Here is a 71,783-nt window from a genome sequence, read left to right as displayed (position 1 = left end):
TGTGTAAAGCACTGTATGTTCCCTTTATCATCATTACAGGATTTCCTCAGGGCTGAGAGTTGGCAGTGCACAATAAGGCTGCCATAAATTGATGCCTGATAACATAAGCAGAGCGCAGTGTTTTCAGATACTGATATAATGACAAATTGTACAGTTCTGAGCTACAAATTACAGGTAGGTCTGTAGACTGGCCCTGCCTAGCTTCTCTTTCCAGTGAGAGAGCAAAGAGCTTCCCTCTACACTATGTGTGTCTACGCCACCACGCAAGGGGCAGCTACATTTACAGTCTTTGGACTTTCCTTTGCACTTTCCCTGCTGATGCCCCCATGGATGCTGCCCAACCCAAAAGAAACTAAAAGGAACAGAGAAGAGGCAGCAAGAGGCCATTTCCAAGCTGGACCCAGCAGCATTGCTGCCTGTTGTGGAGAGGTACGTACATTGCTCTCTCAAGAGTCATAGCAGTGCTCATCCTCTGCCTGCATAGCCAGGAGCAGTTGAACCTGCAGCAGCGAGTGCTGAGTCACTGCAAGAAGCAGGATACCGGACATGATGGGCCAATAACCTTACCTGGCATTGTGCTTTCTTCTGACAGCACCTGAGCTCATCAACTAATTACAGACACTTGTAATTGATCCTGTGTGAAGACAAACAACAACTGGTAAACTCAAGCCTGCATGAATTGATCCACACATGGGTGGAGTGCGGTTCTGCCTTTCCCCAACATAGGCCAGTGCCTTACGGGCTTGACTGAGCCCTAAATGAGCACAATCCATGCTACACCTCCCTGTTTTCAGCCATCGTCCCTGTAGTCATTTTTATTCATTACTCATGTGTGGATCAATTCATGCAGGCTTGAGTTTACCAGTTGTTGTTTGTCTTCACACAGGATCAATTACAAGTGTCTGTAATTAGTTGATGAGCTCAGGTGCTGTCAGAAGAAAGCACAATGCCAGGTAAGGTTATTGGCCCATCATGTCCGGTATCCTGCTTCTTGCAGTGACTCAACACTCGCTGCTCAAGAAGTTAAAAAAATAATCCCATAATATCCATCCTGTTTGTGCAATACTGCACATAGGGTGGGAGAGAATGCTAAAATGTTTGGCGCAGGCCTGTGTTTCATTTATTTCATATATAACACAGTAGAGACAGATCCAAAATGATACAGATAGAGATTCTTAAGGAGCATCCTACTAAACTAGTACAACACTACAAGGGAACTAATTTTATTGAAGTCTGTCATTGGATTATGTCCCTCTAATTTGAAATAAATGTTATGGATACCTGCCTGTGTAATTTCATTTATCCCCTGTCCAGGGGTTATGTATGTTAAAGTGCAACTTTATAGTGATCATGTACAGCAACTTCTTAGTTCCCCTGGCTGCTGGGAGGGGACTCTCCTTCTTCACCACTGCCTCCAAGCTGGGGGACTCCTTTCTTTCCTCTCCATCTCCCACCTCATCACTGTCCTCTGGCTCCCTGAGCCTCACACCTCATCCCCCTGCAACTCCTAAATTTGCCTCCTTCTTTAGCCTCCCCCCATTGCCTTGATCCCCCAAACTCTCCCTATCCATCTTTCACAATGTTTCTGCTTCTCCTCACAGTTTATTTAACAGGTGCTTTGGAAGGACCTTAGTACATATATATACTGAATATATATATTCTCCATATGTACAAATCACTTCTAAGAAACATTTAAAGAACATGGCAAATTCATTTTCATTTTTCTCTTGTTCTCTGTGAAAATGAGCATGTGTCTTTATTGCCGTGTATGCTACGTTTTCAACCCTTGCTTGCATCAGATCTCTGAATCTCATCCAATTGGATGTGCACATTGAGCAATAGGTGGAAAGTTTTATATAGTCACCTACCTTCTGCAAGGTAGACCACAAGAAAATGAGTGGTGGAGCCTTCAGTGTAGCTAAATTGGGATTTTGGAAGTGTCAGCCCCATGCTCAAACATTTTTGGCATTGCATGGTCTGCAATAACTACAGAGGAATAAGTCTCATAAGCATTCCTTGCAAGGTATTCTGTACAGTGGTTCTGGGCCAAATGAAAAGAAGGGCAGAGGAAATTTTTCGAGTCAGAAGCTGGCTTTAGATTTGGATGTTCCACTGTAGATCAGATATTTACTTTTTGTCAACTCTTGGAGAGACACAGAGTTCAACAATCCCTGTTTTGTACATATATTGATTGACTTTAAGAAAGCATTTGACTCTGTTAACATAGAGGCTCTGTGGAAAGTACTCCCATGGAATAGCTTTAGCAGCAAGCTGATTCAACTAGCATAGTTTAGCATGCAGTCAAAGTCAGGGCCGGCTCCAGGGTTTTGGCCGCCCCAAGCAGCCAAAACAACAACAAACAACAACAACAAAAAAAGCCGCTTTCGCAATCTAAAAAAAGCCGCGATCGTGATCTGCGGCAGCAATTCGGCGGGGGGTCTTTCACTCCCAGGCAGAGTGATGGACCGTCCGCCGAATTGCTGCCAAATACCTGGACGTGCCGCCCCTCTCCAGAGCAGCCGCCCCAAGCAAGTAGCTGCTAACAGATACAAAGAGGGAATGGCCAGCCTGGGCCCCCCAAACTATAAGTTAGCTGTACCCTCAAGAAGACTGTCATTGTTACAGGGCTGCTGCATGTGGTTTCAAGAGATTTTCTTTTCACTCAGTTGTGTACCTAAACATTGTGTGTTTCTTTTTAGGATGAACATAGCAATAATTTTAAATATATATTTTCTTTCATCTTTCCTGGACCTTTCTGGGAATAGTAGTATCACTGCAAAGCCTCTGTAAAGTTTTGACATGCATATGTCAAGGGCATCCAAACCCCCCCACACACACTCCGTAAGCAGTCTGAATGAATTCTCCCCTGACATCTAGTGATGAACTGCAGAAATAAACTTCAGGAGCAGAGTATTTGCATAGTTACACTTACTCTGCCAAAGGGATCAGCAGACAGACCTGTGTTGCCAAAGTGATCAGTTTTGGCTGTTTTGGGTTAAAATTCACTTTCGTCCTGAATGCAGGGGTAATGAAATGTTGTTATCCTTATGGTATGAAAAAAGGGCACCAGGACTCTCCTTAGTGTGCCAGCTGAGGCGGGAGGTGGGGTGTCATCCTGATCAATACCTCATTTGCTAAGCAGGGGATAGCAATGCCAAAGCCAAGCAAGAGTTATAGAGAACAGGGTTAAATAGTTTGGGGGTGCTGGGGTTGTTCTGTTTACAAACACAACCAAAGAACAATCTGATCCTTCTTTTTTTCTAGTATTTTAAATAAAGCTGACTTTACTCATGTAAGAGTACTAGATCTTTTTCAAGGATCATTAGAGTTCACCTCAAAGGGGCTGAACTTTACACCTGATATAGAGTCAACAGTGTGGGGAAAGGTAACACAGAAGAGGCAGCACTAAAGCAGTCCTCCTCCCCCCCCCCCAGTGAAATCACTGAGAAGCGGGGTAAGTGATGGATCACAGCAGTGACCAGTAGTAGCAGAGGCAGAAGCATCACTCAAACCCTCTCCTCTCTCAGGGTGGAAGGGAACTCACCCAAATGTGTCTCCGGACACTGGGGATTTTGTTGACCTTGGACAACAAACTGTGAGTGGGGCACAGAGAAGGGAAAAAAGGAGTGTCATGTTAAAGAGATATTCCTCCCTTGGACTTTCACACACCAGGTGGGAAACCATGAAAAAAGGACACTGCCCAAAATACTGTGGGGCAGGTATTTTACTTATTGGTTACATATTTTCAAATAATTGTTGCAGTGTTTTCCCAAATTAATGCTGTGTTTTCTTCCTTTAATAAAAGGTTTCTCTTGTTATACACAGACTCAGTGCTTGCAAATGTGGAAGTATTGCTCTTAGAGGTGTCTGTGTGGGTGTTTAGTTTTCCCAGCTTCCTGGGTGGGAGCTCCAGCTGCTTCTGTTTTGTTTTGTTAAGAGGAACTCTTACATATAGGACCCAGCCCTTGTTGCTGCCTACACAACCTGGCAGGTAGATAGATGTGTAACCCTTCTAGCTAGCCATGCTTTCCAAACAGAGCTTCCTATTATCAGGGAAGAGAGCAGAGAACTTCATGCAGTCCACTAGGGACATCACTATCCAAGCTATTTTTCCTTCAGAGTGCTTAGATGCTAGAGTATTAAATGCTATAAAAAACCCTAGGATAGATACCTAGAGCTTGTTCGGGCACTGTTTAAAAGATGAAAGTGTTACGCTGGGCCACTATTCTCTTCTCATTTGTATCCTTCCTTCAAACTGGCTTCTTCCGTGATGCCCACAAGACACAAATCAACCATGATATTCAGTTTATATATATTTAAAAGAAGAAAAAAACTCAACAAACAACAACTTTGTTTTACCAGGATGTGTATGTGCCTTACCTGAGTAACTGCAATCATCTTTCTGTAAGCCTTGCCCTTCTTTCCCCACCCCTTCTTACTCTTCCTTGTTGAGTCAAGTTTGAAATTCCAATGGGTCTTCTCACATGCATGAAGTTACTCATGTGTGCAAAAATGTTTCCAAGATCCAGGCCATAGTTTGTAAACTCATAGGTCATGGACAACACCATCTTTTCTATACTGTAAGAGGTCTTTCACACATCTGGGCACTGTAAAATAATAAATTATTAATGATAATATGTTGCCCTGGATGGCAGTGCAGAAGTCCATGGTCCACAGATTGGCCAACCATGATGGGTTTTATCTTCTGTGTTAATCCTGGAATATGTTTTAAATTTAATTTGAGGGTATTCACTGCTTAATTTGTCATGTGTCATTAATTCATGAGTCCAAACCATTCTTGTTACTATATTTTTATTATTTCACAGCAGTTGGACAGTTTAGAAAATGTTGCAATGACATTGCTGTTCTTCTTCTGTACCTGTAACCTTCTCGCTGCTGTATATTTGGTGCTTAAACTGTGTCTTTTTCTCTCCTTATTCTGCATTTATTAGTCTCTTACTGTACTTAATCCAAGAAACACTAAGAATATAAAACATGTAATTATGATATTAATTCTTTAAGTGCTACGTGATATGACAGCACACACATTTCCCCAACCCTGTGAGTGTCAGGGCTGGGACACAGGTAGCCAGGTCAAGTGATTAGCAACCTAATTCCTGAGGATTGTGTTCAGGTTACTGGGAACCAGGCAGGAGCCAGTCGAACTAATTCAGATGGCTTTGGACACCAGTCATCAGGAATGAGGCATGTCAGAGCTTGAAGCACAGCAGCCAGGTAAGGCCTAGTTGTGTGGACAACTTCCTGTGGTTTTAAATAGGAAGCCCTGACCAATCAGAGGTCCCAGTGTTCTTTCAGTCAGCGCCCAGAGGAAGCTTCCCAGATGTAATTTCAGGTTTCACGGGCTCTCTCCTTGGTCAGCGAGTAGCAAGCCACTGAATGTGAATAAGGCGACAGCAACTGACTGGTAAACCCCAGTGACCCAGGTTTGAGACCTGTAGGGTCATGACAATAAGATGCTGAGTGAGTGTGCGCTCAACTCCAGGCTAGCAACAATAACCATTTTTTTCAATGTTGAGTTAGGCTTCTAAATACATGTTAATGGTGCTAAATAAAAGTGACCTGATTTTCAGAAATGCTAGCCAACAACAAATTCCGATAAAAGTCAATGAATGAAAATCATTAAGATCCATGAGTGGCAAATAGAATCAATGGGCTACGTCTAGCCCTTGTGTCATTGTGGTGGGTGGTACCTGCTTACACCATGGCTGAATTTGGCCCAGAAGCTCTTTTCACACATCATATTACAGTAAACCAGCAGCTCTTAGCTTTGGGATTGAGATTCCAACTAGGTCACCAAGGGGTGGCTACAGGGTAATACAGGTCTGTCGCATCTTACGCTGGGGTTACATTCCACAGTCAGCGCGTAAAGCAAAAATCGCGTATAGTCAAAATTACATTGAGTGTAATGGCGGGCGGAATCGCCCACACTACAGGTACAGTATTAAAATTGTTATTTTTCTCTTTTTTTTTTTTGCTGACCACATAAAGCTGAAATCGCACATGTTAAAAACGTGTAAGATGCAACAGACCTGTACCCCAAAATTCCACCAATAAACAAGATTTCAGCCAGCTCCTCGGCTGTTATGGAAAAGAATCATGGAATTTGATAGGGATGAAACCATCAGGGTTGGATAGAAATGGCAATTCTGTAAAAATGTAATCGGGCTCTGTAGAATTTACTCTAACCACCTACAAAATTTAATAACGAACGTTACCCGCCTTGAAGATTTTTTGAACCAACTTTTAGAATTCTAGAGTTTCGTTAAATTCTAGAGAAAAAATGGAATTCTCTATTAAGTGTGACAGATGTTTCCCTCAGAGGGTAGCCAAGAGGACCCTACTGGAGAGAAAAGGAGAAGAGGAGAATTATCCCTGACACCTTGGCCGTTCCTTGCCCCTCCTTCCACCTACATTGTGCTCAGCTAGAGGAGGAATATGCCTTTTTGATCCCCAGACCTCTGATGCTTAGAGCACTCAAACAGCTCTTAAAAGGTACCTCCTCCAGAACATAGTATGGTGGTGTTTCTGGGATGGGGAGAGGAGTGAAAGAAGAATGGGGTGGGGCAGGGTAGCAGCAGGAGAAAGAAGCAACTTCCTCTAACCTCTGCCCAACTTCTGACAACTAGCAGCCCCCAACAAGAGCATTCATCCAGTAACCCCAACACCAGATTAGCTATGTGTTTTAGCTCACCTCTGGTACCCTATTCATGCACGCTGCATTATCTGCCTGTGTCATGGTGTCTGGTGTGGTTCACGACCATGCGTGCCAATCTCAGGGCAGACTGTCAAGAAACAGGGCGTAAACCCTAAATTGGTTGTGTGTTCTATACTTAGATTTCACCAACCAAATATCAAATATGAACTCCTGAAGTGCTGTAACAGCCTTACCATAAAGTCACAGACAGTCCCCTTGGGCACTCTGGTCTATCTTGCCACCCAAGCAAGCATGCCTTTGTGATAGATGGTCCCTTACACCAAAAATCACATCAATATTCAGGTTACTCCCAGTCCCAAAAGACCAGTCACTTACTCCAGGTCAATTGTACCTTAGATCTCTCACCAAAGACAGTGCTTGTAGCCAGTCCTGTAATAAACTAAAGAAAGATTTATTAATTAGTAAAAAGAAATATGAGAGTTATTCATAATGTTAAAGAAGGTAAACATACACACATAAATGAGTTACAATCCGGTTTCAAAAGGTAATAGAAGCTGCTGTAACATGCCAGCTCCATAGGGCTAACCCAAGCTAAACAGTTGGGGACCCCTTGCTTATGCTTAGAAATCTTCATCCCTTCAAGCAGCATAGGACCACCAGTTTCTCCTTAATAGGCATTTTTATTTCCTTCCCTCAATGTCCAAACTGTGATGGGACGAGGGCTTGCGCAGTACCCTCTTCAGGGGCGTGGGGGAAGCACTCAGCTGTCCACAGTGGCTAGTCTGATGTCCTTCTTTTGTTAGGGAGCAGATAACACCTCTTGTGGTAAGCTAATATTTCACACTTGGCAGTGCTTCTCCCCTGACTCTGGGGGATTTACAGTCCCCGGCCATGTCTCTACATACAGCACTGCAGCGGTGCAGCTATACCGATACAGCTGCGCCACTGCAGCATGTGTGGTGAAGACGCTGTATGCCAATGGGAAAGAGCTCTCCCGTCGACATAAAAAAATCACCTCCACGAGTAGGCAGAAGCTATGTTGACGGGAGAAGCTCTCCTGCCCACATAGCGCTGTGCACACGAGCGCTTATGCTGGTCTAATTTATGTCACTGAGGGGGGGTGGAATATTCACACCTGAGCAACATAAATTATGGCAGCATAAGTTGTAGTGTAGACGTAGCCTTAGCAAACAATTTTATAGTTACAGAACATACATTTAAACATTACCTTATAACATAGGATACAGATATTATAAGTAGGATTAATACATGCAGCATCCTACAAGCATTCCATGAAGTCTAAACACATTCTTATAACTCTAATATCAATTTTAACAATACTAGTACAAAGGTGAGCCAGACTGGTTTCCAGCTAGGCATTTGTCAGTGTTCAGTGAGACCTGGGGCCTTGACATGAGCTGGCACCAGGTCTGCGAGCGTCACAGCCTGGATTTACATTTCCCTAATACAGTCGAGCCTGCCTGGTCTTAGTGACCTCACCTGGCAGCTCTATAGAACTGAGAGCCTTTGCTCCCATTACATAGGTATACTGTGATATGCTGTGCCTTTAAATCAAGCGCTAAAATAACAGTATAGTTCATGCAAGGGTCAGAGATTTGCTTGAGAGTTGTGGTTAATTATTAATTATATTTAAAGTTTTATAAAGGCTTAAAGGCAATGTACGCCAGAGGCAGTCTTTTCATTCCTGCCTCCCTTGTGCAATTCTGATTTTCAGTTCCTTTATTTTAGTGCTAGTATGTGCAGATAGGAAAGACTTCAGCCTGTTCTCCTTCTCTGGTTTAGCAAGACCCAGTAATATCTTCACTGGGTCCTAATGATTTCCTCACTTTCTAACACAGCAGCAATCTGGGGTGTAAATATGTGACAGAATCGCTGAATTATGAATATGGAAGATCACTCTTCTCACTCCATCCCCAGAGGGGAAGAGATGAGACTAAGACCAGTGCTAAGATGTGGGGAAAGAGAAGAGGTCCTTGCACAGTCATTTCCTAATCTAAAGGAAGTCTGTTGCTGAAATCAGCTGCTAGGTCCCTAGTTACCCCTTGTGGAGCATGGAGAGAGTGGGTTGTACAATTAAGTCCCTGTCCCTAAAGATCAGGGTCAGCTCTGGCTTTTTGGCCGCCCCAAGCAAAAAAAAAAAAAAAAAAAATGGGGCGGCCAGAATGGCAAAGCAAAACAAAAACCTGAGGCGCGGCCGGAGCCAGGGTGATTTGGGAATGGCGGAGGATAAGTGAGTTATAAAGGGAAGGGATCTCAATTTAAACCAGAAATGACTAAAATACATCTTTGACTGGATCTATGAATAAATCTATGACCTGGTTTGGACAGTACTTGCTTTTTAGGCCAAACAATGAATGATGCAATCTGAAGCTGGTATTGCATCATACAGGATATGAATTGCATCATGTTATTCCTACAAGTCATGGATGATGCAATCATAACGAAGCTTACATCACTCTGCTGAACAAATTGCCCTATATCAGCTCTAGAAACCATACAATGTCGTGCTCTCTTATTTGTCAGTGTTTGATTTTGCAAAGGGACACATTTCTGTTTAGCCAAAGTGAGCAGAGATGCCTCGTACTTGTGTGAACAGTGCAGATAACTTCTGCTATGTTTGTGGTGAAGTGACTTTTGCATCACAAAAGCGCAGTATAACCACTATGGTTAAGAAAGCCTATCACCTTTATTTTGGCTGCAAAATTGGAGATCAGGACAAGAGGTGGGCCCCACACATATGCTGCAACACTTGTGCAACAAATCTTCGCCAGTGGTTGAACAGGAAAAGGAAATCTACGTCTTTTGCAGTGCCAGTGATTTGGAGAGAGCCAACAGATCATACCAGCAATTGTTACTTCTGCATGGTGCCTCCAGTTGGGAAAGGTGTGTCAAAGAAGAAAAAGTGGACCGTGCATTATCCAAACATTCCATCAGCTATACGCCCAGTACCCCACGGAGAAGGACTGCCGGTTCCTGATGCACCAGAATCATTCTCACTTGAGTCAGACGAGGAAGAGTATGAAACTTCTGGTCCTGAACCATCAGTGTCACAGGACCTACATTTTCTCCCATCCTCCTCCTCTGAACCACACCTCATGGTCCCGGCTGACTGGAAAAAGGCTAATGTAGTGCCCATCTTTAAAAAAGGGAAGAAGGAGGATCCGGAGAACTACAGGCCAGTCAGCCTCACCTCAGTCCCTGGAAAAATCATGGAGCAGGTCCTCAAGGAATCAATTATGAAACATTTAGAGGAGAGGAAAGTGATCAGGAACAGTCAGCATGGATTCACCAAGGGGAAGTCGTGCCTGACTAACCTAATTGCCTTCTATGATGAGATAACTGGCCCTGTGGATGAGGGGAAATCAGTGGATGTGTTATTCCTTGACTTTAGCAAAGCTTTTGATATGGTCTCCCACAGTATTCTTGCCGCCAAGTTAAAGAAGTATGGGCTGGATGAGTGGACTGTAAGGTGGATAGAAAGCTGGCTAGATCGTCGGGCTCAACGGGTAGTGATCAATGGCTCCATGTCTAGTTGGCAGCCAGTTTCAAGCGGCGTGCCCCAAGGGTCGGTCCTGGGGCCGGTTTTGTTTAATATCTTTATTAATGATCTGGAGGATGGTGTGGACTGCACTCTCAGCAAGTTTGCAGATGACACTAAATTAGGAGGCGTGGTAGATACACTAGAGGGTGGGGATCGGATACAGAGGGACCTAGACAAATTAGAGGATTGGGCCAAAAAAAAACCTGATGAGGTTCAACAAGGACAAGTGCAGAGTCCTGCACTTAGGACGGAAGAATCCCATGCACTGCTACAGACTAGGGACTGAATGGCTAGGTAGCAGTTCTGCAGAAAAGGACCTAGGGGTCACAGTGGACGAGAAGCTGGATATGAGTCAACAGTGTGCTCTTGTTGCCAAGAAGGCTAACGGCATTTTGGGCTGTATAAGTAGGGGCATTGCCAGCAGATCGAGGAATGTGATCATTCCCTTTTATTCGACATTGGTGAGGCCTCATCTGGAGTACTGTGTCCAGTTTTGGGCCACACACTACAAGAAGGATGTGGAAAAATTGGAAAGAGTCCAGCGGAGGGCAACAAAAATTATTAGGGGTCTGGAGCACATGACTTATGAGGAGAGGCTGAGGGAACTGGGATTGTTTAGTCTCCAGAAGAGAAGAATGAGGGGGGATTTGATAGCAGCCTTCAACTACCTGAAGGGGGGTTCCAAAGAGGATGGAGCTCGGCTGTTCTCACTGGTGGCAGATGACAGAACAAGGAGCAATGGTCTCAAGTTGCAGTGGGGAAGGTCCAGGTTGGATATTAGGAAACACTATTTCACTAGGAGGGTGGTGAAGCACTGGAATGCGTTACCTAGGGAGGTGGTGGAGTCTCCTTCCTTGGAGGTTTTTAAGGCCCGGCTTGACAAAGCCCTGGCTGGGATGATTTAGTTGGGAATTGGTCCTGCTTTGAGCAGGGGGTTGGACTAGATGACCTCCTGAGGTCCCTTCCAACCCTGATATTCTATGATTCTATGAACACAAGGTGAACTGAATGACCCTGTCAGGGATTTGGAACTACCCAAGAGTAAGGCAGAGCTGTTGGGCTCCAGACTACAGCAGTGGAATCTCCTGGCAGGTGATGTTAGGGTTTCCATGTTCCGTGACCGTCAAAAGGATCTTGTCCCATTCTTCTTCATGGAAGGTGATCTTGTAGCCTGCAACAACATCGATGGTGTGATGGCAGCCCTCAACATCGTTCACAATCCAGATGAGTGGAGACTGTTCATTGATTCATCGAAGACGAGTCTTAAAGCTGTTTTACTGCATAATGGCAATATTTTGCCATCTATTCCAGTTGGTCATGCAGTCCATATGAAGGAAACCTATGACAACATGAAACAACTTTTGAGGTGCATAAACTGTGACCAACATCAGTGGCAGCTTTGTCCCTTCTCTGGTTTAGCAAGACCCAGTAATAGCTTCACTGGGTCCTGATGATTTCCTCACTTTCTAACACAGCAGCAATCTGGGGTGTAAATATATGACAGAATCACTGAATTATGAATATGGAAGATCACTCTTCTCGCTCCATCCCCAGAGGGGAAGAGATGAGACTAAGACCAGTGCTAAGATGTGGGGAAAGAGAAGAGGTCCTTGCACAGTCATTTCCTAATCTAAAGGAAGTCTGTTGCTGAAATCAGCTGCTAGGTCCCTAGCTACCCCTTGTGGAGCATGGAGAGAGTGGGTTGTACAATTAACTCCCTGTCCCTAAAGACCAGGGTCAGCTCTGGCTTTTTGGCCGCCCCAAGCAAAAAAAAAAAAAAAAAAAAAATGGGGCGGCCAGAATGGCAAAGCAAAACAAAAACCTGCGGCGCGGCCGGAGCCAGGGTGCAGGGGGACTCCCTGCACTGCAGATGTGCCCCGGCTAGCGGTGGGGGGGGAGAGAGAGAGAAGGGGAGCAGCCAGGGCTTCAGCGGGGTGCTGCCACGCGGCCCCTCCCCCCGCGCCGCCTGCCGGGAGGGCTCTGCGCTGCTCCGATCAGCTGGGAAGGAAGGATGCGGGCTGCCCTACCGGGCTTGCTGCAGGGCGCTCCCGTCCTCCGCACCGCCGCCCCCCTACCGGGTGGCCGGAGCAGAACACCACCACAAAAAAAAAAAAAAAAAAAGCGGCCGTGCAGTAAACCAGCTTGCTCAGCTGGTGCCTGGAGCTGTCCCTGCAAAAGACCCACCCATCGTAACAGGAGTCCTTTGGTTGATGGTTTGGTTGAGTGCAGGGGCTAGCCTTGCATACCATAAAAATGGCTCTGTGCAGATTTGGGTTCAAGGTGAGGCTTCAGAACAGGAGTAACTTTACACTAATATGTGTAGCAGTGTGTTAGGCACGCAAGTCCCAGCTCTTCCAGGATTGATATATCATCTTTTAGGATTAGCAGGGGCTATTCACTTGAGTACCTTTACGCTCTGATTTGCCACAGCCTTGGCACACTGGGAATAAATGCTGCCAAAACAGAATTCCCTCCTAACTTACACCAGTGGTAATGTTTTCCAAACATTTTGCACAGGTCTAAATGATTATATATAGTAAAAACAGAATTTTGGCTGACAATATTTGGGGCAGGTATTGGATTATCTGTACACTGTTTCATTTAGATTTTTGGTACTAGAAACTAAGGGTCAGATTCTGATCTGACACTGCTTTTACACACATGTAACTCCATTTACTTCAATGGAGCTACCGCAAGTGTACACCAGCGTAACAAATCATATCCTGGCCACTTGCTCAGGAACCAATGTGATCTTTTCAGATGCTTGTTTGTGGGGCCACCTGCTGGTTTACTTGGATATTTTCAATGGGTTGTACAGTACTAAGGCAGTTAAAAGATTAAGAAAATTACATCTTAAACTGTGACATTTTCTACATTTTCATTAAGCAATCATAACATTTTCACTTTGAAATCTGGGAAGCTGTCTTTCTTAGTAGGTTTGTACTGCTCTTTATTGACAATTTTTTCTGTCTTTCACATGACTGGGTTTTCTATGAGTAGTCCTTCTAAGGACTGCCAAATATTTAACAGGTGTCAGGGTGGATAAAAATCAAGGATTTTTTTTAAAAAATCCTATTTTGATTTAAATTGGATTTTTTTAAAGTTACAAGTTTATTTTTTAAAAATAAACCTTTTATAATTAAATGTGTGTAAGCAGGGTCTGAATGAACTATCCCCTGACAGCTAGTTCAGGAGGGAGAGAGACTTCAGGAGCAAACAGTATTTACATGAACACACCTACTCTGCATAGGTATCTAACAGACAGGAGTTGTGTAGCTCCAAGTGATCAGCTTTGGTTGGTGTTGGGTTACAAATCATTTTAGTATTGAATGCAGGGGTACTGAAATGTTGTTATCTTCATTGTATGACTAAAGGAGCAGAACTGTGCTGAGCTTGTGCAGACTGAGGTGTCACCCACAGCTGAAAGGAACTCACTAAGCCAGGATCTCGAATGCCAAACAGCTGTGAAAGTAAGAGAGAGGAGAGATAGCTTCCTGGCTCTTTGAGCTCTGGTCAAGTGAAAAATTCTAGAAGTTGCAGTATCCTTCTAAGCCTTTCCAGTCTGGTTTAACCTGTTCCTCCCTACTGTTCAAAGACAGAGCTAAATACAGTTTATTAAGAGCCTTTTGTTATGTTAACATGCTCAAATGTGAGCTGAGATGATCTGTGGTGGGGTGGTATTTCTACTCAGTCTGCAAAGAGCTGAAAATCACAGCAGAGAGGCAGGTGGCTGGTAAGTGGAACAGGTGATTTGGGGGGTGGCCAGTTGAGAGGGACCATGGCTGCTGGGGTGGTAGCCAGCCAGAGCGAGTGCTCAGATGGCAGAGCAAGCAAGGTGCCTTCTTCCCCGGGTGGGAGGTGAACTCACACAGATGCACCTTGGAACCCTGGGGTCTCACTGATGAAGGACAACCACTGTGAGTGGGGTATGGTGAGGGAGTAAAGAGGGGCACAGAAAAGGAACTTTTAGTTGTAGAACTCAAGAACATGAGGCAAAAGGTACTGCCCCATGCACTCTGGGGTGGGTGTCCTGTTCATAAGTTTATGATTATGAATCCTGAATCTGGCATTTTCCCTATTTAATGTTGGGTGACTTCTCTTCTTTCATTAAAAGTTTCTTTTCTACACTCAGACACTGTGCTTGCAAGTGGGGAAGTATTGCTTTTCAGAGGCACTCAAGGATGGTGTGTAATTTTTCCAGGTTACTGGGTGGGGACTTGAGCCAGTTCTGTGTTGTATTGTTGCAAAGGAACCTCTAGATATCGAACCCAGCCCTGGTTGCTGCTGGCTCCACCTGGCAGAAGGATTACATTTGAAATTATGACAACTTATGTTAAGGCCTAAATTTACTATAATCTATTAATAATTTAAATTAATTAAAAATAATATTAAGTAGTTTGTATTTGCTGTCAAATTTTAAAGAAAGTTAGACCACTGAACTGGTAGAAGTCACTGGCTAAGCACCTGAAATTAGGTTTTGTTGACATGCAAAACCAGCTTTTGACATCAGTAGCCTTTCTACAGGTGCACAGAGAATATTTTGTTTATTTTAATGTATTCACCTAGTTCAGTTCAATGACTAGTTTGTTCAGAATTAAGAAACCATAAGTAGGAAAGCTTGTTGTTCTCTTCCAATCTCTGAATAAAAACAAGTGAAGGATCTATCAGTTCAAAAATCTTGAAGGTCATGGTGACCAGAAACAATCACTAACTACAGATCAGTTAGTTTTAAATTTTCTTATGTATCCAGCCCAAAAGATAGTTTCATTTAACTAATAAAACCATTTTAAAATGCTGTTTTTATGTGTTTAAATTGAATTTTAAATTTCTATCCAAATAGAGCTTGATATAAATTGCAAGGAAAAAAATTAATCTAGTAAATAAGAAATGCATCATTCTCCATTTTTAACATAAAAAATGTAAAAATTAAGACTCTGAATAAATGTGAATTAAGCTATGTAATTGTTTAAATAATGTGCATAGATATAGTGTATCCTTCTAGTTAGTGTAACCCTTCTGCCAGGCAGAGTTGGCAGCAACAAGAGTCGGGGTTTCTCCTAACAACAGAAAATAGAACCAGCTTGAGCCCTGACCCAGTAATCTGGGAAAACAAAACATCACCCCTGGGTGCCTCTAATAGGCAATACTTCCCCTACCGCAAGCATTGAGACACTGTGTACAACAAAATACAAATTTTATTAAAAGGACAAAGGAGACCCAACAATAATTTGGGGAATACATCACAACCATAATTCAAAAGCACCCACCCCACGATGCACTGGGCAGTGTCCAAGCATGTGACATTAAGGAAATACCCACTCCACAGTGCATTGAGCAATGCTCTTTACCTCAGTTTCTCACCTTTTAGTGTGAAAGTCCAATAAATGAATGTCCTATAACACACCACTCTCCTTTCCCCCTCTGTAGTACCCCACTCACAACTAGCAGTCCTTGGTTAGCAAAGACCCACAGTTCAGAGGTTCATTCATAGGAGGAGGGAAATAATTGATTAATAACTCTATTACTATCACTTCCACAACTAGCTCACAGCTGCTGCTCCTCTCTATTGCTATGATATCCTATTCTGATGCTTAATTTACCTCTCAGTACTAGTACAGCTTCTGTATTACCTTTCACTGTTCTCACAGGAGGTCCAAGGCTTAGGTCCTAGACTTGCTTAGCAGTAAGGCCAGTTCCAAAAGCCACAAACTAGAAACAGGGACTGCAACTCAAATCAAAACTTCCTGCAAGAGCACACACTCCCTCTTCACTAGCATTGGGCATCCCTACCCCACCACCATTTAGCAAGAGAAATTCAGTTTAGGGTGACCCACTCCACTAGGAGCATGCTAAGCCCAGTTCTGTTGCCCTTTACTCATACAGTAAGGATGACATTTCATTACCCCTGCTTTCAAATATTAAAGTGATTTGTAACCCAAACCAGCCAATATTAATCATTTTGGCAAAGCAGCTCCATTATGCTGCATGTCTATGCAAACACATTCTGCTCTTGAAGTCTTTCCCTCCCTCCCCAGTGCATCACTAGATGTCAGGGGAAAGTTCATTCACACCCTGCTTACATCAGCAAAATGAAGCAGGAAATATAGCCTAAAGGCTATATTTAGTTGCATATTAACATGTTTTTATGGTTACCAACCAACAAGTATCAGCCTTTCTTTAGGAAAATAACTAAAAAGTACAAATGCAAAACAAAATTGAAACTGATGATTTACATCAAGGTTGCCTGCTTGCTATGAAAAAGTCATTTTTAGGACCCCAATCCTGCAAACACATAAGTATATGCAGGTTTCAGAGTAGCAGCCGTGTTAGTCTGTATCCGCAAAAAGAAGAACAGGAGTACTTGTGGCACCTTAGAGACTAACAAATTTATTAGAGCATAAGCTTTCGTGGACGACAGCCCACTTCCACATGCATCCGAAGAAGTGGGCTGTCGTCCACGAAAGCTTATGCTCTAATAAATTTGTTAGTCTCTAAGATGCCACAAGTACTCCTGTTCTTCTTTATAAGTATATGCATAACTTTACTCATGTGTATTGCTCCATTGAACAGTATGCGGTTATTCATATGACTAAAGTTATGCATGTGCTTAATTATTTCCAGAATCAGGCAGGGCCGCCCAGAGGGGGGGGCAAGTGGGGCAATTTGCCCCAGGCCCCGGGCCCCGCAGAGGCCCCCACAAGAATGGCTGAGGCTCCTCCCGGCACCTCAGCGCACGAGTCCTGGACAGCGCTGCAGCCGCGTGCCTCCGGCGGGGTCTGAGCTCCTCCCCGCTCAGAGCCGCGTGATAAGGGGGTGGGGCTGCGAGTCCCGCTGGAGCTCACAGCCCCGCCCCCTTACCACGTGGCTCTGAGCGGGGAGAAGCTCAGGCCCTGCCGGAGGCACGCGGCTGCAGCGATGTCCAGGGATGCTCCTGGACGCGTGCGCTGAGGCTCCAGGAGAGGAGGTAAGCAACTGGGGCCAAGGGGGAGCGGGGGTTGGATAAGGGGCAGGGAGTCCCGGGGACTGAAGAGTTCTTTTCCCTCTGTACTACAGTTACACTGTTGAGGTTTGCACCAATGTAGCTAATGCCCAGTCAGTGTTTCCATCACAATCAAGGTTTCAATGAGGGTGTTAATAGAATTTCTCTGCCTTGAAATTTGGTATGAAAAGATATAGGGACTAGATAGCCATGGAGGTTGCTGGACTTGCCTTTTTATCTCTTGAGATCCAGGACCAGCTGGTGCGCAGGAGTACATTCTTGGGGGATGTTGCAACAGAACCTAGAAACCTCAGGTAAGATCAGGGCCCCATGATGCTAGGCACTGTACAGACACCCTGCCCCACAACACTTCTTATCTGAATGGACAAGACCAACAAAGAAAGATTTATTTCCATTTTAGAGATGGGGAACTGAGGCCTGGGCTATAAAATGACTTGCCTCAGATGAGCCAGAAAGTCGGTGACAGCCAGAATTGAGCACACATCGCGCAAACTCCAAACCAGCTCCTTAACCACAAAACCATGCTTCCTTTCTGGGGGCTCTCTGTTAATATTCCAAATCCAAAACAAAGCTGAAGTGCTTTTCCCTGCCACTGCAGACATTTACTCTCTCTCTCTGCATGTGATAAAGCATCGCTGCCAGAGATGACTCAACCCTGGGGCTCATAAAATACTTCTCAAGATCAAATACTTTGCTTGTGGAATGGAGCAGATTGGACCAATCATTTGGAGTTTAAACACAGCAACCCACTCAGTCCTAGGACCTAGAGCTGGTCAGAAATATTCCGGTGAAGTGTTTCTTTGAAGTTTAGCATTTGTTGAAATACAAGTGTTTTGTGGAGTTGGTTTGGTTTCAGTTAAACCTGCCTGGTTTTGTGCCAGGTCACCTGCTTGGCTCCTAGCAACCCACCTGCCAGACTGACTCAGAATCCAGGGCTCCATCCTCCCTATTGAAATCCTCTGCAAAATAGAATTTCCTTCTCCACACAGCTCAACAAGGGACCGGGGTGGGGGGGTTGAATAAGAGGCAGGGAGTCCCGGGGACAGTCAGGGGACAGGGAAGGGGCAGAGGTTTGGGGGGGGGGCGGTCAGGGGACAGGGAAGGGGGGGTTGGATTGTGGGCATTCAGGGGTCTGTCAGGACTCGGCGGGGGCGGATAGGGGTCGGGGCACTCAGGGGATGGAGTGGGGGGGCTGGTAGGGGAGTCTCAAGGGGCGGTCAGGGGACAAGGAGCAGGATGGGTCAGGATTTTGAGGGGGGCAGTCGGGGGGCAGGAAGTGGATGGGAGTCGGATAGGGGGCAGGGCCAGACTGCTTGGGGAGGCACAGCCTTCCCTACCCTAAAGCTCATTCAGCAGTTTGAGGCTTGCAGACAGCTATTTAACACCAAGAGCCAAGCTGTTATCCTTTCCCTTTTCCCTACATTTAATTTCAGTGCCATAGAGAGATTCATGTCAGGGGAGGGTAGTTTCATTTAAAATTAGCCACTTTAGATTAACAGTGATAGAGCCAAGAGAGCCATGTGGGAGGGATCACATGAGAAGAGCAATATCTACACCACCTATCTCCTTCCCAACCCTACCAAGGGAGACCCCCCTCCCCTGCATTCCCCGAGGCTCCAGAGGGGTTAATTCAGTGGTTCTCAAACTTTTGTACTGGTGACCCCTTTCACATAGCAAACCTCCGAGTGTGACCCCCCCCTTATAAATTAAAAACACTTTTAAATATATTTAACACCATTATAAATGTTGGAGGCAAAGTGGGTTTGAGGTGGAGGCTGACAGCTTGCAACCCCCAGTAATAACCTCGTGACCCCTTGAGGGGTCCCGACCCCCAGTTTGAGAACCCCTGGGTTAATTTAACTTTAGCACCCTGTTTCCATTCACAGGCATGTGCTATTTTGAGCATTTCAGTTTTCACAACATAGGCTCATCCCAGATTCTGGAACAAGCTCAAATGCTCAGTTCGTGGAGTATGTACATAAGCTATACTAAAGACAAACCCACAGTAACCGTCTCCAGTTTGTGAGGGACCTCATGGAGTCAGTCTCTAGGAAACAGATAAATTCATGGAGGTTAAGTCCATTAATGGCTATTAGCCAGGATGGGTAAGGAATGGTGTCCCTAGCCTCTGTTTGTCAGACAGTGGAGATGGATGGCAGGAGAGAGATCACTTGATCATTACCTGTTAGGTTCACTCCCTCTAGGGTACTTGGCATTGGCCACTGTCAGTAGACAGGATACTCGGCTGAATGGACCTTTGGTCTGACCCACTATGGTCATTCTTATGTTCTTATGTTCTAACCTAAATGAACCCAAAGTTATGGAGACAGATATGAGTCAAGGAAGCCTGCAGAGTATCAGAAACCTGGAAAAGTCTCTGACTGGATGGGCTCAGGCGTTTGGTCACAAGCTGAGGTGGTTCAAAAGTTTTGGATTTTTTTTAAGCAGAATTTTTTTATTGTTTCTTTAAACAATCAAACACAGCAAGCAGCAAATATTTGGCCACACACTTCTGAAATCCCAAATCATGTTCAGGTTTTGGCAGACTAATTTCAGCTTTTCAATTAAAAAAAACACAACAAATTTTGAAGAAAAGCAGACATTGTCCGTGATTTTTTCTGCTTTTTAAAAACCCCTAGTTTTCGATCCAAAAAATGTTTTGACGGAAAATATTTGTCCAACCCTTTAAATGAGCTTTAGTGCCTTTTAGCACTAGCTGATGCTGAGAACCAGTGATACCTTGTAAAGGTGACTTGAAAAGAAGTTTTCTCAAAACTGGGTTTGTGCTGAGCTGCGGAAGGTTTTTAAATGTTTATTTTTTCCCAGGGCCCCACAGGGGCCCCCATGAGAATACAATAGTCTCTAGTATTGCAACTTTTTTTTATGGAAGGGGCCCCCAGAATTGCTTTGCCCCAGGGCCCCTGAATCCTCTGGGCGGCCCTGGAATCAGGGTCCTAGATGCAAACTGGTAGAAAGTATAATGGCATATGCTAATGGCCTGGTTCAAAAAAAGCTTTTTGACTGGTGAAAGATTTTTATGAATGACTGCTGAACATGCTCCCTTTTCTTTTTTATAGTTATTCCATTTTTGTGCAACAAAGCTTTCCTGTTGCCTGTGAAGGGGAGACGCCTTTTTTAGCCCCTCAGAAATACCCAGTCAGGAACTGGAATAGAACACTTCTTAAAAATAGAGCTTAAAATAGATTTTTGTAGTTGATTTGGCACACATGAAATATATGAGAGAGACAAGGTGAGTGAGGTAATATCTTTTATTGGACCAGCATCTGCTGGTGAGAAAGACACGCTTTCCTGCTACACAGACCTGTCCTTCAGGTCTGGGAAAGACTGGCAGAATGTCACAACTAAATACATGAGCAAACAGATAGTTTTGCATAAGTAGCTCTCTGTTTTGATCTTGTATGTAGCTGTGACACTGAATACCTTTCCTAGGTCTGAAAAAGAGCTCTGTGGAACAGGAAAGCTTATCAGAAATTGGTCCAATAAAAGATATTACCTCATCCACTTTCTCTCTAATATTCTGGGACCAACACATCTACAGCAACACTGCATGCATGAAATAAGTTGCCATTCCTGCCAACAAACCAATTGCCATTCAGTGTTAAGTTACACTGTTATTTATAAGCTGCTCTGAGATTTTTCTAGAATTACACTTGTTTTCTAGGTTATGAATCCTTTCTTCAGGGCATAATCCAGAACCGTGGGCAGTGCATGATGCATCCATTCAGGAATGCTAGCCCCGAGCCCCGCCTGTTCCACGCCCCCCCTCCCACCGGAACCCAGAGCTCCCCACCGGAACCACCGGTCCCCCTACCCCAGGTCGCCCCAGTACCCCCAGCCCCTGAGTGCTGGGTGAGTGTGCGGCACAGCCCAAACTCCCCGCCCCAGCCCTGGAGCTCTGGGCAAGCAGCGTGGCCTAGGTTTGCCAACTTTCTAACCTTACAAAACGAAACACCCTAGTCCTGTCCCTTCCTTGAGGCCACACCCCCTACCCCACCCCTTCCCCAAGGCCCTGCCTCCAACTCACTACATTTCCCCTCCCTCAGTGGCTCGTTCTCCCTCACCCTCACTCACTTTCAGTGGGCTGGGACAGGTGGTTAGCATGCGGGAGGGGGTGAGGGCTCTAACTGGGGGTGCAGAGTGGGGCCAGAAATGAGGGGTTCAGGGTGTGGGAGGGGGCTCTGGGATGGGGCAGGGTATGGGGGTGTGGGAGGAGGTGAGGACTCCAGCTGGGGGTGCAGGCTCTGAGATGGGGCCAGGGATGAGGGGTTTGGGGTGCAGGAGGGGGCTCTGGGTTGGGGGGGGCTCAGGGCTGAGTCAGGGGGTTGGGGCACAGGTTTACCTCCAGTGGTTCCCGGTCAGTGGTGCAGCGGGGGGCGGGGCGCTAAAGCAGGTTTCCTGCCTGTCCTGACTCCGCGCTGCACCCCAGAAGTGGCCAGCAGCAGGTCCAGCTCCTAGGCAGAGGTGCGGCAGGTGGCTCTGCGCTCTGCTGTCACCCGCAGGCACCGCCCCCGCAGCTCCCATTGGCCAAGGTTCCCAGCTGATGGGAGTGTGGAGCTGGTGCTCGGGGCGGGGGCAGCACGTGGAGCCCCGTGCCCCCTGCCTTTCCCCCCACCTAAAAGTCGGACCTGCTGCCCGCTTTCGGGGAGCAGCGCGGAGCCAGGATAGGTAGGGACTAGCTTGCTTTAGCTCTGCAGCACCACCAACCAGACTTTTAAAGGTCTGGTCGGCGGTGCTCACTGGAGCCGCCAGGGTCGGTTTTCAACCAGGTGTTCTGGTCAAAAACCGGACACCTGGTCACCCTAGCCAGGGCCGACTCTTGGTTTTTTGCCTCCCCAAGCAAAAAAAAAACCTGGAGTGCCACCGCCGAAGCAAAGGTGCCGCCCCAAAAGGCCAGAATGCCGCCCCTTCAGAAGTGCCGCCCCAAGCGCATGCTTGGGACGCTGGTGCCTAAAGCCGGCCCTGACCCTAGCGTGGCCTCAGCCCCAGCCCAAGCCCGGGCCATGGCACAGGGGAACACAAGACGAGAGCCGCAGAGCAGGAAGCAGGAGGGAGCCTGGGGGCGGAGCATGGGCGGGGTCACGCCTGGCTGTTTGGGGAGGCTCTTCCTCCCCCGGCCTATCATACCTGCTGCCCATGTCAAGAGCCCATTAAAGTTCATGGGAAGACCCCCACTGACTTCAGTGGGCTTTGGATCAGATCCTTACAGCCATGCAGCCACTTCAACTCACCACAGACCTGGGGGCACTGCCACTGATTTCAATGGATATTGAATTAGGCTATAAAGCCTTTGAGTCAACTTCAGGGTGCCAGTCTACAATGTGACCAGTGGATTCTGCTTACCTATACAAAAAGAAAAGTGACTGTAAAAAGTGTTTAAAAAGCCTATGAGGTTACCCTATGATGTGGGAAAAGCCCATGGGTGGCAGGTATAATAGGTCAGAGGAGGCTCTGCTGCAGCTGCTGGTCTCCCAGTTGCAGGCTTTGGCAGTGAAGTTTTTGCTTTATTATGCCCCCATGCAGGTTCTAGGTTGGCTAAGGAGACGGTATGTGATATTCAGCTTCCTGGGTTCACCCGTAGTTTCCCTGGATTCCAGAGAGATTACTGATGAACCCAGGAAGCTGAGTAGCAAATACCATCTCCTCAGCCGCCCCGGAACCTTCATGGAGTGTATCAAAAGCATCTTTGGGAAGAGATGCTTGTCCCTGGGGTGGCTTGTGGCTGGCCCGGGGCTCCTCCGGGCAGGTGTTGGAGGGAAACTTGGGGCACCTCTGGGCAGGTGGGGGAGGGGCTCAGGGCTTCAGCCAGCCTGGGGGGTTTGGGGCCGGTGCTCGGGACTTCTCCGGGCAGGGGGTGAGGGGGGCAGGGAGTCGGCAGTACAACAAAGAGAGGTAGAGTTGCTATCTGGTTTGCATTCCCTTGTAGAGTGAGGCCAGGTGGGTAGGGAGCATGTGGGGCACTTTGTTTATGCATGCAGGGATGGCCCTTGTATCCTGCGGAGATATCTCAATGCAACTTTCATGGAGGTACTCTGCCATCCTTTCCCAAGGGATGGCAGCTTATTTCTTACCCTGCGGGAGAATACTTTCCCACCTCAATCTGTAATAACTTCAGGAGGCACCACTGCAGTAGACAAGATATTGGCATATGGACCCGGGCAGCTTCAGGACACCTGCAGCCTTTGTTACCCTCAGGAGTGAGATATCAGCTAAAATTGCCACCACCTGTGGAAAATGATGCCAATATTCAGTGCCATTGTCCTAGACTGCATTTCATGCAACCAAAGAATTCCCTCCTCATTTCCCTCACCCCTGGTGGACCATGCACACCATGGCTGGTGCTGAGAGTGGGGCTGCGCACAAGCATAGAAGTGACAATAAGCATATCTTGTTTAAAATTTCAGGGGAGCCAGGGCTAGGCTGGGTCCCCCAGGATGACTATGGGTCTTTCGTCATCGCCAATGGTAATCCACAGATCGGGAAAGAAAGTCCCTATTTGCAGCTTTCACAACAGTCCTGTGCTTGCATAACTATAGAAAAGTAGCCCTTTCTGCTGACACACGCTGGGTGGGCTGCTGACAAAATAGGGATATGCATGCCCTCTATTGTTTTACTGCAGTTTGGGAACCCCATTGCTGCAAATCCATCCACTATGTTCTCTACATTGCTGAGAGTCACAGTCCTGTGCAGCAGGAGATGATTCATTTAATTACTCCTGGGGGAGTTCTGTGCCACTGTGCAATACTGAATTTGGCAGAAATTAATGTTGGGTGCGCAGAATTTCCTTTTTTCCTCACAGAAATGGGCTGCGGAGATTTTGGCTGCCATTATGGGCTGCAGGACCCAGCAGAGCCCAGCTCACAAATAGAAGACGAGGCTGGGGAGAGGGGGAGGGAACTGGAGGGTTCCCAGCAGCTGCAGTTGCCAGCACTTCCTGAAGAAAGGAGGCGGAGCCAGGACTCAGCACGAGGCTGTTTCTCCTTCTGGATCCTTGGGCTCTAGGCGGATAGGGTCTGTGAGTGTCTGGGCCGGGGGGGCATCGGGAGGCTGCAGCTGGCCTTTGGGGGGTAGGGGTGTGAGTGTCTGGCCCCCTGGCTGGGCTCTGGGGGAAAGGGAGCAGAAAAGCAGGAACTGGGTTGTCGTAGGGGTTTCTTTAGCTCTCTACTCCTGAGGGGATTTTTTCATGTGTCTGTATTGTTACAGATGTACTAGCTGACAGGTATTCTGAAATAAATTACCAAAATAATTGAAATAGTCTTATTTTGACAAATAAAATGTGCAAAATTTTGCAGAATTTTAAAATATGGTGTGCAGAATTTTTAGTATTTTGGCACAGAATTCCCCCAGGAGTAATTAATGGCACTTGCATGACAGTGGCCTCCACCATAGGTGCCGACTCTGTGGGTACTCCAGCCTTGGAGCACCCACAGAAAAAAAAAGTGGATGCTCAGCATCTACCAGCCAGAGTGGTTTTGCAGCACTGGCCACGGATCAGTTGTTCTGGGGTGGCCCAGCCCCCACCCATCAGCTGTTAGGCATCTGAACTTATCAGCTGTTTGGCAGGCTCCACCGATCAACTGTTTAGCAGCCCCCCCCACATCAGCTGTTTTGAAGCCCCTGAGCTGGCAGCAGCTGCTGTGGCACGGACTGACCCAGCCCCGCTTCAGCCCTCAATGGGGGTGGGGCCTGCTCCAGCCAGGTTGAGCTTAGGGGTGAGCGAGGGCGGGGAGCACAGGGCTTGCTCTGCTCTGCAGAACCCAAGAGTGATCAGCAGCATGAGACCCTGCTCATCTGGGGCCACCCCACCCTCCATCTGCATCTCCTAGGCAGGCTCCCTGCGTGGCTGCAGCTCCCAGCCCGGCTCCAACCGCAGGCAGCAGGTGCGTCCCATTCCAGACAGAGAGAGCTGGGTTAGGAGTGGGGCCTGCTGCAGTGTCGAGAGAGGGGAGTCCATGGGTGCAGTTTCAGGGATGGGGAGGGCATTGCCCCCCCCCAAACAGAGGCAAGGCATGGTGTGTGTGGGTAAGGTGCATGCGGAGTCACTGCCACTGCTCCCCCACTTCTGTGAATGAGGAGCTGCTCTGCTCTGCCTAGGGGCGGGGGTCTGTCCTCTGGGGCACCATTGGGCGGGGGGGCTCCCGGCCTCCCCTTGAGTTTCCTACCAGCGGAGATCTGCTCACAGCACATGCCCTAGCCCCAGACCAAACTCTTAAACGCAGCACAGTTTGAGTGTGTGGAATGTGAGGTGAGTTCTGTGCTACTCCCAGCTTCTGCCTTTGGAGCAGGGAGTTTGTTTCTAAACAGAGGCAGGATGATTAAGCTAACAAATGGCTTGTTATTAAATTAAATTAAGGATCGTTAGAAAACATCGCCAGGCACTCCAATTAAAAGATAGGAAACAAAGGATAGGACTAAATGGTCAGTTTTCAGAATGGAGAGAAGTAAATAGGGGTGTACCGGGATCTGTGCCAACTTCAACATATTCATAAATAGGGTGACCAGATAGCAACTGTGAAAAAACAGGACAGAGGGTGGGGTAGAGGGGGGGTAATAGGTGCCTATATAAGAAAAGGTCCTAAAAAACTGGACTGTCCCTTTAAAAACAGGACATCTGGTCACCCTATTCATAAACGATCTGGAAAAAGAGGTAAATAGTGAGATGGGAAAATTTGCAAATGATCCAAAATTACTTAAGATAGTTAAGTCCAAAGCTGACTGCAAAGAGTTACAAAGTAATCTGACAAAACTGGGTTACTGGGCAACAAAATGGCAGATGAAATTCAATGTTGATAAATGCAAAGTAATGCACATGGCAAAATATAATCCCAGCTATACATACAAAATAATGGGATCTAAGTTAGCTGTTACCTGTCAAAAAAGAGATCTTGGAGTCATTGGGGACAGTTCTCTGAAAACATCTGCTCAATGTGCAGTGGCAGTCAAAAAAGCTAACAGAATGTTGGGAATCATTAAGACACGGAGAGATGATAAGACAATAATGTAGCTGTCCTTAACGTGCATCAAGACCATACCAGGGACAGTTTCATCCAGAAAGCTACAGTCAAATGTAATGTTGCACCATACTGTGCACTAAGCACTCCTGGTGAACACATGCAGCGCCGACACAAGGAGCCAAGTATGCACGTGCACAAGTGATATACTGTGTCAGCTTTATGCTGACATAACTTGTGTCAGCCAAAGTTTGTAGTGTAGACATGGCCTAAGTCTTGTCTTACTATTCTTGCCTTTGGTCTCTTATAAGAAGTGGGCCTACACGTTTACCCTAATCGTGAGCTCAACTGTAAAAAGTGAGAGTGAGTTCATAAGATGTCACAATATCTCACAACAAGAAATGTTAATGGGAAAAGGTGAAGAAAGAACGAAAGAAAAGGTTCAAAGGAAAAGGCCTGTTGACATAATTCAAGGACCGTGTTAAAAACATGGCTGGTAAACAAGAAAAATGTGGGACCGGAAATTAATGAATTAAAATTGGTGCATCAGATTAGGTCTAACTGATGGACAAAAATAATGAGGGAATGGGCTATTCCACCCATCACTTCATTTTGGGGTCCTTAAAGACTTTGGGAGAAAAATTGGCTATCAAAGTGGGCTTCACCGTCATGGCTGCCACCACCACCATCGCCTGGGACCCTGGACCTTCTTCATCCTATTCCTGAAAGATGTCCTGACCAGACCCAGGCCAGCTAGAGGGAGTCAGATTACATTGCCACCTCCACCAGCTCCAGATAAATTTCAAATTCCACCTGAGATGTGAGACTTGGTCATACCCCACCCCCTCCTGTGTGTTCTTTTCCTTCCCTACATTTCCTTTCTTTACTATCCCTCTCCTTTTTCCTCCTGTCTGGTAAGAGTCTTGTTCAGCCAGCCAAGACTGTATATATTGCAACACTGCTGTAAATCTGTGACTAGAAAGAGGTAGCTAAATGCAATGACCTAAACAGCCCGGTGCAAGTTTGTCAGGTTTTGGAGTGGCTGACAAGATCATGTGCTGTGCCTGTGTTTTTCCAGCAATGAAAGTCAACACCAGAGACATAATTTGCATTTCTTATCTTTGCTGTTCTTTTTCCTCTCTGCTGTTCTTTTTCCTCTCCTTTTTTGTGTGTTTATCTTTTCTTAGGAAATTGGCTTGGACTTTTAACAACAGCAATAACAGCTCCAGCCTGTGTCAACTAACTTCTTCTCTTTTCCCCAAAAGGACAGGTATTACCATCGTTAGTAACATCTAAGAGACTGTCAAAAAAGGGGTTTTTCCTTCTAGAGATTCTCTCCAGCTAAAGGAAAAAAGAGATGTTGTTAAAATGAAAGCCTCACTTTATATTTTACATTTCAAATGCTTTAACCACTTTTTCTGCTTTTCCTGAATCTTTAATAACAGGTTAAAAAGATGTTTATTTGTGTGTTTACCCTAGTACTAAGCTGGCAAGGTCTCTGTATACCAAACACGAAACTTTGTTTAATACTATTTAATGTGGGACAGTAACTCGGTTATGTTAACACCCTTGACTCTTTTAAATGCAGCATATGGGCCCAGTTAATACAACAGGCACTACTTCAGCTGAGGAAGGAGCCAGATTTCCTACCTGAACTGATGGTGGCCATATCAACCAGTCCAGCCTCCTAAATATACAGGAATATTCTTGGCTTTCCTTCTCCTCCTCTAAATCTTCTGAGTAAGTTTAGAATTTTGTTTCATCATATAATGAAAATTACTTTTGCTTTCCACCCTTCCTGCTATTTTCCTTGTATGTGTAACGGAAGAGAAAACAACAAATATCAATGATCCTTTAAGGAGTTAAACTCTCAACCATAGACAAGGCCCCTACATTTCCTAAGCCCTAGACTCGGAGTGTTTACCATTAGCCACAATTAAACACAACATGGTTCATGCACAAGAAGAGATGGCAATGAAGGACCAGAAATGTATGCCCTATTTTCTTCAGCACCAAAATCTGCAGTGTTCATCCTCCATGGGTTGTGTGCACCTGGAGACAGGGCACACAGGAGGTGTGGTTTATGAACCTGTACCTACGCTCCCCAAATCTCTTTTGCAAGTTCCTTTGTTGCAATTATTTATTCTCCTAGCATAAATCATCTCCACCCATAGGCGCTGACTCCGTGGGTGCTCCAGGGCTGGAGCACCCATGGGGAAAAATTGGTGCGTGCTCTGCATGCATCGGCAGCTCCCCGCCCTGCCCCCCCGCCCCAGCTCACCTACGCCTCCTCCCCTGAAAGCGCCGCATACCCGCTTTTCCCCTCTAGCTCCCAGTGCTTGCGCCGCGAAACAGCTGTTTCACGCAGCAAGCGTTGGGAGGGAGGGGGAAGGAGGGGGAATGTGGTGTGCTCGGGGAAGAGGCGGGGATGGGGTGGAGATTTGGGGAAGGGGTCCGATAGTGGCAGGGAGGGGACGGAGTTGGGGCAGGGACTTTGGGGAAGGAGTTGGAATGGGGGGGGGAAAGGGAGGAGTTGGGGCGGGGCCATGGGCGGGGGGCGTGAGCACCCACCGGCGCCGGGGAAAGTTGGTGCCTATGTCTACAGCAGCAGCCATGCAGGGGATGGGCTTCCCTTTCTTGGCCCGCTTTAATCTTGCTATTATTAATCTTGCCATCTCCTTTCAGCCTGGGACCACTCCCCACTTACTTCAGTTCTTTGAGAGTTGTTAATGTCATGAGCAGAGAGACAGGAGGAGGGCAGGTGAAGTCAAGTGTTTTCTTGCCCCTCTATAATTCCATTTCTTGTGCTAGAAACATCTTTGCTGAGTCATGGTAACACATAGTCTGTTGTGGATGTGAGGTTTGAAATACTGCTGCGATGCAATGTAAATTTCTTATTCACATCTTCCCATTGCTGGAGAATGACTGTGTGTCTTAACTTTGGAGCATGTTATAACAATGATACGTAGTGGAATCTAATAACTTCTCATACAATTTTGAGATACACATTTTACCAGGAGGACAATATTCAGCACTTTATGAGTTTTCAAATGATATCTCACAAGACATACTTTGTACAAAATCACACTTCAGAAAAGTGTTGAGCACAATAGTATAGACCGTCAGAATGTGTGATTATAAACATGTTATAGTATATCAGGAAACAAAGGAAAATTGCTCAGTCAGTGATGTGAAAATCTGGGGATAAATTCATTTTGCGCAAACTTGAGTACCCAAAATAATCAAAGAAATTGAAAAAGTTGTGATCAAGAGACTAATAAAAATCCTTGGGCAGTTTGAAAATGGACTAAAAAAAAAGTATTTTCAGTACTGACATGTAAAGGACCTTATGCAGTTTTAACTCTTACAAATTTAAATTCGAAGAGTAAGTTTCAGGAAAACAAATTACTGAATTACCATCACCAGTTGTGAACAAATTTCACATGCCCTAAATCCTGATAGAGTGTAGGAATGCATAGCTCCCAAATTGCCAGCCCATGGTTACGGCACACTGTTTCCATGCCTACAAGGCAGGAGTGGCCTTCACCCCAGCGTCTGTGTTTTGGGAAACTTCTTGGCTGGCCTGTTTGTCTCCCTCGCAGCTGGCTTTCACATGCACAAGATATGGGTTTGCTATCTCATGTTGTTGTACGCTGTATGCTTTTCCTATGCCCAAGAATGTAACCAGTTAGAAGTGTTGTAAGCAGAGAGGTAGAAAGAATAAAAACCCCAGGAAAGTTTTCCTGGGAGGTTTTTCGGCTTGAGGCTTTTAAGGCTTTCTGGCTACCACAGACCTGGCGTTCTGTTTCCTTTCCTCTGTCGTTGCCACAATAGAGAAAACAATTTTTCTTAGAGAAAAGTATGGCGCTAACAAATTGGGACATCTCTTAGGTCATTCCACCCAAGAAATACCGATGTGCAGCTTTTATAGAAGTCAGTGAGCTAGGATTCTCTTGTATTTTGTCTCTTGCATCTGCAAAATAGACTCCAGGAAGGAATCTCCAGCTCTCAAAGAAGAATAGTCAGTCAAGAAATGTCTCTGGACGAGAGCATCTGTGAGGAAAACACCATGTTTAAGACACAAGCAAGACAGTTACACTGAAAAAACAATACAGCACAGTTGCAGCAGCTGATGTGGTTAGACAAGTTTGTGGGTGTAATCAAGTTTCCACAAAGTACTACAAAGGGATTAGTTTGTCTTCATAAATCATTCACCTGTATCTGGAACAGGTATTCTGACTTGGAGGAGGCAAATAATATTACTCAGAAGGCGAGGTTCTACTCTGGGATCCAGATCCTTTGTGCTGCTCTGGTTGCATGAAAAGGAGCTAGATCTCCCCAGCCTTGTATTTCCCTGGTGTAGGGGAGACCCCCACTGGCATAGCCAGCTCTTGCATCCCCTGCCTCCCCATTACGGTTCCTGGCATAGGCAGCAAGCATATAGGCATTGTGTTAGGGCAGCAATTCCCAACATAGGGAGTGTGTAAGGCACATTAGAAGTGTGACCAGAATAATAAGCTCTGGCTTTTCTTGAGTGGTGTAATGGTCCTGGGGGGCCATAGTTAGCCAGCATATTGAGCAACAGCAGCTACTGGTCATAGTTGAGAATCTGGACCATAATTAATAATTGCTCTAGCTACATTCCAGTTCCATGAGGAATCTGAGGCCTTAGAAATCAGAGGACTTTGGCCCAAATCCACAAAGGGACTTGCGTATTGTGATGTTGTCACTGGACTATGGGTTGTTCTGCTCATGGTCTTTATCCATCTCTCCAACTAAATGATTGAATAATGAAGTATCAATTGGGCCAGAGAATAAGAAATGCTCTATAGTCAAGGGCAGTCACCTGAGAAGTGGGGAACCCTTGTTCAAATCCCTTCTCTACATCAGACAGAGGAAAGAATTGAACCATGGTTTCCCAAAGTCTGGGAGACTATCTAGCAACTGGGCTCTAGATTATAAGGGACTCCCCCTCCTCCCTTCACCCCAGCAGTTGTGTGGAGTTAGGTGCCCTTTGAGCAACCATACCAGATCAAGCCAAGCATTCAAGATAGGGACTCCTTTGCCATCTTCCTCCAGTTTGTGGATCATGCTGGGGCTGAGGTGAGAGATAGGTGCCTGGGTGCCTAGTGTGAGGCAGCAATGCACATGTCCAAAAGCAGAAGCATAGGTGTCTAGGGAATTTTTACTGCAAAAGTTCAGGTGCCAAGTGAGTTTAGGTACCTACAGTTATATGGCAGCACAGTGGGGATTTTGTGGTGCCTCACAATGAGATTTAGGCACTTCAGTCCCTTTGTGGATCTGGACCTTTAAGTCTAATGATCCTTTACTTTGCTGGCCATTTGAGACTATGCTTTGTTTGCACTTACTAATGAAAGTGGGATCCACTGCACCAGTAATTAGAGACTCACATTTAAAAGTAGGGGTTCCGTTTAAATGTCCACTTGTGAACACTGGGTTACAAGATATAGAGTAAGTTATATTCAGTATTAAGTAAACAGAATAACTGAAGTGTTGAGTACTGAAGCATTAGCTGAAATATATTGTACTAGCAGTCACATGTATTGGTAGTTATAGAAGATGCTATTAATGTAATTTTTCTTTGTCTAATAATTAGGTAATTACTTTAAGGGTAAAGAATTCACACAAATTATTAACTGATGTGGGGAAATGATGTTGGTAAGTTAGTTAGACTTGTTAATTGTCAATTATTTTTCTGTATATTAAACTATCTCAGGAACTAGTGTATCTAATGTATTCTGATCATTTGCTTCAGCGGTACCTTTTAAATTGCATTTGGACAAAAACCATGGCACTCCAATGGTTTTTGTAGAAATGATCTCCACAGTAAGACACCCCAATTCTCCCTGTTATAACTTTTCTCTACAGGCACAAAATTGACGCTTTCAGTTGTGGATAACTGGTGGTTCAGAAATTTTATTCTCCCTACACTCTGCCCTATCGTTTTACATATCAAACCCCATTTTTCCACCAGAGGTGCTATATATGATACAATCATAGCGGAGTATGAATAATAGATAATAATAATCTTCCTTTACATAACACTTGTTTTCAAAACATTTCACAAACATCAGTTAATGCTTGCAAACACCCTTATGAAGTATTATTCTCATAGTAAGGCAGGAAGGTTAAGTGACTTTCTCAGGTCTCAGCATTAGATCCAGGATTAGAATGCCAAATTCCCATCTCCTAGTCTGGTGCTCAGAGCACTAGATCATGCCTTTCTCATTATACAATTTTAAAAGAGAAATGATCAGATATAGAGGTGGAACTTGTGTAAAGTAATGTTACTTTCTCCAGCCTCCTGTACTCTCGGTCTCATTTCTCTCATCTGTAAAAAAAAGAAGGTAATGATACATATCTATCTCACACGGGTATTTGTGAGACAAACATTATTTGAATGGGTTGGAAGATAAGGGTCTGATCCAAAACCCACTGGCCCACTGAGGGTATGTCTACAGCGCAGCGGATAGGTGGGGGGACATAAACACATTAACTCTGCTGGAACTAACATGCTAAAAATAACAATGTGGCTATGGTGGCAGCTTGGGCTAACCACCCAAGTACAATCCTACCCAACACCTTGGGTACATATTTTTTTTGCAGGGGACAACTTTAACCGTGATTCCAAGGGCTACTTAGGCACCTGAAAATTCTAGGGGTTTTTTTTCAGACAACTTAAAAATTAGCTGATAGGAGCACTGTATCTAATTCCTATATAAAAAAAGAGGATTTAATAAATATTAGACCCACTCAGCTCTAATACTAACATGTTCTCACATCTTGTGTCAAGTCTCTTAAGTAACACTGGTTAGGTTTAAAATTTTAATGTATATTCTTTGTTACTAATTCTTGAATACAACAATTTAAACAATTGTAGAAAAATCTAGATTACTGATCTCTAGCCCCACCCCTTCCACCCAAGGCTCCACCCCTTCTGGGGGCTGGAGTCAGCCCCTGTACTGGTAAGAATTTGTTATTACTTTCACTCCTGCCCTTTAGGGTGCATTGGGGTCACATTTTGAAGCTTTTTCCACAGGCAGGAGGATTAGAAACTTCATTTTCTTTAAGAATGAAGGCTGAAATCATCACATCTCCACTTGACTCCAGGAGCTGGGGCTTTAAGGAAAACAATTATCATGAGACTCATGACAAAATCATGAGAGTTGGCAACACTGCTTTTACTTGTGTTTAAAGGCTAGTTACTTCCCAGAAGGCTCTTAAACACAACACTACAGTGACTGAGCTGCAGTTCTCACAGAATATTTAAAACCAAACACCAAGAAACTTCTATATTTTAAAGCTGAGAAAAAAACGGAGACTTCTGAGATATACCAGGGTCACTGCAGGCAGGAATGGAAAATAAACAGGCACAGGAGCTCTGGACAGCTTTTCCTTTAGAAAGAACATTGGAGGATCAAACCTTCTAATCCTTAGTCAACTAAATCTTCTATTGCCGTCAGTGCCTCCACTCAGAGATATTAACATCACAGTGACCATGTGATAACCTGTGTGGTCAATAACTATACACTTCATACTTAAATATCTGAGTCATCTTATCCAAAGTTACACATCTTATATGCATTGGCTCAGAGACTGTATTTTCTGGCATATTCTGAACAGTGCTGAACGGTGCCCAGTGAATAATGCAAATCATGACAATAATTGTCGACTTTATGGACTCTGTGGATGCAGATTCTATTCTTTGTTCTGGAATTGGCCTGAATACACCTGAAACCCTAAGAATTTGAGGCATAAACACATCTGATACTTATATGACATTTTCTCATTCCTTCCTTTTCTCAAACTCAGAACAAAAAATGACTGAACAAAAACGTTTTCAGTTAAAATGTAAGATTGCACAGAAGCCATTGCTGTACAACCCAGCATGGGGCAGAACCTACCATCCCGTGGGAGTTAAGTGAGCTTCTCTTATCTGATGCTCATTCTCCCTAACTTCTGTGCTGCTTTGCATGCTGTTAACTATGACATCCATCCTGGGACCATTTACTGGAGTCTCAGAGTACTGGCTGCCTTGGTTTTGCTCCAGTCTACCAGAGTCCTCTTTTTTTTTTTTTTGCAGCATACAGCAGAGAGAGAATGGCTGGTCTGCTTGATAAGGAGCTAGCTATGAAAGACCTGGGTTCTACCCCCCCCCCCCGCCCATGGACTTCCTGTCTGACCCCAGGCTAGTGCTTTAAGGACAGAATTTCAAAGGTTTTTAGGCACCCAAAGATGCAGCTAGATATCTAACAGAAGTATTGGGAGCATAAGCTTTCGTGGGTAAAAACCTCACTTCTTCAGATGCAAGTCTTGCATCTGAAGAAGTGAGGTTCTTACCCACGAAAGCTTATGCTCCCAATACTTCTGTTAGTCTTAAAGGTGCCACAGGACCCTCTGTTGTTTTTTACGGATTCAGACTAACACGACTACCCCTCTGAAGCTAGATATCTAGTGGGGCTTACAAAGCACCAAACCTTTTAAGTGCATTTGAAAAATCTCACTAAGTGCCTAAATACCTTTGAAAATCTGGCCCTTAGTCTGTGTGTGCCTCAGTGCCCCATTTGTACAATGGGGATAAGAGCATTGCTCCACCTCACCGAGGGGCTAAGAGGAGAACTAGGTTTGACATTGTGAAACGCAGCCTCGGATACCATGGTGGTGGGGCCACATAAGTACCACATGTAGAATGGAACTTCTGTATACACTGCTAGCCCTTCCCTGGGTTTGACCCCTTCTTTTCGCCTATGCCCCCAAATCTCCCCCATTTCTGAATGTAACCTAAGCTCAGTGCTTTGTGTATTTTTTCTGAGTCCCCCTCTATGCTCTTTCTAAGGCCTTCTCTACACTGGCAAGTTTCTGCAGCAAAGCAGCTTTCTGCGGTGTAACTCCCGAGGTGTACACACTGCCAAGTCACTTAGTGTGCAGAAACTGCGCAGATGCAGTGCTGTAAAAAAATCACCCCGATGAGAGTACAGCTTTCCTGGCTCATAGCTGGGAGCTAAAGCCGGGGTGGCTTTGGATCTCCCTCCCAGCTGGGAACCGGAGCGAGAAGCTGGGTCGACTTTAGACTCTGCTCCCAGCTGGCAACTGGGGGAAGTTGAAATGAAACTAAATATCATTACAGTGTAGTAGCAGAAAGAAGCCTATTAGGTATTATATGCAAGATATTATTTCGGCAATTCCAGAATACACTAAATTGAAAGTAATTAAAATAATACGTCTGTGCTGCAATTCCCTGAGGACAAGATCTGTCCAGATTACAGGCCAGTTTACAGCCCCTTTGCCACTACAGAGCAGTGCATAAAGGCAATGGCAGACTTGTGAATCAGGACTTCTGTTCACTAAATCGTGAAGTATTGTTGGAGTATTCTTTAACATAATTACTCAAGAGCTACTCACTACCAGCAAATATTGTTTTAAAAAGGTAGCAGCAAAGATTAGCCAAGTCAACTGGTCTGTACAGAGTTTGCAATGAAAACTATATAGCAAAGCGACTTTTTTGAGAAGCAGTAAGTATGCTGCTTCTATAGCTCACTTAGCTGTACTAGGAGACAGGTGTGTTATTGTTTATACACTAGCTGCAATCTGTTTAATCATTACTATTTTGGTGAAGTAATACTTGAACATAGCATAATATCACTCACTTCTATTTGAAAGTCACTAAGATCCAGATTCTGAATCAATAGGATAACACAGCTGCTCCTGGCAGTAGAATTTGGCCCCATGTCTGCATTCAAGAGAGAAAAATGAAGCAGTGGTTCGATTTCATACATTATTGAGCCAAATTTTACAGTCCTGATTTAAACCCTGATATTGCCCAGTGCTGTGTGTTGACAGAGACCCCATTCAACTTTTCAGAGCCCCATGTTTTTTTCTTATCCTTTGCCCTCAGGTTAAAACTTTCGAAATTGGAGGCCTGACGTTAATCTCATAAATCTATCGTTAGGCACCTTTGGCGTTATTTTCGGATTTGGTGAGCACTCAGCAGCTCCTACTTTGTTATTGTGAACTCATCAATTCTGTAAATCAGGCCACTTATTTAAGTGCCTAAATATGATGTAACCGGGGTCAGGGCTGTCCCCGGGGCTGATAATAAGTCACGGTGTAAAATACAAAGATGTTACACTCTGGAGTGCAATCCAGAGCAATGAAGAATTATGTCCTGCCCCACCTCACTTTCCCGCTTCCTCCCTGCCCCTGTGCCCCATCTCACCTCATTCCTGCCCCATCTCTCTTCCCACCTTGTTCCCGCCCCATGCCCGCCCCATGCCCCATCTCTCCCTCCTTCGGTCGGCCTGCCCAGGTGCCCCATTTCTCCCCATTGGGGGACCAGACCCTGAGCCCAGAGGCAGGGAGGTGGCCCGGCTGCTGCCAGGGGGTCTCGGCTATGCAGACGGAGAGCCCGGGAACAGGCTCTCCTGGGGAGCAGGACGCAGCACCGAGAGCCCCGGCTGCGGCAACGCGGTCGGAGGCGGGAAACTGCGCCCTACCGCCCCCGCCAGCGCGCAGCATCTTCCCTCCCTGTGCCCATGGCAACCGCAGGGCGCAACCCCTTCCCCTAGCCCCGCCCGCTCATTTCGTCACATCGCACTAGGGGCCCGGAAGGCGTCAAGCCCCGCCCTCCGCTCCCTGCCATTGGCCAGTCCTCGATAGCGCCATCTCGGCCTAGCACCGCCGATTGGCCCGGAGCTGCTGGGGCACCGGGCGCGCGGCGCTTGCCAGAGGATGGAGGGAGCCGCTCATTAGCATAAACCCCGCCCCTCCTCCTTGTACCCCTGCTGCTTGGCTGCGAGCCGTGAAGTCCGTAGCCTAGGCAGCGGCTGCGCCCGGGGAGAGGGCGAGCGGGAGGCCTGGCTCCATCCTCATCAGCCCGGGCGAGGACCGGCTCAGCCGCGGGGAGCGGGGCTTGACCGGGAGCCGCCACCCAGTGAGGGCAGGGGAGCCACAGCCCAGCCAGGGTCCATTGCCGGGCGCCCCATGCCAGGGAGCAGCTTATTGGGGTCTGCTGGGGGCTTCTGGTGAGGGCGACGAGAGAACGGCCAGAGGATTTCTAAAGGGCGGCACCAGCATAGTTCTTTCGTCTCTGGCTTGCGGGGAGGAGCCCGTGCTCAACATGAGATTTAATAAGATTGGCTAGTTAACGAGAAGGGTCTCCCCCTCTTATAAATCCCCTCTTGCGGCTCCCGCGAGAAGCCTCATGTCAGGCCACCTGTAATAATATGTCGGTCTAATTATTTTTGTGGGGGAGAGCACCTGCTGCTGGAGAAAAGAGACTGTGATCCCCAAAGGAGATATAGTCGCAAAAAAACTCCACCCCAGCAATGACTTTGACCCTCAGGAGCATCAGGCGACAATAGCTGAGGCCAATGTTGTAGTCAGTTTGTCGAATTGAAGTCATTTGAGCTGCTGTAAATCTCTCTCTGGTTGTTTTAAGAGGAGATTTGTATTGAATTCATACCACTTTTTGGAGCATCCTTGTCTCTGGGCTGCCATGCCCCAGTAAAGCTGCAGTTGCTACCTTTTGCAGGGCTTTGTGAGAGAGCCTTGCTTCTCTGTTACCACATATATATTTTTAAGAGGATGTTTGTATTTTTATGATTTGTATAGCTTGTGCAAAATCCCTTTTTCAGAGAACTTCAATCACAGTACAAGTGTTAAAGGGAACCACCGGCGATAGTTACTTGCTCTCGTCATAATGTGGACTTTTCTGGGCATCGCCTCCTTCATCTATGTGTATAAGAAATGTGGAGACTTGATGACTTATGTCAACAAAGAGGTGCTGCTGACTATGTTGATGTTTTTCTCTCTTGGTTTGCTCCTGTCTTATCGGTATCGTTCTGGGTGGCTAAAACAACAGCAGTGGGGGCAGCAGAAACAGTCCCACTTTGGGATGCTCTGTAGTGCTCTCTCAGCTTTGCCACTCATCGGTTTTTTCTGGGCCAAATCCACCCCTGGATCTCCACAGGCAGAGCAACCCAAATCCAGAAAGGTAAGTTCAGTTCAAACCTGGGAAATAGAATGGAGTCCTTTCACCGTTGTTTTTATATTAGGGCTCCTCTGTCAGTTTGAGGGAAAAGCAGCTAATGAAGGTTGGAGAGGATTTATCTTTGTGGTCCCCACCTAGGGATTTGTTAGTTTTTTATTTCCGTTTTGGGTGACAAACTCATAGATGGAGCCTGTTTTAATCAAGACACTAGGTTCTTGGGTTTCAAATTAAGTTTAAAGGTAAACCTTGGGCGAAATCTCCGTTATTAAGTTGATTTGCGGTTTCTGTGTTTGTGTAATTTCCAGTAAAGTATTTTTCCCACATAGGAAACATCTTAAATTGTTAGTGCTGTGACATACATCAGCTTTCAGCATCTCTACATTTGAAAGAAAACCATTTATGTGGCAGACTAGAAAATGTTTTTGCAGATACATCTGATGAAATCCAAATAATTCTATAGGTAATAGTAAATAAATATCACATATATAGGGCTTTACATCTTCAAAGGCTTTTAGAACATTGGGCAGAATCTCTGAAGCAGACTGCCAGCTTTTCCTTGTCTGCCAGTGGTATGATAGCGGAAAGCTTTAGTTAGTGGAAGGAGCTCAGTAGGAGCCCCACCGGGGGTCTCAAGCAGATGTACAGATTCAGTGCATCCTTTGAACTACAATAGTTGGACCCCCTTCCATATGCACTTTGGAGCAGAGCTGACTCTGTCTGATCCCCTGCACTAGAAATCATGACCTCATTGCCGCTGCAGCAATTCCCCTGGGACTTTCAGCTACTGTATTGTTTCTTACAAAGACTATACCCTGAGCCCCAGTTAATTTATTTTATATTTACTTCCCAGGTTTTATAATCATTTAAAGTAGCTATAAACATGGCACCCTTGTTACCTAACGATCCTGTTTCACTTCTGGGTAGTTGTATGATACAATCTAGCTTTTACTACAGCAAGCACTGCAGAGCTAATGGAGCTGTGTCAAAAATGAGCTGGATTCCATTCTACTTTGTACGCCATTGACAGTTGTCATTTAAATTCTGACTGTAGAGTGTTTATTGCTGGGAGTGATGTAAAAAGCAGAAAATACTTGCGATTTTGCAAATTGCAAGTACAAACTGCAGCTCTGGTAGTCAAAAAATATTTTGCAGGTTTGCCAAGCAAGTTGTTGACAGAGAATAAATAAGAAACTCTACTATCACATTTGTCATTTTTGTGCAATGTGAGGTATAATTGATTGGTAATTGCCAGGAAGGACTGGAATCTATTAGACCTTTTAATACACCACAGAAATTGATTAACCAGCATATATATAATTTGATGAATGACAGTACTTTGGGTTTCAATTGTAAGCAATATAAATAGTCAAATGATAGCACAGCATATATTTACAGTTACCTAACACTTTTCATGATAAAACTCTGTTTTCAGTTATTTATAACTTTGTCAAATTGTAACTGGGCTGAAATTTTCCATTTTGGGTGCCTGCCTTGGGGTATTTGTTTGGTTTTTTTTGAGGGGAGATTTCAGCTAAAATGGTTCTGCCATTCTCAGAACAAGGTTGCGCAGAAATGTATCTTGACCATGTTAAAAGAATTTTTTTCAACTGTTGAGAAGTTCTAAAGCCTCTGCTTTGCAGCAGGGACTTGAAATGTGGCAGGGAGGTTGCCTTCGTGTCAGGAACGTGCTTTTTGCCATCCCTGTGAAAATTCTCCCAGATCTGACCACGTTTATAATTGGCCTCAGAAAAATCTGTCTCCAGACCAGTGCTGTCCTATCATCCATGGCCCTAATATGGCTCAGGACCCACTCCTGCAAACCCTTTCTACTGAGCTTAATGCCTACTACCATGAACATGACACTTATTACTGTTGAGTACCCCATTGAATTCCAATGGGACTTCTCACATCACTAGGCTCAATAATAATGGTTTGCAGGATTAGAGGAGTTGATATTCAGACCTAGACCTAGAAAAAAAGTCTAATTTTTAAAGCCAAAAGATAATTCACAATCATTCAATTTTTATATTATATTGTCTATTATTGTTTGTAAAATAAAGAGTATAAATGCTAGATATGTCACTTGCATTTTTGTTGATTTTAATTTCTACATAGGGTAAAAGAGGGGTAAACTCAAACACTGTGACAGAGACTGCTACAAATACAATATTAGCTCCTCAGTCTGATCCAGAGGTTATCATCGTGGGTTCAGGTGTACTTGGTTCTGCTTTGGCTGCCGTGCTGTCACGAGACGGAAGAAATGTGACAGTAGTAGAGAGGGATCTGAAGGAACCTGACAGGATAGTTGGAGAATTGTTACAACCTGGAGGATATCATGCTCTTAAAGAACTGGGTCTTGAAGGTAAGTAAATCTTTAAAACGCAGATATTTTGTTGCAAAGGTATTTACTTGACAAGGACAAAACCCCCTTGTATCAAAGAAAAGCATGTTTACAAAGAAAATTTAAAAATACAACATATTCTGGACATATTTGGATTAAAGCTGCTTGTTATGTTTCCTGTCCACCATTTTGAAAATGTCCCCTTCTGTGTTGTATGCATGTGATCGTTTGCTAAAGAAATAGAATATTCTTGGTGTAGAGGTCAATTTTTACAGACTAATGCGTATTCCTTGTTGTTCTTTATTCTTTCACTAATATATTGGGATTTGTTTTCCAGATTCAGTGGAAGGTCTTGATGCTCACATAGTAAATGGTTACATAATTCATGATCTAGAGAGCAAGTCGGAGGTTGAAATTCCTTATCCAAACTCTGCAGATGGTCTGGTGCAGAGTGGAAGAGCATTTCATCATGGGCGCTTCATCATGGGTCTCCGAAGGGCAGCCATGGCAGAACCCAAGTAAGACAGCTGGCTTAAAATTTTAATCAACATATTACAACAATTTTAGGTCCTGTTCCTGCATCAGGATCCAATAGCACAATTCCCTGCGCCTCTGAGATGCTCCAGTCAGTTCAGTGGAACTCTGCAAGGGTGCAAAGGTCTGCACTAGACAATCCTGATGCAGGAACTGAGCGTTAATAATTTTTTTTGCTTCAGTATGCACATAACATATTTTTGTAGATGTTTATAAGAGGTATATTAATTCCACCATAATCAATTAAAAGAGCATGTAAGTAAGCAACTGTGCATTGGTCTTTGGGACATAATTTGGTCTTGGATTTCTGGGAACACCAGTGTTCCCCAAATACATGCCACAGAATTAAAAAATGTGGTCCAACTGGCAGTCTGTGGGGCGGATCTTGCCCCACAGATTGATTCTGATTCAATGGAGAAACAGGCCTGTAATGCATAATGTATACTTTAATAAATTGGGTCAAAATGAGCCCTGCAACAAATGGTAGTAACGTGAATGGAGTTGCACTTGTGTACACCAGTGCTGATCTGGGCTATTTGCCAAAAACAGCCATGCTCTATCAGTGAATAATGCACAGAACTACCTGGATTGATCAGAGAAGCAAGTGGTAGAGCTGACTCATTTCATGATCAGGAATTGTAAATACATGGAGTTATTCAGGAATAGCCACTGTGCTTTAAATTCACACCCTGCCTTAATCTTCATTAACTTTCAAGTATAGACAGACCCTAAGCATGTTGATCTTCCTGCTGATTCATGATGCTGGAAAAGAAACTTGCCTTAGCAAGAATGAGGATAATCATGATCCTCTTTTCTCTACTCCTCCATCTTTTCCAATACTATTTATACAAGTAAAATTGTTGGAAAAGAGCGATGAACACCTCCAATAGTTTTGGTATTCTAGAGTCTTGAAGGCAACCCCTTCTTCCCTAAAAACATTTGTAACAAACTTCTTTATATGATCACTGCCTTTATGTAAAAGGGGTGTCAAGAAACCCAAATGTTAAAGGAAAGTAAGGTCTTATTGCTTTATCATGCAACATACCACAATAAGCTATATATTTTTAAAAATAAGTACACAGGTATGGTATGAATCTTTGTTCTTTACTGAAAACCTGTTTGTTTCCATTAAATCTATTAGATTGGATGAATTAATTATTTTGAAATCATTTTTAAAATATCAACCCCGCAATACTGCTAAGTTTGGTGCAAGCTGAGGTGATCTGCTGCATTTGTGATAATTACGAAAGTTTAAACTGCCTGGGCATACCTTTAATTTCAATGGGATTTGGGCACCTAACTCTTCTTAAAATCCTTGAAAATTCTGTTATATCTGCTTTACACATTTTTCTAGAAGAAATTTAGAAAAGCCAGTATTTGTAACGAGTTCATTTATTCCTTTCTTGGTTCATTTTGAATATGTTCCACCTCTCCATGTACCAGGGAAGAGGAAGTTGAATATTTAATTATAGTTGGGAGATTTCAAACATTTGTAATTTTGAGTGCCATGGAGTCTTACTTTTTCTCTCAGAATTCTTAAAAAATGTGTCATGGGGAGTGAAAGGTTAGTGTCACTACAAGTGAATATATTCTTTTAACATGTATTAAGCAATAACTATTTATTTGCAGATGAATAAAAGTAAAATTACACACAGGGTAAAGGGTCCTTTATCAATATTATTACTGTTTATTTGTTTAGTTCTAACAATGTGCTTAGTGCTTCACTAGACTCAAAGATAGACACTCCCTGCCCTGAAGAGTTTAACCTAATAGACAGAGTCTGTAATTGAATCTGTCTAGGTGGATCCTTGCACCCATGTGAAATCCCTCTGACAATCCAGTTGTTGGCAATTCACTTGAGGAGCTCCTTTTACTGTCATAAGGACTTACTTTAGTAGGTTTATGAACAACAGATGAGACCAAGTCATGCAAATATGTATTAATTTTGGTAATGTACACACCTTTTATAAAACTAAAAGTATATTTGCAGGGTAATATTGTTAAAGAAAATGGCATTGAAAATCTTTTTCTAGGAAATAAAATTTATTTTAGTAATTTTATTAAAAAATGAAAGAATTAAAAAAAAAAAAAAAGCCAGACTTTTTTTTTTTTTTTATCTTCCTAATCTGAAACTCTAGCACCATGAAAATGTGGTGTTTTTTTTCCCCTTCTTCCCCCATACTTATAAGGAGCATACAGTTGTGTGTGAGATAATGGAGAAGGAAAGCCATGTGGTAACATAGCGACCTGGTCTACACAAGCATTCAAATTGAAATTGAGTGATTATGTAAAATGAACATAATCAAAACCTATTAAAATCTCTCTTTAAAGAGAGAGAATATTGATTAAGTCCAGGCTGTGGTAGTTGCACTTTCGGCTGAGTGTTCTTGGTCAGCAGTCTGTCGCTGTCATGGATCCATTGAGGGGTAACTGGCTCACATTTGGCTTTACAAAGATTGTGAAGAGCACAGTAAGTTGGGAGAGAAGAGACAACATAATTAAAAATGGGGGATATATGGCTTTTGTTGGTGTTCTCAGAATGCACAATAGCTAGTCAGTCATGGACAACCACGACAGCTGTTACTCTAGACCCTAGCTCACCTCTGCAGTCAGGACATCATCTGGATGGTTTGGTTAGGTCCCTCTCCTTCACTGGTCTTTCTCAGGCTGAGGAGAGCTGGATGGGCCATCTCATCTCTTGCGGGTGCTATGCAGTGTAGGTGGTTTCAGGATATGGCGAAAAACCAAGAGAAGGAAGATAGTGGTGATCAGAAAGAGACACACGAGGGAGGGGAAGTCAGAGCAAGATCTCAAAGATATCAGGCTGGGGTCCTTGCTGGTGCAGCAGTGATGGTCAGGTGTTCCTACTGGTGTGTCAAGGTCTGCGTGTCACAATAAAAATCCTTCTGCTGCAGCCACGGTAGTGGCGATAGTCATCCTTCCTCCCCCATCTCTTTTTGTAGGGCCCCAAAAACAGATGATGGATGGAATAGCTCAACCCCCATCATTATTTTGTCCACCAGGTAGGCCTAATTTCTGGTCCTACATTCCTCTTTTTTGCTACACATGAGCTAAACACAGCCCTTGGGTGGTATCAGGATCTCGTTGTTTAAATTAATTCAGTCTTTCTGTCTCCTCCTTACATCTTTTCTTAAACAATTTTATATAATGGGTCACTGTGGCAATTCATGAACCTTTACTCATTTTTCACTAGTTAGGCTAACCACTAAAGTAGGCCTATTAGGCCCCAATTATTCCAACAGTGGAAAAAATCACAACCCCTAGCTGACTTAGCTGTGCCTGAAAACACTCTAATGTAGATGCAACTATACCAACAGAGCAGTGCTCCTGTTGGCTTAGCTAATGTCATAGTGTGGCTATGCTGTCAATAGAACTCCTTATGTCATCTTACACCGCGTACACTAGGGGGTTCTGCCTGCATAGCTATAGAGGCCAAGGCTCTGTAGTGTAGACCAGGGGTTCTCAACCTTTTTCTTTTCAAGTCTCTCCCTCCCACCCCCCCCATGCTATAAAAACTCCACAGCCCACCTGTGTCACAATAACTGGTTTTCTGGATATAAAAACCAGGACCGGCATTAGGGGGTACAAGCAGGACAGTTGGCTGGGGCCTCATGCCGTAGGGGCCTCTGCAAAGCTACATTGCTCAGGCTTTGGCTTCAGCCTCGGGTGGTGGGACGCAGGGCCTGGGCTTCAACTCCACGCGGCAGCCCTGCTTGGCAACCCTCCTGAAACCTGCTCTCGGCTCCCCGGGGGCTTGGACCCCTGATTGAGAACCACTGGTGTAGGCAAGCCCACAGACCCCAGTCTTGTAAAGGCTTCCATGTGTATTTTAAGTGATAGACTATGAAGTCAATGGGACTAATCACAGTGTATAAAGTTAAACCTATGTGGATGTCTTCGCAGGATCAGGGCCATAGCGTTCAGTGACACTTGGTCTTGGCCATTGATTTCAAGAAAATAGGAACCATTTAATACTGTGTCTGAAACTAGGCAGAACAATTTTATATGTGTAAATGAATGCTTTTTATATGCAGTAATGGGATCATGAACAACTTGTATTCTCTATGTCATAAGTCAGTTTGAAACTATGGCCCTAAATATCCTTTTATTTTTTCCTGTACTTTTAAAAGTTCTGGTTTATTTCAGCACAAAATTCATTGAAGGGACTGTGTTACAACTGCTCGAGGAAGATGACTGTGTGGTGGGTGTTCAGTACAAGGATAAAGAAACTGGAGATATTAAGGTGAGACAACAGATTTCACTGTTCTTTGTGTTTAACTATTCTATTGTATGGTCACAGATACAGCATTTAAGAAGATTTGGATATCTCAGAACATTTAAAAAAAAAATGTGCATCAAGCATTAGAAAAATAAAGGGAGGTTTTGTGGCCATGTGGATAGAGGGCTGGACTGGGTCATGGTTTCAATTTCTGGTTCTGCCACGGGCCTGCTGGGTGATCTTGGCCAAGTCACTTCACTCCCTGTGCCTCTATTTCCTGATCTGTAAAGTGGGAATATATGGTGATTTGTAAAGCATTTTGATCTATCAGTGAAAAGTGCTATATACAGGCTAGATATTTTTATTCTTTTAAACAAGGAAGTAGTGACTTCCACATACGGCAGTACAGGATAGTACATTACATTAAGAAATTTGTACAGTCTCTTTATTTGGGGGGTGTGGGGAACAGTTTCGGTCACTTTCTAGTGCTGAAGATTTTCTTTTTCTTCAAATACAATCCATTTAACATTCCTGCAGTTTCAATTTCAGAAAATCATTGATGTATTTTCAGATTGTATTGTACATTTTATTATGGGATTTTTGTGCTTTACAACTTTTTAAGTTTTGCTGCTTTTTGCTGTAGAGGGTTTTAAGTGTGGTCCACTGGACTGGGAGTCACTCCACCTCTCTAAGCATAGAGGGGGATAAGAATATTTAACTTTTAAGTGTTTTAGTATCTACGGGTGGAAAGTGTTATATACCTATGTTGTTTATTTATTAGTAGTCCAAACGCCCCCCATCTACCCTCCCACACACACATTCTGTTAGGAGGCAGGATGTTCCCCATAGAGAAAAGGCTACAGGAGTCACCACTAAATCTGGTGGATATCAGGAGACTACGGCTGTCTGCGTGGAAGTCCTGTCAGTCTCTACATAGGTTCTGGCTTCCCATGTAAAACGTTTCTGCTCCTTGGGAGCAGGCTTTACTGTACCTCCTCGAGCTTTTGTCTGCGACGGCCCACAGTAATTTTCAGAGGTCACAAAAAGGGTAAAGCTCCAATCCATATCTCTTTTTTGGACTAATATCCAGGGGTCCAGATAGTGGGTGATGTGCATCTTTCTGGCCCACCCATTTCTCCCTCTGGCCTGCCCAATCTGCTCTCTCCAGTGTGAACCATCTCCGGGTGGGGAGATGATGCTACAAAGGTAGCTGAGTCCCACTTCTCTGTGGGAGGGGGGAGACTGGAACCTAGAGGGGATCCTCCATCCACAGATCCAGGGGGTATGTGCTGGTTCATTATTCATAGTAAAAGAAGACATTCCTATGCAATAATAAAATATCGAATAGTATTAGCCTGGTTATTGGTCTACTTTATAGACCAATAAACCTTTGAAATGGATTCGTCTGAGGGTTAGCCCTCAAAGTAAAGCGTATTCAAGCTGTGAGGTAGGCAACCTGAAGTCTGGTGGTGAAGGAAGCTCCATGCTCTTTCTTCCACCACTTGTTAGCTTAATAGCTTTTTAATATGTAAAAATGGACCTTCATTGTCTTTGCCTGAATATCAGATGGTCAGAAATTCAAAACCACATTCCTTTATACTTCGTTTACCAACTCTCCCTGACATGCCTACCTTGAACACATTTTAATTATCATTCCAGCAGATGTCCATAACTCTTAATACACATTGTGTACATACAACACCCAAGAATATTAATGATCAGTGAGTTTTCAAATGTACCTCACAGTACATATTTTGTACAAAGATTTTTACAGTAATGTATAGGGTCTGAATACAGGGATGCTTAGTATCACAGTCACTCTTCCATGATTATTTTAACGTCAAAACCAGTAAGTGATTGAAAAATATAGGGCTTGGGGTGGTTTGTTGATATTAAATAATGTGTATCCTAAAGCAAGTAGGAGATTCTACGTAACTCATTTTGATAGATTGCCAGTGATTTGGTCAGTAATTCCAGAATTAAATAAAAGTGGCGGTGGTGTGTTATCTGGAAATTACGTTCTCATCTTATTTTTTGTTCCTTTAAAAGAAAAATGAACTGAGGAATCTCAGCAGAAATCTTTTATTTATTTATCGGTGTGTCACTGTTGTAAAAGATGTTCCATTTTTGTTTTGCTTATTTATTTATATATAGACTTTCAGATTCTTCAATAAAAAATAAATTAAAAGTCAAGAAGCATTTTCTTCTATAAGCTCCTCATCTTCTTAAATTGCTCATAATGTCTCAAAGTTTTTACGGGGTGGAACTCTTCCGTACTTTCTCCAATTCCAAGAGTGATTTATTGTGTTTTTTCCCTTTAAAATTGAGATAAATTAATTCAGCTATTTATATCTTAATATCAGATCTAAAATTATATAGGATCAACATATGATTAACAAGATAGATACAAAGGATAAAGTGAGATAAATATCACATTTTTATGTTGCAGGAATTACATGCACCTCTGACTGTTGTTGCTGATGGACTTTTCTCCAAGTTTAGGAAAAAATTGGTTTCCAACAAAGTTTCTGTTTCATCCCATTTTGTTGGCTGCATTTTGAAAGTAAGGACCTTGTATGTATAGTACAGAAAGACTGATACATCAGCTACTAGGCATATTTTTCTCTCCAAATTCAACCATATCTCCCAGTAGCTGTAATGAGAGTTGTGTATGAAATGAGAATTTATCCTTATGCTTTATTATTTTTTGTTATTCAGTAAGTACTGACAGCAGTCTCTTAAATTATATTATTAAATGGCCTCCAAAGCATCTATTAGAAGAACAACATGCTTTTAAATATTTTAACAGGAGTTCATTAACTTTTTTCCTTTTGGCTTTGGGAATTATTGGACCATAGTAAGAATAGTGGCATTAAAAATTGGATTGTGTGTTTTTACTCTTAAATTACTGGATTTGTCTACATGAAAAGTTTAGTTCACGGCAACCTAAGTGTGAATCTCTAGCTCTAGCTTGCTGCACATTAACTGGCCATGTGGACCGTGCTACTGTGCACTAAAAGTTCTGCAGTGCGCTTTGATGCACTCTCATTTTAAATGTACTGCAGAACTTTTAGTGCACAGTTGCAGGGTCCACATGGCCAGTTAGTGTGTGGCAAGCTAGTGTGCTGTAGATTCACACCTTGGGTTACCATGCATTAGCTTTCTGTGTAGACAATCACACTGATGTGTACCTAGACTTAACACCATTTCTTATCTGGGGATATTATAGGTGTAATGTCAAATATAATACGAGGTACAAATTCATACCAGCCTAAATTTTCAAAGTTCTCAAAACATTAACCCTATTGAAATCAATGATAAATATTTAATTGAGTTCAGTGAAAGAAAGATTAGGCCCATAGTCCATACTGAGGACTAGTGCCCTTACTTGGTTTGGGGGGGGGGGGGGGAAACCACTGGTTTTTATTTAACAATACTAAAATCACTTAAAAATATGTACTACTGATTATAACCCTGATTCAGCAAGGTACATAAGAACATACTTAACTTTAAAATATAATTAGTCCCATTGACTACTCACATGCTTTAACGTTAAATACATATTTAAGTGCTTTGCTGAATTGGTGCCCATATGGAGTAGAAAGCGAAATTACACCTATGAGCATTTCATCTCCTCATCTCTCTTTTGTTCATTTAAACAAAATCCTAAATTGGCCTCTTTACACATAAGAATTAATGAAGGATTTAATGAAGTGTGTGGCTTAATATACAAATTAAAATGTATTGTAATAAAATATTCAGAATGTGCAAAGAAGTCAAATTATCATTGTTTTTGGAACCTTAGCACTTTCATTGCCCAACATGCAATCTTAATGTTAAATTAATGTGACTTATATTGCATTTAATACACTTTAAAGGATGTCAGGAAATGATTCAGCAAAAGAGCAACTTTTGACCTTTTTACTAATCAGTTTTTTCCTTCCTTTTTTTTTTTAAAGGATTCGCCACAGTTTAAAGCCAATCATGCTGAACTTGTTTTAGCTAATCCTAGTCCAGTCCTTATCTACCAGATTTCTTCAAATGAGACTCGAGTACTTGTTGATATTCGAGGGGAAATGCCAAAAAACATCAAAGAATACATGACTGAGAAAATTTATCCACAACTACCTGGTAAGACTATGAATATTTGTGTATGTACTCTTTAGAATTATGATGTATTATCCCACAGGGTCTGGGGCAGGGGTGTGGGGGGAGGGTTTGGGTTGGTTTTGGCTTTGTTTTCAATTTGTTGCTGAATTGTCCATTTGGAAAGTCAGACATCTGATAGTAGACATCTGATGGTATCAAGTTTTCAAATTAATTCCAGTTCTGCAGCTTCTGACGAATTAATGTGCAAACTTGATACCATCAGATTAGGCCTGAATAAAGACTGGTAGTGGTTGGGTCATTACAAAACCTAATCTTAATTTCCCCAATTCTAATTTCTCTCTACAGTTACTCATGCCTTCTTGTCAACTGTCTGTAATGTGCCACTCTCCTACCACTTCAAAAGTTATTTTTCCTCCCTTGATATCCTGCTGTTAATTGGTTTCTCATTAGACTGACCTCACACTTGTTAAAGCAACCCCCGTCCTTTCATGTATTTATACCTGCTCCTGTATTTTTCACTTCATGCATCCGATGAAGTGGGTTCTAGCCCATGAAAGCTTATGCCCAAATAAATTTGTTAGTCTCTAAGGTGCCACAAGGACTCCTCGTTGTTTTTGCTGATACAGACTAATATGGGTACCACTCTTAAATAGGATTGGTCCTAGGACTGACCCTTGGGGAACACTACTAGTAACCCCTCTCCATTCTGAAAATTTACCATTTATTCCTACCCTTTGTTCCCTGTCTTTTTTTTTTAAAGAGTTCTCAATCCATGAAAGGATCTTCCCTCTTATCCCATGACAACTTAATTTACGTAAGAGCCTTTGGTGAGGGACCTTGTCAAGGCTTTCTGGAAATCTAAGTACACTATGTCCACTGGATCCCCCTTGTCCACATATTTTTGACCCCTTCAAAGAACTCTAATAGATTAGTAAGACATGATTTCCGTTTACAGAAACAATGTTGACTTTTGCCCAACAATTTATGTTCTTCTAGGTGTCTGACAATTTTATTCTTTACTATTGTTTCAACTAATTTGCCCAGTACTGACGTTAGACTTACTGGTCTGTAATTGCCGGGATCATCTCTAGAGCCCTTTTTAAATATTGGCGTTACATTAGCTATCTTCCAGTCATTGGGTACAGAAGCTGATTTTAAAGGACCAGTTACAAACCATAGTTAATAGTTCCGCAATTTCACATTTGAGTTCTTTCAGAACTCTTGGGTGAATGCCATCTGGTCCCCATGACTTGTTACTGTTAAGCTTATCAAATAATTCCAAAACCTCCTCTAATGACACTTCAGTCTGTGACAATTTCTCAGATTTGTCACCTACAAAGGACGGCTCAGGTTTGGGAATCTCCCTAACATCCTCAGCTGTGAAGACTGAAGCAAAGAATTCATTTAGTTTCTCCACAATGTCGTCATCGTCTTTAAGTGCTCCTTTTGTATCTTGATCATCCAGAGGCCTCACTGGTTGTTTAGTCAGCTTCCTGCTTCTGATGTACTTAAACATTTTATTACCTTTTACGTTTTTGGTGAAATTGCAGGACTACTAACTGTAGTCTGTAACCTATCATTTAAATCAGCTTCTGTACCAAATGACTGGAGGATAGCTAATGTGACACCAATTTTTAAAAAGGACTTCAGAGGTGACCCCGGCAATTACAGGCCGGTAAGCCTGACTTCAGTACCGGGCAAACTGGTTGAAAGTACAGTAAAGAACAAAATTATCAGACACAGAGATGAACATAATTTGTTGGGTAAAAGTCAACATGGTTTTTTGTAAAGGGAAATCATGCCTCAACAATCTACTAGAATTCTTTGAGGGGGTCAACAAGCATGTGGACAAGAGGGATCCAGTGGATAGAGTGTATTTAGACTTTTAGAGAGCCTTTGAAAAGGTCTCTCACCAAAAGCTCTTAAGCAAAGTAAGCAGTTCTGGAATAAGAGGGAAGGTTCTCTCATGGATTGGTAACTGGTTAAAAGATAGGAAACAAAGGGTAGGAATAAATGGTCAGTTTTCAAAATGGAGAGAGGTAAATAGTGGTGTCCCCGAAGGGTCTGTACTGGGACCAGTCCTATTCAACATATTCATAAATGATCTGGAAAAAGGGGTAAACAGTGAGGTGGCAAAATGTGCAGATGATACAAAACTACTCAAGATAGTGAAGTCCCAGGCAGACTGTGAAAAGCTACAAAAGGATCTCTCAAAACTGAGTGACTGGGCAACAAAATAGCAGATAAAATTCAGTGTTGATCAATGCAAAGTAATGCACATTGGAAAACATAATCCCAACTATACATCTAAAAAGATGGGGGCTAAATTAGCTGTTACCACTCAAGAAAGAGATCTTGGAGTCATTGTGGATAATTCTCTGAAAACATCCACCCAATGTGCAGTGGCAGTCAAAAAAGCAAACAGAATGTTGGGAATCATTAAGAAAGGGATAGATAATAAGACAGAAAATATCATATTGCTTCTATATAAATCCATGGTATGCCCACATCTTAAATACTGTATGCAGATGTGGTTGCCCCATCTCAAAAAAGATATATTGTAGTTGGAAAAGGTTCAGAAAAGGACAACAAAAATGATTAGGGATATGGAGCGGCTGCTGTATGAGGAGAGATTAATAAGACTGGGACTTTTCAGCTTGGAAAAGAGATGACTAATGGGGGGATATGATAGAGGTCTATAAAATCATGACAGGTGTGGAGAAAGTAAATAAGGAAGTGTTATTTACTCCTTCTCATAACACAAGAGCTAGGGGTCACCAAATGAAATTAATAGGCAGCAGGTTTAAAACAAACAAAAGGAAGTATTTTTTCCACACAACGCACAGTCAACTTTTGGAACTCTTTGCCAGAGGATGTTGTGAAGGCCAAGACTATAACAGGGTCCAAAAAGAACTAGATAAATTCATGGAGGATAGGTCCATCAATGGCTATTAACCAGGATGGGAGGGATGGTGTCCCTAGCCTCTGTTTGCCAGAAGCTGGGAATGGGCGACAGGGGATGGATCACTTGATGATTACCTGTTCTGTACACTTTCTCTGGGGCACCTGGCATTGGCCACTGTCAGAAGACAGGATACTGGGCTAGATGGACCTTTGGTCTGACCCAGTATGGCCGTTCTTATGTTCTTACGTTCAATGTGGAATTGAAATGTATTAAAGGTGCAGATTTAAGTGGTTTTCTCATTTAAATAGTTGGGGAAATCCTAAAATATGCAGAAATGGACCACATATATCTAGTATCAGAGGGGAAGCCGTGTTAGTCTGGATCTGTAAAAAGCAACAGAGTCCTGTTGCACCTTTAAGACTAACAGATGTATTGGAGCATAAGCTTTCGTGGGTGAATGCATGCATCCAACGAAGTGGGCATTCACCCATGAAAACTTATGCTCCAATACATCTGTTAGTCTTAAAGGTGCCACAGGACTCTGTTACATATATCTAGAGACAGATTAGGCTGCTGCTGGGGAAGGTAGAGCAAGAATAATTTTATCAGTCTCCCTGAAATGGGTCTTTTTTTATCTGATTTGAAAACTACTTTGAGTGACCATATTGAAGGAGGCAACTCACCATGCCCTTTCTTTGCCTGTCCTAGAGTTGCACTGATGTTTTGCCATGGTACCTGTTCTAGGTCCTGATCCTGCATTACCAAAGTTATTGTGAGTTTTGCCACTGATTTTTAATGGGAACGTGGTAAGGTCATTTGAAAACAAAAGCTAAATGTACAAGTTTAGTGTGCTCATTCTGATTAAAATGCCAGAATTATTGTTTGTTCTTTTCAATTTTCCTCCCCTCTGCAAACTAAGTGCCTGATGCTGCAAGCATTATATGTGATGAGCTCCAATTTACGTTCACACTTGGGTACAGATCCTACGAGGTGCCGAGCATCCTGTACTCCCAATAAAAGTCAGCTGCAATTGAGGGCACTCAGCATATCGCAGGATTGAGCCATTGTGGAGTTTGCAGCATTGAACCCTCATTTTATGTTACTGATAGATACCATAACATCAAACAGTAGTTTGTTCCGTTTACATATGTAACAGGCAATTCCGAAGGGTTACATCTCTGAGAACTGGTTATGAGTAGTTCTGTGCAAATTACTTGACTTGATTTTCATATATGTAATATAACTAAATAGAGTTTCCTTACTGCAGAGCACCTAAAGGAACCATTCCTGATAGCCGTTCAAAATGATCGTTTGAGGACCATGCCAGCAAGCTTCCTACCTCCATCACCTGTTAACAAACAAGGTAGAGTAAGAACAAAAATATTTAAAAGTATAGGATTAATGACCATTAAACAAATTTAGAAATATTTTTGTTTGTTGTCAGTACTACTGTCCCTGTCAAGTTTGTTTTATCTTTTGTGAAAATGGTACTTTAAAAAAACATTCCTGTGGTGTGTGTTTGGCGCCTATAAACAGCATATTGTTAGTGACCCTAGAATTAAGGTTGTTGGTTGGTCCATTTTAAATCCTTATTTTAAAACATGCATTTTTTTTTAAAGTCCGTTTCAGGCTGGTGGTTTTTCATGCTTGTTATCTGTGGCTTATTTTTTAAAGGAAAATATAAAGAAATTTTTATAACCTCTTCTTGATCTGGGTGTTAAAGCTTGGAATTTTTTTTTTTTTTTTTTAAGTTGTTCAGATGCATTTTACACTGTGATTTTAAGCTGCTGTGTGGAATCTATGTAGTTTTCAAGCTGCAATGCTTTCTTTGCTAAGGCTTAGCAAATTTGATAAAGAAAGAAAAGTTTTGATTTCTAAAATGGAGTACTTGGCATGTGTTCTATGCCATTATTTTTTTTTTCTCCCATCTAGGCGTTCTTCTTTTGGGAGATGCATATAATATGAGGCACCCTCTGACAGGTGGAGGAATGAGTGTTGTTTTGAATGATATTAAAATATGGAGAAGCTTGCTCCAGGATATTCCAGATCTTTATGAGGATTCTGCTATTCTTCAGGTGAGACATTATTTTGACGTTAGGATTATAATTGTGCTTTTTGGGTAGGGTTGGCAACGTCTTTCAAAAATAAGGGACTGTTTTCTTAGCACATCTGCCCCACCTCTTCTCCTAATGTTGCAAGTTGCTCTGCCCCACCTCTTCTCCTAATGTTGCTGTTGTTAATAATATAATAATTAATAAATAAGCAGTACTCACCCACATTCTCCTGAGGTATTTCTTGCTGCTTTTGTTGTACAGACATGAAGAAATAAAGGATGGCCCTTCTAATAAGGGACTGTTGGCAACCCTATTTCCGGGACATGCCCAGGCTTGTCTTTATGCAATTTCTGTCAGTTACTTAATATTTCTTCCAACTTGGGGGTAGGGCAATTAGTAGTTCTTTGCCCACCTAGTCAAAGCTGTTTTTACATGTTATTGTGAATCATTAAACTGCTGTGGATGGCGGGAGGGGTAAAATGGGGCCCAACTGGGGCCATCCCTCCCTCCCTGTCTAGATTCAGAACCATGCAGGGCAGACACTCCCTCCCCCATCCACTCTGAGGAAATTGAGACCCAGGTGGTGCCTCTGTTCGCTGCTCTTGCTTCTTGCTATGTGGCATTTGGGTGGGAGTGGGAAAGAAACTGCAGAGAGGAACCAGCCAGAGACTCTAGGTGGTAGGAGCAGTTGCAGAAGAAGCCAAATCAAGGACCTTTTGAACACTTAAAGAAGTTTCTAAAATTTTGACTGGACTTTTTCTGCCCTGTGGTAATTGGCTGTTTGCTCCATCCCTTCCCCTTCCCCTTCCTCAGTCTCTTCACATCAGCAATGCTCTGTACCTGCCCCTCTTACGGTTTTCCTTTGCCCTTCACCCTTCTTCCATCAGCATCTCCTCTCCCTTCATTTTTTCCATTTTTAGCTTCTCCCCTCCTAACCAAACCCACCGCAAAACAATTGTGGCACTAACTTGAAGTTTGCCGCCATCACATTGTTCACTCTGCTTATGTGAAAAGCAACAAAGATTCCTGTGGCACCTTAAAGACTAACAGATGTATTGGAGCATAAGCTTTCGTGGGTGAATGCCCACTTCATCAGACGCATGTTTTATATCCCATTTCCCCATCCTGTTTTTGTCTTGTCTGTTTAGATTGCAAGCTCCTTGGGGCAGGGATTGTCTGTGTTTGTACAGTGTCTTGCACAATGGAGCCTCATTTGGGATTGGTCTTTAGGCACTGCTGTAATAAACATGATTAATAATTCGTTTTGCCAGCATCCTTTATTTGCCACTTTATGCTGTGATCCAGTCAGAACTCACAAGCTAAGGGCTTATGTATATGGTGGAGTAATGAGCTCCACAGGAGTGAGATTTCTAAAGCACACTAAGGTGTTGCACATTAATTGGTCTCTGTAGACCCTATTGGTGCACACTAAAGGTCCCCAAGTGTGCTTTAACATAGTACTGTTTCAGGCAGCACTATGGTTAACCACACCAGCAGAATCTACACAGACCCATTTGTGTGCTTTAACAATCACACCCCTGTAGAAGGTCTTACCCCACATGTAAGGGGTATATTTTTCAAAGTGTTCATGGGTATATTTTTCAAAAGTGACAGGTACTTCAGAGCTTAAATCCCATTGATTTTCAAAGTCGCTAGTTACCAAGGTGCTTTTGAAACTTTTACCCTACATCTCTAAATACGCTCTTCAGTATCAGTTGAATGTGATATTCTTCTTCACTTGTTCCTAAACTACTGTTATGCACAATATTGTTTTCAGTTCAGAAAAATGTACACAAATTGGGTCCAGAAAGAGTAAAAAAGTACCTTTAGAGGAAAGAATCAAAAAATGATGGTGGGCATATTTCTACTATTTTGAAAGAGTCTACCATTTTAAGCTATACATTCCCTATCTATATAAAGACTAATCCAAAGCCTATTTTAGTCAATTGAAAGACTCCATTGATTTCAGTGGGCTCTGAAATAGGTTTTTAAGAGGGAAATTATATTAAAAATAGTAGACTCATTCAAAACAGTACAAAATTTTTAGAGTGGCCAATTAAACAATGTTTAGTTTTGGCAAATCAATGTGTAAAAGAGGGAAGAATAAGAGTTTACAAATATTTGGAGGGTGTAAATACCCCCTTTTTCCATCTAAATAATTGCTCTCCATCCTGGGTATCACTGGGAGGAATGGATGAATATCTTAAAAAAACGTGTGTATACTATACGATATAGTCTTCCAAGGAAATAATGACAGCCCCATTAGTTAGAACAGGGGTAGGCAACCTTTCAGAAGTGGTGTGCCGAGTCTTCATTTATTCACTTTAATTTAAGGTTTCGCATGCGGGTAATACATGTTAACGTTTTTTAGAAGGTCTCTCTAAGTCTGGGGGTGTGTGGAGGTGCAGGGCAGAAGGCTGGGTGTTGGGGGGAAGTCAGGGCAGAGGGCTGGGGGGGTTTGGAGGTGCAGGGCAGAAGGCTGGGTGTTGGGGGGAAGTCAGGGCAGAGGGCTGGGGGGGTTTGGAGGTGCAGGGCAGAAGGCTGGGTGTTGGGGGGAAGTCAGGGCAGAGGGCTGGGGGGGTTTGGAGGTGCAGGGCAGAAGGCTGGGTGTTGGGGGGAAGTCAGGGCAGAGGGCTGGGGGTGTGTGGAGGTGCAGGGCAGAAGGCTGGGTGTTGGGGGGAGGTCAGGGCAGAGGGCTGGGGGTGTGTGGAGGTGCAGGGCAGAAGGCTGGGTGTGTGGAGGTGCAGGGGAGAAGGCTGGGGTGCTCGGCTCGTGGGGGTGCTCCCAGCCCTCTGCCCTGAGCGGCTCATGGCAGGGGGCTGGAAGGGATATGCCCTGTCCTACCCCCTTCCCCCAGGCTCTGTCCCTACCTCTCTCTGCCTGCTCTATGGAGCAGTGAGCACGCTGCCGCTCGGCTCGGCTCGGCTCTGCTCTGCTCCTTCTCCCCCTCCCCCTCGCAAGGGCCATTGTGGGCAGAGAGAGGGAGGAGGAGGGGGCAGAGGGGCCGGAATGCACCAACCTGTGGGAAGAAGCGGGGCAGGAGGGAAACTTGGCTGCCGCAGGACCAAGCTCCTGCCTCCTGCCCCCGCAGGGGAGAGCAATGGGAGTGGGGGCTGAGAGGGGCGGGGGGTCAGGACACCCCCCCATCGCTCTCCCCTACCGGGGCAGGAGGCAGAAGCTTGGTCCTGCGGCAGCCAAGCTTCCCTCCTCCCCTGCTTCTTCCCCCAGTGTGGCGCTTTCCGGCCTCTCTGCTCGTCCTCCTTCTCCTCCTCCTCTCATTGGGCAGGCAGCGTGCCACTCAAAATCGGCACGCGTGCCGTGTTTGGCACGGGTGCCGTAGGTTGCCGACCCCTGAGTTAGAACATTCTTCCTGTTTCTTCTCTATTTTTAAGAGATACCATAAGGGCTGGCAGGGGGATGGTCTTTATGATGTAACAGGTCTCTTCCATATCAAAGTTCCATGATTTTATTATCCTAATGGCTACAGCAGAATGGGGGAAGAGGAGATCTAATTGGCTTTTAAACAGGCTGATGTCAATATTATAGCTGAGACAGATTTTGATCTTTAAATAGAAAAAGTGTACAAAATCTGTAGGAAGATAATGCAGCAGCACCAGTATAACTTTGAAAAGGAAGTCATTCCTATACCTTTTTAGAAGGAAAAGAGTATTTTCCTGTGCCCTGATATAAAGATTTTTTTTTTTTTTACCTTTACAGGCAAAAAAGACATTTTACTGGTCAAGAAAAAAGTCTCATTCTTTTGTAGTGAATGTTCTTGCTCAGGCCCTTTATGAACTGTTTGCTGCCAAAGATGGTAAGTACATTTAAGAGATCTTTTGTAATTAATTGCAACTTATTAAATAAGTACACTCTCTGTGTGTTTTCATGCATGAGCATGTATCATACTTGTCAGTGTTAGACTATGCCTCCAAAATTGTGAGTAGTGCTGGTATCTGGTATGAGCTGACATTTTGCTGATAATATCTCCGCAAACAGCCCAGGGACAATTGGTATAAGCAATTCCATTTAAAAAAACATATTTGTGGTGCCTGAATGTAGTACTCACAGACTAGTAAGTGTTTTGTAAGATTATTCTTACGAGGCCCCATCCAAAGCCCATTGAAATCAATGGAATGACTCCCATTAACTTCAGTGGACTTCGGATCAAAGCTTTATTTGGTTTTAGGTGGTTTTAGTAGTTACTGAAGATATTTTAAATTCCTTTTCTAGATTCCTTGCATCAGCTAAGGCAAGCATGTTTCCATTACTTCAAACTTGGGGGAGAGTGTGTCTCTGGTCCCGTCGGATTGCTATCTGTGTAAGTTATATAAAATATCGAAACACCTACTGTACTGTATCAGGAACTAGCATATACCATAGTTAATGGATTGCGGTCCACTAATGCAGACCCTTGCTCACCCTGAGTCGGCAACTGCATGGGCAGAAGGGTCCACACTAGCAAATCTCCTTAGGATTGGTCCTTATTTTGTTTTATGCCTTTCATATAAAGTGTGTCCCAAAATGCTGAACAGTTAGAAGATTCCACTAAAACAGTTTGGAGAGGAAGTAAGATATGTGGGCACGAGAGTTTCAGTGAGACAAAGAGGTTCAGGATGGCTGAAGACTTGATGATCGCTGACACAATTCATTCACCAAGAACTGAGTTTATGTAAAGCTACAGAAGATGCCAGTTCTAGATGAGTGGAGGGAACAGGGATGGGAGCAGAGAGAGGCAAGTTCTTTGAAGAAGGTTGGTGTGAGTCTGGATGGTTTTTAAAAATGGGACAGTTTTGAACTGTACCCTGAAATGGATAAAACAATAGACCGTGCTTCTTTGAGCATGTGAGAAAGAGGGCTGCTGCATTCCTCACTCAGTGGAGTCAAGAGAACTGGACCTATGGAGGCTATCGAGAAGGGAGTTGAAATAATCCAGATGGGAAGTGATAAAGGCAGGGATGAGGACTGCAGCAGAAATGGAGCTGAGGCAATGGTATATCAGGGTAATGATGTAGGAGGAATTACTTAGCACACAGCAGCTCCAAGTTATGCCAAATTCTTCCACTGTAGACAGCGGGGCTGGGATTGTTTAGATCAAACAGATGTTAGTAGTGTGCTCACAAAAATCTATTGAATTAATATGTAAGACTGAAAATTCTATAGCGCTTCAAATTTCTCTTTATTAATGTGTTTTCTCTTCTGTCTGTACAGCTTATCTCCTAAACCAATGGTACTGATTGGCCACTTCTTTGCTGTTGCGCTATATGCTGTTTATTTTTGCTTTAAATCAGAGTCCTGGGTCATGAAGCCACGCGCATTTTTCAGTAGCGGTGCTGTACTTTACCGGGCTTGCTCTGTAATATTTCCACTCATTTGCTCTGAAATGAAGTATATAGTCTATTAAATATTAGAGAGAAATGAATGGAGGAAGAATATGTAAAACTCACCAAGCCTTTACAGTCTTTTGGACAGGTACTGTTCAACACTGTATGATGTTCACCTCTGTTTAAAGTGCAACCCCCTGTTCAGGATTTGGCTTAATTTTATTCTTGTGGGTATATGTACATATGTAAATATATGTTCCTTTACCATGTAAATTTAAAAATGACTTAACTGTTTACAAGGACCATAATTAACTGTTAACATATGGTAGAAAAGTGCCACTTCTGGCAGAGGACAATTTCCTTACTTTATCCATTGCATAGAATGCACCAATAATGTTGATGATGATAATAAAATGAAGAGTGAACAGTTTAAATCATTTGCTGCTGCATCCTTCAATGTTTCCATGGATTGTTTGTTTTCTTTATTACTGTGAAATATTGTAAGAAAATTTTCATTTATTTCATTAAAAGTCTTTGCCTCTATTTTATTTCAGGTGCAATTCAAATAGCAATCTGCTGACACTTAAAAGGACACTGTCAAGGGGTTTTGGGTTAAAAAATTACCATATATTTAAACTTCATTACTGTTGCAAATGTCATCCTCTATTACGTAGCTAATTTAAAAAATCATTCTCCTCACCAGAATTACTTTATACAAGAGGTTCCAGATCAGAATTTGTTTAACAACTCTGTATTTCATTCAAGCTGCCTTCTTCCAGTTCCACAGTCTCACTTTATTTAAAAGACTTAACTTCTGTTGCACAAGCAAAATGAAAGGTAACAGATACCAGCCATTTAACAGAAGTATAGCCACAAGTTGTACACACCAAAAAAAATTCAGTCAGGAGCTATTCCAAGTGGATATTAAAAATATTAGTAAAGATTATTTAAAAACTCATGAAAAAGACTTCAAAAGTGTCCTTTTTAATACTTGGTTTTTGTTTTTCCTCTACAAGATATTGCATGTGACCAAAAAAATTTAATGCCTTTTACTGACAATATCCTCTCAATGTTACCTTTAATAATGTCCTTTCCTCTGCTGTGTATTTTTGTTTTGTCCCTACCTTTCCTTTGATTGTATTATGTAATAATGGATGGCTCTTTCCTTTTGGCTCACCCAAAAACCCTTATATCCCCCACAGCCAACAGGATGGAAAGTAATGACAGATCACTCTTTTTTGTTTTCCTCTACAGTTTACAAAACTTTGAGTATGTATCTTTAAAAAAAATGATAGCTTACATAGCTGTATATAAACATAATCAACTTTTCTGTTGGACTGTGAAAAATATTTATGGAGAGACTTTTAATACTTTATTTGATAAATGTTTCAAATGACCTTTTTTCCAGTGAAAACAGAAATATATATATTTTTCTAACCAATATCACTCTTCATACCCTATTGAAATTAAACATTGCTACTTTAATAACTGATAACTTTACTCAAAGGGAAAACAGTAATATTTTCAAATACCATTATATATAAAAATTAAACAATGCCACTTTAAGGGTATTCAAAGTTTGCAGCATTTATATTTAAAGTGTTTTCATAATTTGTGGAGTCTAATTTTTGAAATGTTATGGATTAGTTTAATGTATTCTTAATGTATGTTTGATTGCAAATAATATTTAAGTCTCCTGTAAACCAGGGGTTAAAGAGCCTGAGCCAAATATGCACCCCCAGCTAACTAACTTAAATAAAATTATGATACTTATTGTTCAGTTGCAGCTTTGTCACTTTCTCTGGGTAATGAATGTTGTAAGGCCCTGATTTAGCAGGCACCACTAACATGCTTAAAGTTACACATGTGTTCAAGTACCTTTCTGAGTCTGGGTCTAAGGACGGATACTGAAGGACAAATACTACTCATTAGAGTTTGTAATAGGGGAACAGTAAATCCTGTGTGTGCTTGTGTTGAAGAGCAACTTGCAAATGTAACTTGATTAAATGGACATATAATTTGTCTACAGAACAAGATACAAAACATTTCTCAACAAACATGATGAGGTGTTGAACTGGGATCTTTTTAAAATACATAACAGTGACATAGACTCCAGTGTGCTACTAAAACTACAAGCACCACATAGCATCCCGCTGCCATCTGAAAGTAAAAGCTGAACTTATTTGCATGGTTATATTAAATAATAATATATAGAGCTATACCTATCTCATAGAGCTGGAAGGGACCCTGAAAGGTCATTGAGTCCAGCCCCCTGTCTTCACTAGCAGGACCAATTTTGCCCTAGATTCCTAAGTGGCCCCCTTAAGGATTGAACTCATAACCCTGTGTTTAGCAGTCAATGTGCAAACCACTGAGCTATTCCTCCCCCTAAAATAAAGAGTTCAGCAAATTCAGGCTAAACAATGTAGTTGCTACAATAAAGGTTCGTATAAATAAAAGGTTTCGAGTTAGATCATCAAATATTAGAACTATCCTATGAGAAAAGTGGAAGAGGTCTTATCTAGATTTCAAAATGCAAGAGCGATTTCAGTTTTGCATGCAATTTTGACTTGATACAGAAAGGGCATAACTCTGCACTTTCAGCTCCCCTTTTTGAAGCTACGTGTTGGATTTAAGCAGTCACTCATGGCTTAACTTTTCTCCCATTGAAGTAAATGGAAGTTTTACTACAAGGATGAGCTCCATCCACACTCAAACCTGCACACAGGAAACTCCCCTTTAAGCATGGTATCCCCCATCAAGGGGCACCAGGGACCCATACTGCCCTACCCCTCCTTCTCCTGAGCACTTTGGAAAATCCAACTTGTTGGGTGAAATCCTGGCCCCATTGAAGGCAATATGAGTTTTGCCATTGTCTCCAACAGGATCAGGATTTTTCAACCTGTAGGTTTAACCAAAATCCTTTCAGAATTGCCAAAGCACCTGAGGGGTATCAGGCTGAAACTCATACCAGCATCTTTCTCTTGGGCCTGAGGATTTTAAATCACATCAGGATCTTCTGAGGCAAATGGCTTCAATCTTGGGCATTCAGGCTGAGTTTGTGCAGGAAAATACACATAAGTTGATGAACATTCTGCAGTCCTTGGCCCCAGAAAAGGTAGCTCTCCCTATAAATAAAGTACTATTGGAACCTGCTGTGACGGGTTGGATCACAGAACCCCCCTTGGGAGCTGCCACCTGATGTGCCAAGACCACCTCTGCCCCTGCTTTCCTGCCCTGTCAGCTTGGGACTTCAGTGCCCTGCCTGGTTTGAGCCAGACTCACTAGCCTGCTGCAAACTCAGACCCAGGTCTGAATCACGTCCCCTAACAGCTGTAGGCTTACGTAAAAGCAGCTAACAGAAGTGTTCTTGTCTTTAACACTCAGATGCCCAATTCCCAATGGGGTCCAAACCCCAAATAAATCTGTTTTACCCTGTATAAATTGTTCGCCCTCTATAACACTGATAGAGAGATAGGCACAGCTGTTTGCCCACCCAGGTATTAACACATACTCTGAGTTAATTAATAAGTAAAAAGCGATTTTATTAAATACAGAAAGTAGGATTTAAGTGGTTCCAAGTAGTAACAGACAGAACAAAGTGAATTACTAAGTAAAATAAAATAAAAAATGCAAATCTATGTCTAATACAGTAAGAAACTGAATACAGATAAGATCCTCACCAGTTCCAGAATGCTTCCTTTTACAGACTAATCTCCTTTTAGTCTGGGTCCAGCAATCACTCACACCCCTTGCACTCACTGTCCTTTGTTCCAGTTTCTTTCAGGTATCTTTGCGGGTGGAGAGGTTCTCTCTTTAGCCAGCTGAAGACAAAATGGAGGGGTCTGTCACGGGCTTAAATAGACTTTCTCTTGTGGGTGGAGACCTCTTCCTCTCTCCTATGCAAAGTCCAGCTACAAAATGGAGTTTTGGAGTCACCTGGGCAAGTCACATATCCACGCATGACTGAGTTCCTTACCTGCCAAGCCACATTCCTGGGAAAGCCTAGATGTGGATTGGTGTCTTCAAGTTCATTGTTGGCTTAAGTGTTTCTTGATTGGGAAAGAATAGTCTTTTCTCAGGAAGCTGACCAACTGCTTCACTACAGCCTACTTAGAATCAAACAAGTATGCAGCCAATATTTATAACTTCGAATGCAAAAATGATACATGCATACAAATAGGATTAATAGATTCAGTAGATCATAACCTTTACAGAGATGTTACATGGCATATGTAGCATAAAACACATTCTAGTTATGTTATATATATATACATCCAAAAGCATATTTCTATAAAGCCTTATGGGTGGCACCATCACACCTGCAAAGATCGTGGGACACACCTACTTTCTTACCGCCAACAGGGAAGTGTACTGACAAATGAAACTATGTTCCTGTGCAAAGTTCTGAGTGCTTCTATTCTCATCCAGCTTCCAACTCCCTTGCTGTAATGGCAACTAAAGAGAGATTGTTTCATGGGAGGTATAAGTCCATACCTAAGGCCAAGAGTCGAAGAGGTTGGATTGGATGGGGAGAAAAATGTATTTGATCTCATCCTTACAAATGAGCATTGCAAATCAGCAGGTGCTGTTCTCCCCATTCACAAAATCATACTTTGAGACTATAATCAAAGTCACAGACAAGTTGCCAAGAAGTCTTTGCTATCGGAACTGGACATGGGGACGCAGCTTCCAGAATTAATGTCTTTCCTCCTCCTCTCTTAAAGTCCCCGGGTGAACCTGGAATATGCTTCCTCTTCTTGTTGACAGTGCCATTCTGACAAGCCTCCATAGTCAAAACTGCCAAAGATATGTGCCAGGATCTGTCCACGTGGCAGCTACGGTGTGCTGCTGAGATTCTGCCCCTAAACCTCCCCTTTTTACTTCTCTGAGCCCATATGGCTGGGGTATGGGAAGGGGATTTTCATCCACACTTCTGAGCCTGTGTAGAGCTATTCCTTATACTTTCCACACCAACAAAGAGCCACATCATCCACATACCCAGTGCCCATATGTCAACAGTAAATATATGTAAAGGCTGCTGGGATTGGCATTAAGGCTTTGGGTTACAGAAAACTTTAATGCCAAACTCAGCAGTGACAAAATATATTTGCTGTTGATATCTGTGCCCTGGATATGTGCAGGATGAGCTCTTTGTGTGGGCAGTAGGAGTTGCTTGAATTTGGGGGATGGGGTGTGTTGCTGTGTCTATTGGAGCCAGAGGTGGAAAGGAGGTCCCTGCAGAGGAGGGAGTCTGTGGTGTGGTTCTCTTATTGTCATTATTTCCCTTTATGGGTTTGTGAGGGTGTGCTTTACCCTTGAGTGATTTTTTAAGAAACCTTTTGTTTATGGCAATGGTATCATTTGATTATAGGTTCAAATGCATTTTAATACTATTAATGCAAAGGGATAATAAATTATTATTCTTTGGGTGCTTGCTTATTCCATTCCAATGTAGGGGTGGGCTTGCCCCAAGCACTGCCGGCAGAAAGTTTTCCCTCAGTGGTATCCGTGGGTCAGTCCTGCTGCCCCCTGGAGTTGCGCCCTCAGAGCGTTGGTATAAAGGGGCAAACACTTTTTACAAAGCAACATTCCATATGTCATCTTTCAATACTTTTCTTCAAAGAAAATCTGCACAACACCTTCAAAAGGCAAGCCTGGGAACTAAAATTAATAGCACTGTTAGACACCAAAAACCATGGACATAACAGGAACACTCTTTTAATGGCTGTTTGCAAAAATGTGTAACACACCACACTGACTGATACCCTGAAATGCTCACTTCAAGCCCTTTATGCTTAAACAATTAACCCTCAATCAACCAATTCATTACAAGTGACTGCCTCCAAGAAGCCTTACCACTTTTGGTTAAAAATATGTCTAAATGTGTATTTAGCACAAACCTCTCCTGCCCACTCCAGAATTTAAGAAGAGCTCTGTGCAGCTAAAAAAATCATTCCTTTCATCCAGAAGAGGCTGGTACAATAAACACTATTACCTCACCCTCCTTGCTCCCTCATATCCTAGAAACAGTAGGATTAAAAAAACCTTAAAAATTTGTTATTGTTCTCCTCTTTCTTATGAAAAATATTGACAGGGTTTATCTGGACTATGGTCTGGTTCAAAAGAAAACCTATGGCTATGTATGCTTGCTTTTAAGTCAAAGCTCTGGCATGGTGGCCAGAAAAACTGGGAGCTCCTCCTCCCTGGAGAACGGTAATAATGGCCCACTGCTTCAGGAAAGACCACTCATTAGAGAACCTGGCTCCCCACTGCTGACTTTCTCCAGTATGGTCCCTGGAACCAAAGAAACGTGCTCTGGGTGTACAAAAATGCATTGGTGTCCAAAAATGCATTGGCTGTCGTTTCTAGACAGCTCTTGGATTGGCCAGCTAGAGGATTGTTGTCTTAGGCATTGCAGAGAAGGGAGCGGGGAGAAGATTGGTTCAGTGGCCTGTCTGTGTCTTCAGTGTATGCAAATGAAGGGGATGGCTACTTTGAGCATCTTTGCTTTGTTAAGCAGCCTAGGGAAAGGGGCCACGGAGAACAGAATTGAAAGCCAGGATCTGTTCACATGGGGCTTCTCGTAGTGCTCGCTCTCTTGTGAAGGCCAAATTGTAGCAACCACCAGTTAGAGGACAATGCCCCAGAATGGTCTGTGACTTGCAGGGTTGGTGTTAGTTAAGGCTATGCTTTTAGGAATCATTTCTCTAGTTGGTGACTGGAGAAGGGGGGTTGTAAAAGCCTGGCCTTGCTAACCACAATGAGGAACTGTAGTGTTTTTTTCTGAGCATGACCATGGTAGAGAGTACTGTTCTATGACAGCTGCTTTCTGCTGTAGAAGAGTGTCTTGCTCTTTCTCACAAGAGCAGGGGAAAGAAACACAGTCTGAGTGGTTAGCTTTAATTGTGTTCTGTTGGGTGTGGAAAAAAAAAGCTTGGGGTATCGGGCTACTGGGAGCTGTACTCAGTGTGGGTTTGATGTGCTGAACTCTCAGCAATGAAATGTTCTATCTGCTTTCAGTTGTTGTGTGAGTGGGTAGTTATCTATCAGCAGGCTTTAGTGAAGGGCTTTCTTTGTGTACATTATTGTGTCTCTGTTAGGTCCTTGCTCCTCATCTCTGCAATCAGCAGGTTTACCCTAAAAAGATTGTCTTTTATCTTTTGTGTGTTCTACTTCATCTGAATAGCTATTTCTCCTTCCTTCACTTTGAAATCAACAAACAATAACCAACGGCCAAGAATTGGAAGGTCCAAAGCATCAGGGGACTCCTCAAAAATCAGACTAGATACCACATCTCCACCCATTCGTTGCATCAGTTTTGCTATTAAAGCATCATCATTATCTTTCAGATATTTACGAATCAGGTTGTCCGCATTAGGGAGGGTTTTTGCTGCTGGACACTATTGCTGCACAAAGTCACCAATAGGCCCCCCCCAGCAATTAACAGTGATTGTCCGACAAAAGAAAGAGCATGCACAAATTTATTGACACACTCCTGCTATGTCCTCTCTTTCATGAAAGCCTCACTGAAAGCTCCTGATATTGACTGTTTATCCCAAAGCTCACTTTCTTCTTTAAGCTTTTTGTGTTGCTTGCTTTTGACATGCTTCTTTATTCTGTCATCGCGAGCGCTGACCTCAATGCTGCCGTACTTGCAGCGCCATGCATCCTCTTCACTCCTGTCTTTACTTGTCTTGAAAAGTTCTAAGCACGGATTTTCTTGTTGGTACTCAGGCATAGATTTGTGTTTTCGCCCCATGTTTACTTTCTTATCTTTACCAGTGGGTGGGTGGATGGGTGACTGGTTGATTGATTGATTAAATTCAGCACCATGCTAAAGGGACGCAAAGAAATAGGCGGGCAGCGTCTCCTTGTGGGCTAATTATACCGCGAATATTAACATTATTTGATTTTCCAATCTCCACCGTGTGTGCGTGTTTTGTGTTTTACACTGCGAGACTCCTTCAATCTCAGAACTTCAGGACACAATTGCATAAAGTGTGAGTGGTTAACAAAAATAAGTACCTGAAAAAAATATTGAGTGGTTTGATAAACGGGTGTAAATCAGTAAAACTTGAACTCCTTTAATTAAGAAGCCTGGTAATTTATCAGTGAAAATTGGTTAAAAAAACCCAAAACACCCTTAAAAATGCAGAATACTGGTTATGTCAACCCTTCCGGAGTGGTTCCCAAACATATTTTATGTCAACGCTCCTGCTCACTGAAGAATGGACGACTGGCCCCCAGGTTTATGAAACACCCCTCGTTGGAGAGCCTGGCTCCCCACTGCTGACTTTCTCCAATTTAGTCTCTGGTGCCAAAGAAACATGCTCTGGGTGTCCAAAACTGCATCGGCTGTCGTTTCTAGAGAGCTCTTGGCTTGTCCAGCTAGAGGATTGTTGTCTTAGTCTTCACAGGGAAGGGAGCAGGGAGAAGATTGGTGGAGTGGCCTGTCTGTGTCTTCAGTTTATGCAAATGAAAGGGGATGGCTACTTTGAGCATCTTTGCTTTGATAGACAGCCTAGGGAAGGGTGCAACGGAGGACAGAATTGAGAGCCAGGATCTGTTCACGTGGGGCTTCTCATAGTGCTCTTTCTCTCATGAAGCCAAATTGTAGCAACCACCAGTTAGAGGACAATGCCCCGGAATGGGCTGTGACTGGCAGGGTAGGGGTTGGTTAAGGCTGTGCTTTCAGGGATCATTTCTTTAGTTGGTGATTGGAGAAGGGTGGTTGTAAAAGCCTGGCCTTGCTGACCACGATGAGGAACTGTAGTGTTTCTTTCTGAGCATGATAATGGCAGAGTGCTATTCTGTGATAGCTGTTTTCTGCTGTGGAAGAGTGTCTTGTTCTTCCTGGTAAGAGCAAGGGAAAGAAACACAGTCTGAGTGGTTAGCTTTGAACTTGTTCTGTTGGATGTGAAAAAAAGTTTGGGTGTGGTTACTGAGAGCTGTACTCCTTGGTGGTTTGGTGTGCTGAGTTCTCAGCAGTAAAATGTTCCATCTGCTTTCAGGTGTTGCATGACTGGGCTGTATCTATCAGCAGGCTTTAGAGAAGGGCTTTCTTTGTCTGTGTTACTGTGTCTCTATTAAGTCCTTGCTCCTAGTCTCTGCAATCAGCAAGTTTAACATAAAAAGAGTGCCTTTGATCTCTTACTTGTTCTACTTCATCTGAATAGCTCTTTCTCCTTCCTTCACTGAGTCTGACAATGCTTCTCCCCATGGCACCTGCCAGTTGTCCTCCACGCTGGAAGAAATGGATGATGCTTCACCACTGCTAACACCACTGGAGCCACTGGGGCTTGGGAAGATTTTGTCTGTTCCCGCATGGCAAAGCTGAGATTGCCAGGATCGTAACCAGTATTCCCACCATTTTTGCTCTCAGAGAATCCTAGAACATGTCCCCAACTCTAGGTTACACACTGCTGAGCGACTTTCATCCAAGTGAATAGCCATTAGAAATTGTAACAGGGATTATCTGGACTCTGGTCCAGTTCAAAGAAAAGCCTATGGCTCTATAATCTTTGTTAGAGTTCCCTCCCCATTCTGAACTCTAGGGTACAGATGTGGGGATCCGCATGAAAGACCCCCTAAGCTTAGGTTTAGAACTTCCCCAAGGCACACATTCCCCAGCTACTGAAGGGTTCTGTCTTTTCAACTCCATAACAGCGAGGTCATGCTTCCTCTCTCTTTCCCTCTCCTCCTGAGCATGCTTCTGGTCCTCCATAGCTCTCTTGTGGCCAGCCTCGTCTCTGGCCACTTGTGCATCAATCTCCATCTGTCTGAGTTCCAGCTGTCTTTCATGTTCCTTCTGTCTTTCCTCAGCTTCAAATCCGGCTAATTCCAGTTTTTTCTGGTCGTCACTTTCTGTCATCCGAGCCTTTCTGCACTTAACCTAACTTAACCCGAGACCTGGAAAGAAAAAAAATACACCCAGCTTGTGAATTCCCTTGCAGGACTTAACTACTCTGCCCTAAGGCGGGGGGGAAAAAACTCTAGCTGCTCTCAGCTAAAAGAAAAAAAATGTCCCTTTAAAAAAGAACCTCCCTGCTTTCCAAGCAGCCAAAAGAAAAAAAACCTTTTAAACCTTTTAAACCTTCTGTGCTTCTGGTGCAAAATGATCCCACAGTACTGCCACCATGTCAGGGTTCCCTCCACACTCTGAACGCTAGGGTACAAATGTGGGGACCCGCATGAAAAAACCCCCTAAGCTTATTTCTACCAACTTAGGTTAAAAACTTCTCCAAGGCACACATTCTTCCTTGTCCTTGGACAGTATGCTGCCACCACCAAGTGAGTTAGACAAAGATTCAGGAAAAGGACCACTTGGAGTTTCTGTTTCCCCCAAATATCCCCCCAAACTCCTTCACCCCCTTTCCTGGGGAGGCTTGAGAGTAACCAAGGTGAGCACAGACCAGACCCTTGGGGTTTTGGGACACTAAAAACCCAATCAGATTCTTAAAAACAGAACTTTTATTATAAGGAAACAAAATAAAAGAAACAGCTCTGTAAAATCAGGATGGAAGGTAAGTTTACAGGGTAATAAGAGTTAAAAGACAGAGGATTTCCTTCTAGGCAAAACTTTAAAGTTACAAAAAAACAGGAATAATCCTCCCTCTTAGCATAGGGAAAATTCACAAGCTAAAACAAAAAGATACTCTAACGCATTTCCTTGCTATTACTTACTATTTCTGTAATATTAGATGTATCATTTTAGTAGGAGCTGGATTATTTGCTTGGTCTCTCCCTTTGTCTCCTGAGAGTACACCCACAGAGCACAAAACAAAGCTTCCCCACTGCCCCGCCCCAGATTTGAAAGTATCTTCTTTCCCCATTGGTCCTTCCGGTCAGGTGCCAACCAGGTTATTGGAGTTTCTCAATCCTTTACAGGTGAAGGAGGGATTTTATGCTACCCATAGCTGTATGTTTCTGACAACCTTGTTTTTAAGCAGTGGTCTGTGTTTTTATTTGTAATAGGAAAATCTGGGGATTTTTCAATGTTTATTTTCCAAACCTTCAAACCAGCATGGAATCAGAATAAATATGAAAAAATTAAAACATTCTGAAAAATTGTGGGGGGCGGGGAAGGAAAACCTTTTGCAATACAAACATTTTATTACAGTATAATAGAATCTTTCTTTTAATGTATATAAGTTTAGCGCCCTCGTGGCCAAGATGGAGTCTGCTCTGTAGGCAGCTCTGGCCAAGAGAAGGCGTGTGCAGGAACGCAGCAGGAGAAATGCCTTCCACCCCAGGGGCACCTGTTGCAAACCCCCCAGAGTGAACACACACACACCCACCCACATGAAAAGTACAGTGGATATAACAAGGGAAATATTTATTTACAGAGGAATGAGAGGAGAAAAACAACAAGGGGAAATATAGGGGGAGCAGTAAGACAGAGCTGCATCCAAGCCAAGGCCCCACAGGCCCAGTGGTAGCACAGTCTGGAAGGGCAGACACCGAGCGATGTAGAATCATAGAATCATAGAATATCAGGGTTGGAAGGGACCTCAAGAGGTCATCTAGTCCAACCCGCTGCTCAAAGCAGGACCAATTCCCAACTAAATCATCCCAGCCAGGGCTTTGTCAAGCCTTAAAAACCTCCAAGGAAGGATACTCCACCACCTCCCTAGGTAACGCATTCCAGTGTTTCACCAGCCTCCTAGTGAAATAGTTTTTCCTAATATCCATCCTGGACCTCCCCCACTGCAACTTGAGACCATTGCTTCTTGTTCTGTCATCTGCCACCACTGAGAACAGGCGAGCTCCATCCTCTTTGGAACCCCCCTTCAGGTAGTTGAAGGCTGCTATCAAATCCCCCCTCAGTCTTATCTTCTGGAGACTAAACAATCCCAGTTCCCTCAGCCTCTCCTCATAAGTCATGTGCTCCAGACCCCTAATCATTTTTGTTGCCCTCCGTTGGACTCTTTCCAATTTTTCCACATCCTTCTTGTAGTGTGGGGCCCAAAACTGGACACAGTATTCCAGATGAGGCCTCACCAATGTCGAATAAAGGGGAACGATCACATCCCTCGATCTGCTGGCAATGCCCCTACTT

General features: G+C 43.4%; 1 protein-coding gene and 2 non-coding genes across 4 annotated transcripts; all 3 read left to right on the top strand.

Moving 5' to 3' along the window:
- The first annotated feature begins 37,039 nt into the window (after positions 1-37,039).
- On the top strand, positions 37,040-60,265 carry SQLE (squalene epoxidase). Of its 2 annotated transcripts, XM_054020253.1 has the most exons (12): positions 37,040-38,220; positions 40,333-40,579; positions 40,896-41,076; positions 44,056-44,115; positions 45,260-45,356; positions 47,782-47,895; positions 49,292-49,463; positions 53,615-53,710; positions 54,280-54,422; positions 58,119-58,215; positions 58,632-58,719; positions 59,610-60,265. In XM_054020253.1, the coding sequence occupies exons 1-12, from the start codon at positions 37,927-37,929 to the stop codon at positions 59,800-59,802; spliced, it is 1,782 nt and encodes a 593-aa protein (XP_053876228.1). In that variant the 5' UTR covers positions 37,040-37,926; the 3' UTR covers positions 59,803-60,265. The 2 variants fall into 2 exon arrangements, with proteins under 2 accessions (XP_053876228.1, XP_053876229.1); XM_054020254.1 differs by lacking the exon at positions 44,056-44,115 and having other exon boundaries at positions 37,041-38,220.
- Positions 60,266-66,405: 6,140 nt separating this feature from the next.
- Positions 66,406-66,619, top strand: LOC128833244 (small nucleolar RNA U3). Its single transcript, XR_008444149.1, has one exon. It is a non-coding gene; the product is annotated as a small nucleolar RNA U3 (small nucleolar RNA).
- A 1,785-nt stretch (positions 66,620-68,404) lies between these two features.
- Positions 68,405-68,616, top strand: LOC128833247 (small nucleolar RNA U3). Its single transcript, XR_008444152.1, has one exon. It is a non-coding gene; the product is annotated as a small nucleolar RNA U3 (small nucleolar RNA).
- Positions 68,617-71,783: the final 3,167 nt, after the last annotated feature.

Source organism: Malaclemys terrapin, chromosome 2 (genome assembly GCF_027887155.1).
Source record: "Malaclemys terrapin pileata isolate rMalTer1 chromosome 2, rMalTer1.hap1, whole genome shotgun sequence".
NCBI classification, from domain to species: Eukaryota; Metazoa; Chordata; order Testudines; family Emydidae; genus Malaclemys; species Malaclemys terrapin.
Note: the sequence above shows the minus strand (reverse complement) of the source record. Positions and strands in the feature narration are given on the sequence as shown.

Excerpts from the sequence above, each read along its gene's own strand:
- SQLE (XM_054020253.1), top strand. The coding sequence starts at position 37,927 with ATGTGGACTTTTCTGGGCATCGCCTCCTTCATCTATGTGTATAAGAAA. Across the intron at positions 41,077-44,055 it reads GCAGCCATGGCAGAACCCAA|GGCCCCAAAAACAGATGATG; the intron begins GTAAGACAGCTG and ends CTCTTTTTGTAG. Across the intron at positions 45,357-47,781 it reads AAGAAACTGGAGATATTAAG|GAATTACATGCACCTCTGAC; the intron begins GTGAGACAACAG and ends TTTATGTTGCAG.